Raw genomic sequence first — 71,930 nt, 5'->3', positions numbered from 1 at the left:
GGTCCTGTCTATGGTTTCGGTCATCATCACCATAACAACCATCATCATAATGATGATGGCAAGCACATTGAGCATTTACTGTGTATCAGGCACTGTTCTGTGTACTTTATGTTGACTGATTAATTCCTCACAACAATCCTATGAAGGATGTATTATATTATGGTCCCCATTTTGCCAGTGAAACTGAATCACAGAAGGGTTGTCCAAAGCTACACAGCTAGTAAGCGGCAGATTCAAACATGGCAACTGGCTTCAAAGTCACACTCAAGCAATTGGGCTCTGTTGCTTCTCTTGTCATTAATTGTGTTAATTGAGCATTCTTGGGACTGTGGAGGACCCACAGAAATGAAAGACGTGGTTCTGACCTTCAAGAAGAAAATGCCACAATTAATTTTAAAATGGATAAAGCAAGGTGGGTGGAAATCTTCAGCATCCATCTTGCATTTTCGTTAGTGGAACAACATGACAGGAATAATTTTATCTTTATTTGAGCCAATGCAGCCAATTTTATCTTTACTTGAGTAAATGCAGTTTTACATGTGTGTATGTGTTGTCTGTGTTTGAAAACAAGATGGAAGCCTATTAGCTCACCTAACAGTCCAGAGACAGTCCAGAGCATGTCCACATTTTCCATATCTGGGTTCAGCTTTACTAACCAGATCCTGCTGTCCTATCACCAGTCAGTGGTTAGGAGCAGATAGTGGAAGGGGAAGCACAAGCCCATTAATTTAATTTTATTTTTTTCACATTACCAAAGTACATTTTATTCTCCTTGATCTGTGAATGATCTCATATAGCAGTGTTTATCAGAGCGTGGTCCATGGACCACCTACATTAGAATGACCTGAGGCACCATCAGACATGCTAACTCCTGGATCCTAGCCCAGACCAATGATTTTGACCTTCTTAGTAAGAGACACAGAAATCTGTATAAGCCCAGTTTTAAAGACTTTTTTTTTTCCCTCCACATCCAGCATTCCCAGGTCTGCATGAACAGTCAGTTACGAAACAAGGTGGACTAGAAAGCATAAGCTTGGAGGCTGGGCTGTGGGCCAAGCCAGACCACCCCAGATATTGGAATCCTGCCTTCTTCTTTACCAGCAGCTCTTTGCTGAAGCATTTCTCTCTGATTCCCATGTGTCACCCAGAGAAACAGCATCTGCCCTCATGATCAGGGAGTGCCACTGCTCATGGATGTGACATTCAAGCAGAGAATACCTGTGGGCTAGACGCTGGGTAAGCTCGCTCTATGTGAAAACTATGAATGGAGCATTCAGCAAAGTTTTAGAAAGGGTGGCTTTCCGTGGCAGTCAGTACGTTAGCCCATATACACCAAAACACAAACAACAACAACAAAACAAGTGAGCCTGAGAAAATTAGGCAGCAATAAACTTGGAAGACACAGGCCCTCCTAAAATCACACTGAGTGCGTGGCCCAAACAGTTGCAAATGGCCTTGCCAGCTTGCTCCCAGAGCTGAAAGTACACCTGTATCTGCTTTTCAACCATTTGGTTATGCCAGATGATCATGTGCTTCTAATCTTTCACAGGCCATACCTCAAATCCTCTGGTCGCCTTGCTGGCCGTGAGATAAAGCCACTGAGCTTCTATGTTGGAACCAGTAAATTTAATTTGTGGATGAAATTCCCCAAATCAATTTCGATTGCTGTCACTCTGGGAGACTGGGGGGACTCAGAACTGATGATGATGTGTGAAAAACATTCCTGTAAATTGCTGGGCAGAGAATTCACACTCAAGGTCTCCTTGCCCTTCAGGTCCCACTGGATTTTCATGAATATCCTGCCAGTGGTTCAGGTGAAATTGAAGTGGGGGGAGTGCATTTCTCTTTATCTTGATGACCTTCTCAAGTGCCTCTTTCTCGAGCAGTTGGTCTGAAAGCCCCAAAGTTCCACCACATGCTTTATAAGGGCAATGCCTTTTCAGGCCGTGGTTTATTCCCTCCGAGGCCTTTTTGGTCAGGCTTGCTCTTGCCTCTGTAGACAAAGTGGCTTCCTGTATTTGCAAAGTGCTTCCCACCAGCCATGTTCTCACACCAGGTGACAAATGACTTTCTGCCTTGCTGATGGTGACCCAGGACAAACTCCCTGTCTGATTTGGTGACTCAGGACAGGCTCCCTGTCTGACCCTGCTCAAGGCCAGTAAGAAAACCAGACACACACTCAGATGTTTTTGTTTTTTAATTAAGGAGACATTTAAAATTTTTCTTATCTGTTACCCACCAGTTGGTCCTTCTCTTTCTGGTTACTCTAAGGGGAGAAAGGCTCCGTTCCTGTTGGTCAGTGAGTGGATATAACCTTTTAATAACACAACACCAAAAGAAAGTGCCTGGCTTATCTTGCTTCTCCAATTAAAGCTCTGATAGACAGTGTCACAGCTGTGAAGCATAATAAGGAGGTTGTATGATGTGGTAAAAATGCTTTATTTTACCAAGAGCAGTGTCCCGGATCTCTGAGTAGCTATGTAAAGCCATGGTGATGTGAGCTTTGCTCCAAAGGGAAGACAAATTTAGGCCTTTCAGTTGCTCATTGAATCCTCCAAGGCCTCCCTCCCAAAGTGTGGCTGCCTGATGGGGTCAGAACTCCTCATACATCCTGTTGGAGAGAAAGGCATTGCTAGGTCTCTGCCCTCTCCTCTGACAAGCAATGAAACCCAGAGCCCCACCAAAGCAAAGAAGGAAATTAAGAAACTCAAATTCCTTCTTGGATAAAACTTAAAGGCATCCTGTGACCCTTGCCATAATATATGAGGAAGGGCTGCCAAATGGAGTAGTATGGGAACATCTTGAGGGAGGAAGTTTCCATCTGTGCGTCTCAGGCAGTCCTGGGAGAGCAGAATTCTCTCACAAATACTAATGGGCTCAAATCAGTCCCCATCCCTTATTTGAATCAGTGGCACTAGGATATATTGGGAGATGATGGGAGCTTCTCTGGCCCTGGTTTGGTAACCAGCAAGTGGCAGAGATGTGAGGCTATATGAGAAGCACACAGAAGTCATCTTTGAAGAAGGCAGTTTGTTGGAGAGGATGGAGAAGAGAGACTCCAATTTGTATACAGTCTTATAACTGGTGATTTCCATAAGGGACAGATAATTTGCTCCCATATGCCACTCTCTTTCTGTGGGTCTGAAACCCAGGCTAGCCTGCCATGAGAATGTCCTACAAAAGTTGGGTCCAGAAAAACTAGCCTCATTGAAAGATATGTAATAATTTTAAAAGAATCAGTTTGGGATCTACACAAACAAGTTACAAGAAAAACATCGGGAGAAGAATGAAAAGATCATAGGAATAGGCACCAGAAAAATGCAGCTATCACATAGATGAAAATTATGACCATTTCACCATGAATGCAAAAAATGTTACAAGTTGATCTAAGAACACAAAGCAGAGACAAGAGGTCAGGGAATAAACAGTTCTTATCATTTTCATCATCATCACCCCTTTTGCTAATTCATAAGCAGACTTTAAAATGTGACCATAATAGTTCACATTGCCTCTTTTGTATTAACTCATCAATTCTTACAAGAGCCCTGTAAGAAAAATGCTCTCATTTTACTCAATTTAAAGGCAAAATGCCAAAAGTCAAGTAACTTAATCAGATTTATGTTCTGGTAAGTGATATCAAACTCTGACTTCAGAATTCTCCTTTTAACCACTTGTACCATATGGCCCAGTGGCTGGGAGAGTCCATGAAGGAGACAAAGAGAAATGAAACCCACACTGGAATAAATACAAAAAGGACTAAGCACTCTGGAAGTGCAAGGAGGACATGCGGGGGAGGACTGGGAAGCAAGCAAAATGTATCGAAAATGAAGGAGACTGTGACAAGGCTAACATGAAAATAATAGATAGGCATGTCAGTCAGCTGAGATCCATAAGTAACATCCCTATAGTATAGAGCCAGGCAAGTAGAGAAAAATAAATACTCGAAGATACCATTCAACAATATTGCCAGAAATTAAAAAGACTTGAATTTCTACTGTGGAAGAGCATGCCATGTCCCCCCCAAAATTGATACACTAGGCATCAAATCATAGTAAAGTAACTACACATCAAAGATAAGGAAAGAATTTTGTGAACATTCTAACAAAAGGAAAAGTTGCCTATACAGGAAAAACATCAGGCTGATGTTAAGCTTCTCCAGAAAAATGGTTGATATTTTTTCCATACTATGGAAAGAAAATGTGAGGAATCCAAGAATTTTATACCCAGCCAGCATGTCAGTCAAGTACAAAAGCAAAAGACAAACATTTCCAAATAGGTAAGACAAGCAGCTCTGTTGACCACTTTTTGAAGAAATTACAAGATAGCAAATTTTTCCAGCCAAGATATCAGTGAAAAAATCTTGGCTAGAGGGATGGTGGTAGGGAATCCTTGTAACAATAGAGGTAAGAATTAAAACATCTGTGGAACGTACAGCTGAGATACAGAATGTAAGTGTCAAATGGAATTTCAATCTAGAAAAAAATATGTTTCACTGTTCTCAAAGGGAAAAAGAAAGCAAATGAGAAATGATTTCCAAAAATTTTAGAGCTGGAGGGCAGTTGATACTTTTTATAGGTAAGTGACAACAGGATAAATATATTTAATTGTAGATGACTAGGCAGAACTCTTGAGTAATTTCCAAGATACATTGTTAAGTAGAGAGAGAGCAAGTCAGAACAATGTTACAGTGTAGTACTATGTAAAGAGCAGGGCATATATAAGATTCTTATATATGGCATATTTAAGATGTAGATATATATTCTTGCATAGGGATGTATAGATTACCTCTTGGAGAATATGTGCAAACTTGTTAATAATGCTTACTTTCAGGGTGGAGACCTGCTTGCTTAGGATAGGTGGGTAGGAGGAAGACTTAATTTTCACTCTCCAGAATTTCATACTGTTTGTTTACACTAACTGATCAAAAAGTTATTTTTAACCTAGGCTTTGTTACATTTTTGTAAGCCTCAAGTTCACACCTGTTTGTTTTTGAACTATTTGGGTGGGAGGGGTCCTTACATTTTGGTATATTTGGCTTGACTCGGAGTTCCCTTTGCTGTTCTCCAGGTTATCATGCTAAGCCTGCCTGAAAAGATACTCACTATTTTCTTTTCATCCTGGAACTTTTAAGACTCTGGGGAGAATCAGCTTTTGGTAAAAAGATACCCTCTCTGGTCCTCATCCCCACCCCATTGCCTTACCTCTCGCCTCTCACCAGGTGCTCTTTCCTTTAATATGAAAACCTCTGCCCCCTGACCTCTGAGATGAGTGTGCACCACTGGAGGGGGTAAGGTCTGTTTTCAGACAAGGTTAGGGGAAAGCCAAAGCCCCCAAAAGAGGGTTAATAAAAGGGATCGTTTTCTTCCTTTGCAGAGAACCTGCAACCCCCTGAGGCAGGAACAGTCTGCACTAAGGACTCAGGATATAGACAGTTGCCTCTTTCTTTATTATTGATTCTAAGGGCTCAGTAGAAGCCTTAGACTGGGACAGCGGAAGAGTTGGCTGGTGAATCATGCCAGATCATCGCGTTTCTCTGTGCCTTGGAGAATTCTGGACTTTGTGAATGGGCTGGATAGGACAGCTACTGCCAGTTGAGATCAAATGAGCTGGATAGGACAGTTACTCCCCGTTGATCGCTGTTGGGTGTTTATTCCCTTCTTGTATTTGTAAATCCATGCATCAGGATGTACTCTTCTCCTCCCAGGCTGATCAGTTCTTCCTGAGTTCTTCCTGGTACGGTGTTTGCCTTCCTTCTCAAGGCAGCCTGGGGTGATGTTTTCCCCCACGGAAAGTTTCCAGCCAGGACAGAAACTGCTTTAGTTCAGAGCCACACTAAGATACCTACAATAGCTCTTCTCTGGCTTCTTCCACACTGGGGTCTTCTAGGCCCGCCCTTGTGTATATTTGGCCTCTTCTCAATCACAACTTGGCTGTCTGACCCTTACAACCGTGGGAGACAACATAGGCCTAGATTTGAATTGGGGAATGGGAATATTTGGGGATGAATGCAAGAAATGAAAAGTAAAGTAGATAATCTAAGCAGGACCGCCTTCTTTCTCCCATCCATATGGCATGTTTTGGACCATTTTACAGCAATGAAATAGGTCTTTACAGATTCTCATGGCCATTTGGGATGTTGACAATCTTTAAAGGACTGGCCTTACTTACTCGTGTAGCTCTGTTTCTTGCTTTCTCCCTTCCAGCCCTGCTTCGGAAGTCCTTACCCCTGCAGCTGGAGCCTCTACCGCTTCTTCAGGCCTCTCCTAAGCTGCAGAACTAGACATGACCAAGGCAAAGAGGTGTTTAATATCTCAAGGTCCCCTGCTTGAGGCTCAGCGTGATCAGTTGGTGGTTGTTTGGACCCTAGTCTTGGGTTTTAAAGTTGTTAGTAAGCTTGTATCCTCACAGTGAGCCCGGGTCTGGCAGCACTTTCTGTCTTCATCGAGTTACCTATTCTGGACATTCCATATAAATGGAATAAAATGAGGTCTTTTGTGTCTAGCTCCTTTCACTTAGTATATGTTTTTAAGGTTTATCCATGTTGTATGTATCAGAACTTCCTTTCCTTTTAATAATGCCCCATGTTATGAATATAACACATTTTGTTTACCTCTTCTTCCCTTGATGGACCCTTGGGTTGTTGCCACCTTAGACTATTATAAGTAATGCTGCTGTGAACATTCAGGTACAAGTTTTATGTGATCATATGCTTTTAATTCTCTTGGGTAGAGAGTAGAATTGCTGGGTCATATGGTAACTCTGTGTTTCACATTTTGAGGTGCTGCCAGACTGTTTCCAAAGTGGCTGTACCATTTTACATTCCCCTTCATAATGTTTGGGGATTCTAGCCATTTTTAAAAAAGATTTTATTTATTTATTTGACAGAGAGAGAGAGAGAGAGAGACAACAAGCGAGGGAACACAAGCAGTGGTGGGGGGTGGGGTAGGGAGGGAGAAGCAGTCTCCCTGCTGAGCAGGGAGCCCAATGTGGGACTCGATCCCCAGGATCCTGCGATCATGACCCGAGCCGAAGGCAGACCCCTAACCGACTGAGCCACCCAGACGTCCCTTGCCATGGGTTTTAAAAAGACATTTGATAGTCCTTGTCCTCATCCATAAAATGGAGCAAATAATTTCTACCCACTTAGTACTTGGAAGCTTGTGGAACGTAATGTGTAAAGAGGACATATCTCTCAAGCTCTGACGTAGAAAAGAGGTGCTTAGTAAATTGAGGCTATTTCATTATCAAATGAATGGAGCCATTTGATTTACAGCTCATAGTGCAACAGCTGTGATAAGCTATTTGGTGTGTAAGGCATTCTCAGCCTCTTGTTGTTTCTTTGGTTAAAGATGGTTTCATGAAAGCTCCTGCCATATCAACAGGCTACCTCCGTTACCTCAGAAGAGAGGTGTTTACTGTGGGGGGCGCACCCAGACTGGCCCCAGACGGGTCAGGACTTGAGGTAGCTCAAAAAACAGCTTTTTTCCCTCTCTAACATGGCATCTGGGGAAGTCTTTCTGTGTCCCCAAGACTCTTGGCATGGGATCCCGTTTGTGAGGTCTGAGTAGGTTCCTGGGTAATAGTGAGCTTCCTGTCAGTTTTGTTCACCGGCAATGGCTTAGGAACCAATTCTAGAATTCTCCAAGGATCTGGAAATGCTGCACATCACCGTGCTCACTTCAGCCACCACCCGGCCCAGAGAACCATGTCCACCAGGTCTGTGGTGTGGAACAGTAGTCTGGCCTGGGCTGCATCCCCAGTGTGGCATCGAGGCCTCTTAGCCACTTGGAGAATCCCACAGGAGCCAGATCTGGGAGTTGGAATTCCCACTCACAGACCCAAGATTTAACGATGAGGCCATAGAAATGACTCATGGCACAGAATCTGACTCTTGTTGCAATTTGTCAAGAGACACACTCCACTTCTGGCAGCTGGGTTCAACTGGACAACCTAGCACCCATTTGGAACCTTGCCCACTCTGAGCACCCTCTGATTTGAACTCCTGTCTTTATCCCTTTTGATATTTCAATGGCAGCGCCTCCCTTTTCCCTCAAATTCTTGCTTTTAGTCGGCCCTTTGGTCCTCCCTTGGCCCTGGCACATGCAGAGTCATGACTTTGAAGAAGCCAGAGGTGTGTTTCTTCAGTCATTCATATGGTGCTGTTATCCTGTCTGACTAAGAGGCCAGAACTGCCCTTCTAGTGGGCTGGAGATCGTCTTTGCACAGAGGCTTTCTGAGGGGCTGACAGCTGGGATGATCTGAGGCCTCAGGAGACTGGGACCGTGTCCAGTGTTCTTCATCAGTCAGCTGGAGGCTGCGAGAGCTACGCTAATGAAATCAGCACATAATGAAAGGATCCTGAAGCCTCCTGGGCCCATAGAAACATCTCTTTCATGGTGGCACAACTTGACGAAGTCACAAGGTGGGACTAGTCTGCGAGGAAATTCAGGAAAATGGGTACCCTATGGACAAATGGGCCCTGTGATTCCCTGTCCCGAGGACAGAGAGCCTCAGAAATGAGGGTATCAGCATCTTGGATGGGGTGTTGCGAGTGCTCCAGATGTTGGAAAGTGACCACTTCTTCTTCTGCCCTCTTCCCTTGGTATCACCATATCGGCAGCCTGGCTTGGTCATGGGCCACATGTGACTAGGTTTCAGTCACCATCACTGAGAGAGATCCCTGAGGATACAGAAAGCTGGGAGGACAAGGTCCAGCCCAAGGCTGCCAGCAACCCCCCTAACAACACTTAACACCTGGCCTCCGACTCTCTCTCCAGCTCCCACCCGCAGCCTCTGGAGAACAGCCAATGAAGTGGTGAACAGCTAGGCCCTCTGGCGTTTAGTGGGGTGATCAAGGAAGGCTGCCTGGGACATGGGGGGTGTTTGCTTTTTCAGCGGGAAGCCCTGACTGCATATCTTCTATGTGCCTGCGCGGCTGCATCCTGCATCTTACTTACTGGTCACAGCCGCTCTCTGATTTTCACATTGTCGTCCTTACTTTATGGATGCGGGGATTGAGATTCATGAAGTCACTTCTCCACGGTCACACAGATGATCAGAGTAAGAGAGTCTCTTTGACTCTGATTGGAGGCCACAGTCAAAGGCCTGGATGTATCTGATCTCCAGCCTCGGCTCCTCCCTTCTGCGTCCTACCCTGGGATCGTGCGGCTAAGACCTTGCAAGGACGGAGGGGGATTTCCACCCATGTCCAAGCCACTAACTTGGCCAATTCCCTCTTTGTTGGGACAAAAGTGGCTCTAGGCATTGTTCTCACAGGACCCAGAATGGATAGGGCCTTGGTGAGGAGAAATATGCAGCAGCTGTTCTCAGTGTCAAGGCAAGGAATTCATTTGTGAAGGCATTGGCTTCCCTGGGAAGGAAATGCATGCTCTAAAGGCTCCCTGCCAATGAGTTCTCATCAGCGTGAGGGGGAAGAAAGGCCGTTTCCACTGAGATCTCCATGTGGGAAGGGAGGAAAGGCAAACATCCTGGCCGGGGAGTGAGCCGGGGGCGAGTCTCCTGGTGAGTTGTGTTTGGCTGTTGTCACGGGGTTTGTGGGCTGCCTTTGGGTTGGTTCTGAGGCCCAGAATTTTCTTTCTGGAGACCCCAGCCTGGGCTCTCATGTTCTTCATGAGAAAGCCCAGTAACATGGTTTCTGGACAAGGTCCCTGATATGAGAGATCCCCCTGTGTGTAGGACATGACACCTGTCCCTTTTTCTGCCACAGGACCCCCCTCCCCCTGCCCCAGAAGGCAGCTTGGGGCTTCTTTAAATAAATGTCCTTGGTTTATCGACTGAGTTGGATTTGATAAGGTGTAAATCTGTGCCATACCCTGCTTCTTCCTTCTATGGCTCTGAATCATCGCATTTCCCACCCAAACTGTTTCACCATCAAAAATAGTTTAATTATCCACAAATATTAAAAATCTAGTACATCCAAGTTAACGCTCTAGTTACTCATAGATTTCAAACCTTTACACCTGCCCCCACCACCACTTCTTTGCCTGAATTTGTCTTAGAAGCCTTCCAGTGGGGAAAGTCTCTTCCTTGTTCTACCTCCTCTTTTACTCATCTTACTCATCCCGTTGTTCCTTTGGCCCTTTCAGGATCTAGCCCAGGGGAAAGGGGGCATCCAAGAAAAGTGCAGAAGCTGGATGATGAGGTTATAATATGGCATCTGGGCACTCTGTGATTATCCCAGGTATGTTATGCTTTTATGATTCTTTGGAGATTCACTCTATCCCTAAGGATCTTCCACTTGTAGTGACTCACCGCGGGCAATGCCTTCTCTAGTGTTCTTCCTTCCACTTCCACTGCCTTCCACACTAGTTTCCAGAAGCCTATCCCTCTCTTGGAGTCCCCTCCTCCCTTCCTGCCTTCTCATGCTGGCACTGTTCCTAGGGCTCCTCTGGAGCAGGCCTGCATCACCTAGCCTGAGCTTTGCCTCCTGGCTCAGCCACTTGCCGTATTTGAGTTGGCGCTCAGTGTCTTCATCCTCCCGAATTCCCAGAGACACAAATCAAGCTCTCCTCTAGAGACTTCCTTGAGGACTTCCTCACTCACTGTCCCAACCAATATATAGCCTCTGATAGAATCTTCCGACTCTCTAAAGAAATGCTTCCTGCCAGCCTTTTCAACTTCCTCAGCTCCAAAGCAGGGCTTTGGCCTTCACCAGTCATCACCTCTAGGTCAGCAGAATTGAAAAGGCTATTTGTGGGGCACCTGGGTGGCTCAGTGGGTTAAAAAGACTCTGCCTTTGGCTCAGGTCATGATCTCAGGGTCCTGGGATTGAGCCACGCATGGGGCTCTCTGCTCAGCGGGGAGCCTGCTTCTCCCTCTCTCTCTGCCTGCCTCTCTGCCTGCTTGTGATCTCTGTCAAATAAATAAATAAATAAAATCTTTAAAAAATAAAAAAAAGAAAGAAAAAGAAAAGGGTATTTACTAGACAGACTCTAGAGGGTAGGGTTTGAGTATCTATTGTTCTCAGTGTGGAGCCTCAGGCAGCACTCAGAGACTGGAAGCTTCTTGTTTGACAACTGGTTAGACAAGCTAATGCCCAGAAAGACTCTGTACCACCTATAATGGCAGGCTTCATGTCCTGTCTGAAGGGCTGGCAGGCAGGCTACGCCTTCTCACTGCTGGAATTCCTGGGCATTGTCCTCTGCTTGTCTTTGCTTTCTGGATAGACGTCAGCCCTCCGAAGAGAACTCACTGTGGGAGAAGAGGCCACCTGGGGCTGAACTGTTTCCAGACCGTTTTAAGCCCAAGCTTCCTTGGCCAGAGAACCAGTGAAGGGCCCTTCAGTTTGGGGAATATGAAATTGGGAGGATGGAAGGTAGGGCTCTGTGTTTTGTGTTCAGGGATGGAGTTTTGGACTTGGCTTTGGATGAACCACTAACCAGGAGAAGGATCTTGGCAAAGTCACTGAGCCCCTCTGGCCTTCGGGGTTTCCCCTGTGAGAAGAGCTTGGCTTCATGGCTAAGGGCTCTTGCAGCAACAAGGTGAAGATGAAATAGACTGTTGTGGGAAGAGACTGCTGGTTTCTGGACAGCTTGTGTGTGTCCTGCAGGCGCTCTGTTGAGGCTTCTGCTGAGACTGTATCATGACCCGGGCCCTCTATAGGTGTTGATTCCAAGAGCACTCCCTGATAAACATCTTGCACACTGGGGCTCCTGGGTGGCTCAGTCAATTAAGCGTCTGCCTTTGTCTCAGGTCGTGATCTCAGGGACCTGGGATAGAGCCCCGCATCTGGCTTCCTGCTCAGAACGGAGTCTGCTTCTCCCTCTCCCCCTGCTTGTGCTCTCTCTCTCAAATAAATTATAAATAAATTAATCTTAAAACAAACAAAAAAATCTTTCCCATTTATCTGTGTCAGTCCCTGGGGATCCTACATTGAGAGAGCACCCTTCTCTTGCTTCCCCCCGGTGTCTCTCCATAGCTCTCATATACTTTTGTCAAGTGGGTCAGTACGCTGAGAGCAGTAGCCCCTAAAAAGCCATGTAGATTCTTTTTTTTTTTTTTAAGATTTTATTTATTTATTTGACAGAGAGAGATCACAAGTAGACAGAGAGGCAGGCAGAGAGAGAGAGAGAGAGAGAGGGAAGCAGCCCCCCTGCTGAGCAGAGAGACCGATGCGGGGCTCGATCCCAGGACCCCAAGATCATGATCTGAGCAGAAGGCAGTGGCTTAACCCACTGAGCCACCCAGGCGCCCAGCCATGTAGATTCTGATTGGACTCTGGGGAACTATGGCAAGTTTAGGAGGAATAACTGCATTGGTTTTGAGTGTATGTTTCAGAAGTTATAAGGCTTTGATCACGCTGATGTTTCCTTGCTGCCCCTGTTGGGGGCTGTTAGAAAACTTTCCTGGAGATCCCTGTATCTTGTGAGTGCCCAAGAATAGAGCAGGAGAGTATGGTGACAGTGCCTTAAATCCCAAAACACAGGACATTGCAAAATAGACAGAGACAAATGTCCTTTTCGGTGTGGGACATAGAAGATGCCACACAGATAAGACTCGGAGCCATTAGGGATAACACACAGGTCATCTGATCCAGGCTCTATGGCTGCAGCCACTGTCCTAAACTATCCCTCCTGTGCCTGTGTCTTGGAGGGGCTCAGACCCTTCTCCAAATAAGGAAAAAAGAGTGTGGGCAGAATTACTTCTCCTTCTTAAAAGACATCGACTCTCTGGGTAGAGAGCTGGAGAGAAACAAACTGACAGAGGATTCATGACAAAGGCAAGTAGGGGGCTAGGCTTTGGCACAGAAGTCCTCTGTGAGTTTTCTCTGCCTTGCCCCAAGTTTTAAGTGTATGCCTGACATCTGGCAAGGACACCCAGAAAACTGGATCAAACTCTGAGCCTCCATGCCCTCCCACAGGGCCTCCATCCCTCCTTTCTAGAGGCCTCCTCTGAAGGGTCTGCCTTCACTAAATTGCATTTATTCAAATCATCTGTCTCAGAAGGATGCCAGGCCTAACAGAAACTCTCCTGGGAATTGAACCTGCAGTTCCCTGGAGCAGAAGTATTTCAAACCTGAGGCTTAGGTCACAGAACCAGGCCCTGAGGGGACTAAATGCAAATTTCGTACTTTAATTTAAATCTGGGCAGGAGAAAAGGTGCCACAGACTGTACCCCGCCACCTGGGAACGCTGGAAACTCCCAACTCTACCTGGCCTTTTGCCTGTGGCAGCAGCACCACCTCCACCCCCGCACCCACTCCCAGCAACCAGGGGGCCGCAGCAGCCCACCATGCCTGGGGCTTCTCACATGCTCCTGCACAGTGCTGGCTGACTTTCCTCTTTGACAGAGTGTCCTTGCATTTAGCGATACCTACTGTGTACAGAGCGTGTGAGTGACCTCATCCGATACTTGCTGCAGCAGTGAAGACGTCTTAGTTGGTAGATGGCTCTAGGAAATTGTGCATTCTTTAGTAGACAGTTCAGGCTTTATTGAGGTCACATAGCTAGGCTCACACCATTGCATTTCAATTATTCTAGTTTTAGTTCTGGTAAATCAGAATGTCACGGGTTGTCAAAACAAAAGCATCCCTGTGTTCTTTGGCGCCCCTTTTGGGGCAAAGACACATGGACTCAAACCTGGGCGAGACTCTCAGAGGCCACCGCCCACTGGTTTACTGCAGCTTGTAAAACACCAAAAAGTGGGCTTATGATGGAGACCTAGATACGGGCATTCGTGGGCTCAGGCTAATGGGCAACTCTGTAATCAACCCCACCAAGGACTGCCAAGATCTAGGTGTTGTTCTCTTGCTATTTGGGATAAATCTTGTCATTTCTGTCTCTCTGAGTGTTTGTATCCGGACCTGTGTGCACAGGGCCCTAGTCAGGTGCTGGTGGCTTCACCTGTCCCAGGCTCTCAGGAAATTCCTCCTGGCCCATCCCCAGCCACAGAAGGGGCATGCGATAAGTGAGCCTCCTTTCGGCAAGTGCCCTCTTGCTGGAGGGAGTCATCTGAGTTACATCCTATGTCTGACTTTTCAGGGCAGATGCTTTCCCTCAGGAGCACTATTTGAGAAGGCGTATGTTGGCGGGTTGAAATGCGCACACCAATGAGGGGTTGGACATAGACGGGGCTGGACATAGACGGGGCTGTGTTTGTCTTTCCTAGAGAGTCAGTTGGGCTCCAACTGAGGGGAGCTACAGGATGCCAGAGGGCAGGTGGTCTCCCCACATCCCCATCTGTAAGGAGTAGAGGCCCCGGAGGTCCCTACTGCCTGGACAATGGTCCTCTTAAGGGAGGGCCTGAGGAAGGTGGGCACAGGCTCTTTGGCTGGTCTTGGGCCAGTCTGGTGTGACATCCACGTTCCCTCCCTTGAGAAGCAGTGAGAGGGATGACATTTCTGTCTCTAGACAAGGTGAAGAGTATTATGGGTTGACTTGAGTCACCCCACCCCCACCAAAACTCATATATGGAAGCCCTAATCCCAGGACCCCGGCATGAGGCCTTTATTTGGAAATAGGACAGTTGCAGATGTCATGAGTCAAGAGGAGGCATCAGGGTGGGCCCTTATCCAGTAGGACAAGTGTTTTTATTTTGTATTTATCTTTATTTTTTCTCAGTTTTATTCAGATATAATTGACACGTATCATTGTGTAAGTTTAAGTTATAGATCATAATGGTTTGACTTACATAAATTGTGAAATGATTGCTGTAATAAGTTTAGTTAGCATCTATCATCTCACACAGATCCAATAAAAAGAAAAAAAACAACAAATTTTTCCCTTGTTATAAGAACTCTTAGGATTTACCAGACAGGTGTTTCTATGAGGAGGAAATTTGGACCCCCTATGTAGATGGGGGAGCAACATGTGAAGACAGAGGCAGAGACGGAGGTGCTGTGATTACAAGCCAAGGAACAGCAGGACTGCCAGGAAGCCACCAGAAGCTTGGGCAGAGGCCAAAGACAGAAGAGACTCTCCCTCAGAGTCCCCACGGGGCCCTAACCCTGTTGACACACTGATTTTGGACTTCTAGCCTCCAGAACTGTGAGAAGGCGAATTTTTGTTTTCGCACCAGCAGAGTGATCCGGGTGTCACACCGCGCGGCCTTTGGGGGCCCTTTCGCAAGCACTCCTCTCCGGGAGGGCCAGCTCCTGCTGGGGTGAAGGCTCCCTGCTCCTGCCCAGGGTAACTTAGATTTCTATCTCAGGACAATAACAGGGATGATGGTTCCTTCCTTTACTTGGTAGAACATCCACGCTTTACCTGGCACTGTTGAGGCCCTGAGGCTTCCGCAGAGGACAACACAGCCCTCATGGAACTTCCTTTCCAAAGGGGGAAATGAGGTCGCGAAAAGCATGTGTAAGTAGTGATAGAATGCCAGACAATGGCAGGTGCAGCGGAGGGAAACAAAACTCCAAAGAGGGCTAAGGATTGCTGGAGGAGCATGGGGAGCACTGTTTTAGAAGGAGCTGTCTGAGGTGTTGTTTAAGCAAGCCTGAATGAGGGAAGGGAGTATGGTGAGGACACCCGAGGAAAGGGCACTCTTGGGAGAGGGAATAAGAGCCAAGGCCCTGAGGCTGGGATGAGCCTGGGAGTGAGCAAGGGAGAGGGTAGGGGGAAAGGAATGAAAACATGCTTTTCTTCTCTGCAGGTGCAAGCCCGCCGGCTCCCTGCTGCTCCCCGCATACAGAGGCGAAATCTGGGCTGAGAAAAAGGCTCTGTTCGGAAGTCCTCAGGAAATAGGCGGCTCACCTCTGATAGACCGGACCTACGACTAGAGTGTCTGGAGAGACCCAGGCCTGGCGATGGGTTCTCTGCTGCCCTGGAAAAGCAAGAAGGTCAGTGTTAGTCTGGTCCCACTAGGCGAAAGCTGCTTAGTCCTCTGGCTCTGACAGGAAGCCATTTTGTGTAGAGGCACATTTTTACTTTGTAGGAAGAAGTCCTTGAGCCCATGGGGTCCCCTCCTCCAGCTTGCCCAAGGTAATGGCTGGAACCTGGCCCCCTCACAGCCCCTGGGAGAGACAGCAGGCCAGGCTTGATCTGTTCTGACAAATCAGTTTCCGCCTGTTGCACTTGGGTAATGGTGGTGTTCTACTGTCTGAGCTTCCCACTGGTAATGGTGAAGAAGGAATTCATATAATTTAACTTCCCTTCTAATTGTTCCAAGTCAGTAATACGAGTCATTCACTGACTATCTCTTCTAGGCCAAGAGATTTAGAGAGAAGAAAGGTCACATGGAAGGGACCTAAAAATATGTTTTTCTTCTTCTTCTTTTTTTTTAAGATTTTATTTATTTATTTGACAGAGAGAGATCCCAAGTAGGCAGAGAGGCAGGCAGAGAGAGAGAGAGAGGGGGAAGCAGGCTCCCTGCTGAGCAGAAAGCCCAACGCAGGGTTCAATCCCAGGACCCTGAGAACATGACATGAGCTGAAGGCAGAGGCTATAACCCACTGAACCACCCAGGCGCCCCAAGAATATGTTCTTCTTTGCTTTGTTGTTCCACATCTGAGGACAAGGAGCCAATACTTGGTCAGTGCCTCCGCATCTGTTAGTGGAGGTGACTGGACGCTATTATTATCTTAGGAAGTTCAGAGAAAAGGAGTCCTTTCAGAGAAAATCAAACCTACTAATCAAATATTTAAGCTGCCTGGGTTGTGTCATACAATGCACCATGGAGGAAGGAAAGAAGGAAATGGTGAACTTTCTGCCCCCAGGAGGCTTATAGTCCTGTTGGGGGAGCCGGGACTCTGTGTGCACGTGGCTTTTGGGGAAAAGGAAGATGAAGGAACTAGTTGTAAAGAAACCACTGGAGAAAAGAAGCTATTTTAAGTCAGTTGGCCCCTGGAGGGAGTGATTTAGGTTAGAGTAGGAAGGAGGAGAGGATGAGGTTATGTGGGTAACCCCCAACCTGGATACTCAGACTCCTCAGAGATCCTGTCACCCCAGTTTTAAATGCCACAAATGGGGCTCTGAAAGGGCTGGGCTGGATCCGTGGTTTGAGTTGCTGAGTCAGGGGCACTTCCCAAACCTCACATTTGGACTTCTTTCCCAAATAGTCTTTGTCTACTGCAAGTCTACTTTGTCTTTTAAATGTCTGCAGAGCCCTCAGACTGTCTGAGCCACAGCTATGTTTAAAATGGACACACACACAGAGACACAGACACAGACACACACACACACAAAGCATGCACATGCACGCGCGCGCACACACACACACACACACACACACACACAGAGGCAACTTTAAATTTTCAATGTTTCTTGCCTCAAGCGAGAGAAAAGAAGTCAGCTCTCCTGAATCCAAGCCATGAACTGTCTTTAGAATGGGTGGATACAGCCTTCCTTTGTGGAGTTTGCTGAAGGCTTGGAATACCACGTGTGGTCACTCTCATTCTGTCCCCTTTTGGTTAACAATGAGCCCTCCCTCAAGCCTAGGAATCTGGCTCATTTCCTGTATCTCCTCTTTCACTCGACATGTGGTGCGTGATTCCTGTAAGCAGCATGATGCAAGCCCAGTGGTTAAGGGAGGCGGCCATTCAGGGAGGCTTAGGTGACTTCCGCTAAATGACAGGGCACATCCCACCCCTTGGCCCCTTGGCCCCTTGGCCCATGTCCAGGAGCAGCCTGGGAGGTGGGAATTTGCCGGCTTATTTGTGACTATCTTGCAGGATCAGCCCCAGGATGGGAATGGGTTAATCATGGTGAGATTAATAGATAAGGAAAAGTTTCTTCATCAGTGTGATGCTCCAAGTCCTTGGGGTCCCATTACATCTGGAAAATTAGAAAATTAAATACAGAAGAAAGTCAAGCTACACTTCTGTGTTAGAAGAATTTTTGTAGGCCTACTTGGGACCTTGATAAGCAGGTTCTGGTGAATACTTATTCTTAATTTGACTTTCCCAATGTGGGAAGACCTCCCAGGTTAAAAAAAAAAAACACCCAAACAAACAAAAAACAAAAAAACCCCAAAACATCATACTCAGCCAGGCCTCCAGTGAAGGTGATTTCTGGCACAGTTGGGGTGATTTTGGTCTTAGGATGAATGCCTTTAATCAATAAAGTAAGAACAGGGAGACGCCTGGCTGGCTCAGCTGGTAGAGCATGAGATTCTTGATCTCAGGGTCATCAGTTCAAACCCAACGTTGGGCATGGAGCCTACTTTAAAAAGAAAAAAAGATCCTTTTAGTGTCCTCTGGCTGGCTCAGTCAGTAGAGCATGCAACTCTTGAGCTGGAGGCCCACGTTGTACATAGACATCACTTAAAAAAAAAAAAAGAGAGAGAGAACAGAGTTAGCTCAGTTTCTAACAAATGTTCTGTCTCTCAGAGGCATTGTGGGATGGTTTCTGTGAGGTCCAGTTGCCTAAAACTTCAGTCTAAACGCATGAAGTAAGATGCTCTCAATTTTCTTATTTTCTATACAAACCTAGAATCCATCCTCCAGGAATTTAATTCCGTAAATGTGTGTTAATCACCTTATATTAGTGAAAATATGAATGCAGCTATTCCAAGGCTGACCTAAAATAACAAAGCACCTTAAATACAGTGGAAAAGTCTCTCTTGTCATCACCTGTGCATAAACAGCTCATTTGGCTAGGAACGTGGCTCGATGTCACGTGGGATAAGCTCTTTTCATCTTTCCTCTTTCCTGATACGCTGGTGCTGGCGCAGGTCTACTTGGACCAACATGGCTGCCAAGCGCAGGTGCATTCCAGCCAGAGGAAAGGAGGGCACGGCAAGGAGAAGGGGCACTTCTTCCTTTTAAGGGTAAACCCCAGAAACTGCATGTGCCCTTTGGTGCATTTCTCTTTGGCCAAGTGCTTCGGCACAGGGTCACCGCTAATGCGAGGGAGGCTGGGAAATGTGATCTTCGCTCTACGAGGCCGTCTGAGCAGCTGAAAATCAGCCTTTCTCTGCAGAAGCAGGGACGGAACAGCACGGGACAGGTAGCAATCTCCGTCTCACGCGTTGCCGGTAGGTGCCGAGTCAGGAGAAAGAAGATGGGGGCAGCTTGCAATAGATGCATTTAACTTAAGGAGCCTACAGTCTAGCAAACTTTGTAAGAGAAGGGCAAAGCTGACTTTGAGAAGGAAACCAGAAGAAAGAGGATGGAGGGAAGGAAATCCCTATTGACAGGAGAGCTGGGATTCAGGAGGCTGAGAGGCAGTTCCTGTGGGACAAGACTGAGAGCCTTAGGCGCGAGGACCTTCGAGAGGTTTCTGCACGCCCTCAGTCATCAAGGCCAGTGTCGCCTCCTTACCTAGGCTGCCCTGCCTACGCTGTGTCTGTGTGGGAGTTAGGACCGGGCAGGGGAAGAAGCGCTGCGGTGGGTGCATCCGGGAATGAAGCTTTGTGATTCATCTAATGAAAATCAGAACTTGATGTCCAAGAGTATGTACTCCTCAGTCTTCCCTCCAAAGGTCTTCCCATCTGTAGAAATATCATGTACCTCCTTAGTAATCAACGTCTCTGGAGTCCAGGGCTTGCTTCTGTTTCTCCCTGCTGCCTCCTTAAATTCTAAGTCTTGTGATCTTGCAATGTTTCCTTTATCATCTCTTTGCCAACATCCTTCTCCCTTTTACCCTCACCACTCCTCCAGCATAGGTGTGCATGTACACACACACACACACACACACACACACACTCACACTGACTCCCATCCAAACACCACTCCGCTTCAGAATAGTCTCCCTCCAGGGAAGCTCTAACAAAGTCCCTGGAGGACTTTGAGCTCACCCTCTACCCATCCATACCCACCTACACTCCTGCCACATGATTCTACTTTTCCCAGACACCCCAATCCTCCCGCTTTAGGGACTCAGTCTCATCCCGATGCCCGGGACTGCTTCTCGCCTCCTGAATCCAAGCTCTTATGCCAATAAGGATTTCATTTTCTCTTTTTCTCTGTTCTTCAAGAACGCTTTTTAAAGTCTGTCTTGTACATTTCTTGTAATATATGGTAGATTACAAATTGATTTATGGCAAGATTGGAATGATGTTTGATTTTGGAATAGATTTTTTTTTTTTAAACTAATAGAAAGACCTCAAGGTTAGATTATTTGGTAAAGGGCGTAGCTGTTTTTTCCCAGGACTTGTGATCTGGGTGAACTAAAAATCTCTCCTCGGACATGACGAAAGCCAGGAAGGTTGGAAACACCCAGCAGTATGCTGGAACCAGGTCCCATGGGCTCATGAGAATCAGTGGCAATCACCTCTTCCTAATTCCTCATTTGACAAGGTTTCATTGGTAATTTGAAATCGGCCATGGTGAGAGTGTCTATACCACAGAAATTGGTGTAAATTTGGTTTTTATTTTTCCTCCTGAGTGGCCCTTAGTTGAACACTTACCAGCACAGTACTAGGGCCACTGATCCAGACTGGCCACTTTGTTTTGGGGTGTCCCTAAGTGATCTTGGTGTACTCCTTTCCATGCCCACCATGTCTTTGGGAATTATCTTCTACTACCAAGCACCATCTCAGTTGCTCACTCTCTTTCCTTTCACTCCTTCCCATTTGTTTCATCAGCTCAGGTTTAACAAATAGACCAATTGTAATGCCATCCCTTGACCTTACAAAAATCATTCATTGGATTGTTCTGTATCACTCATCATTTTCTTTTTTTACAATAGTAATAAATTCTCTCTATAATTTTCTTGATTTGGTTCAAGATAGTTAATCTTTCATCAAGCAACTTTACTCTTGGACTTTGTGAGAAGACTAAAGGTTTGTTGGTCTTGTTCTTTGGTTTATAAGTTATGATAGTTACTCTTGCATTTTGAACCACAGTGGCTGATTCTTGGGCATGGATCTTAAGACTAACTCAGGAGACTGACTGTTGTAAGGGCAGAGTGTTACAGGCAGGGTATTAAAGAAAGGGTTTCATTAAGGTTAGCTTGGAAATGGTAAGCCAGGGGAGTGAGCTGATATTAAGTCATTAATAGAAGGAAATAAGAGGAGATTGTTTAAATGGGCTTACTTTGATTTTGGATACATCCAGTTTGAAAGAAGGCAGTATGGGATAGAGAGAAAAGTACAATATGGAGTTAGAATACCTGGAATGGATTGTCAGTTGTAAAAGGCACCTTTGAGGAGTACCTGCCTGGTCCCTGCCCCTTTCTCTCTGAAGCACCTCTCCTACACCCCTGTTTGGTACGCTTCTAATCTATTTCCTCCCTCCCTGGCTATAGCTGATGTGGTTGGGATTTGTTTTCTGATATAAGCTGGGCTAACTGGTCTCTTCCATAAGAATCTGGAATGAGTAGACATGACTATGATAAGTCTTCGTGGGTCATGGACTTGTGAGATGCTGTAGTTTGGGGGAGTGGGGACCAAGGGTGTCATTTTGGACCCTCCATGATGGTACTGAGGACAATGCTAAGCAAGAAGAGAGACTCAGGGTGCAGATGCAGGAAGAGGCAGAAGTGTGGGGCACACAGAGAGGGATGGTGATGAGAGGCCAACTGATGAGAGACAGAGAGAGCAGCAGCCTTGGCCCAGCTGTCCTCCAGCCCCTAGACCCAGCTCCAGCTCCTGGTACACCTGGCTGTAGCTCTTACACTCAGGTTTTAGGAGTCATCTGGCTGCCTTATAAGAAATTTTCGTGTCTTTAAGCTATCTGGTGGAGTTTCTCTTCATGGTGCTAAACCATCAGTGAGCCTCTGGCTCTGCCCCTCCTGAGTTGTGTGCCTTACCCAAGTCATTGAGCTCATTTTACAGAGGGCTTTGAGTATCGTCATCTGTAACATCAAGGTAATATTTATTTTGTGTGGTTCTTTGAGGATTAAATAATGTATTATTTGAAAAGGACTTAGAAAAATGCTTTTTAGTTAATAATCACTGTGTAATGTGATGTAATACTGCTTTGTGAAAATACCTAGCATAGGGCCTGGTATTTGATGGGAAACCAATCATTGTTAGTTGACTGATGGCTTACCTTGCATGTATTCTTGCCTGTGTCCTCTCACTGCTTAGGATGTCCTTTGCCATTATTTCCACTGGGCCAACCCATATTTGGCCTTCGCCTGGAGGTCTTTTTAGGTGGCCCTCCCCTTTGGTGACAATCATTACCCTGCATTATTTCATTTTACTTCTGTCTCCTCCTCTAAACTTTGATATCTTTAAAAGAAGTCATATTCTTCTTGGTTCCCTAATTTGTAGCAATAAATAAATTACATTAAATTTGTAAATGGTTAGTTAATGAATTAATGGATAAATGGAGATGTCTGGTCTGGTCCTTGGGGCCAAAGACATCACATGCGGATCACTTGCCAAAAGAGGACACTTGAAGACTTAGGTGTGTACAAGATCACCAGGGGAATGTAGCCTGAAAAGGGAAAGGATGAAGATGGCATGTGACAAAAATTGTTGGGTAGGAATGAGTGGGCTCAGAGAAGGCAACAGAAAAAGAAAGACTGCATTAAGAGAGGATCCAGGAAAGAAGTAAGAGAGTGCCAAGAGGTAGACGTCAAGAAAAGAGAACATAAAGGAATTTAAGGGGTTGTCAGAGTATCAAAACTCCACCCTGTCAGGGAAGATGATGGTTTAGATGACGATATTGGATATTGCAGTTTGAAAGTCATTAATGAGATCTTGAAGGAATTTAGAAGACTGGCTGAGAGGAAAGCCAGATTTATTTGTATAGATGGAAGGTGTGTGTACATTATCCCTCCAGCAATTCAGTGAAAAATGAGGGTGGGGGGGTGGTAGAAATATTAGAATAGGGATGGTTAGAGCAGGTACTAGATGACTTAATGTACAAGCCACCCTAGTGAGTGGGTTCTCTAAGCTTTCTTCTTTGCTATGTAAAGTCCTGTCAGACTTTCTCGTCTCCACTTGTTATTGTCATGAAGTTTCTTCTGCCATGACATGACAATAAACAAGGTTTCTTTTTTTTTTCATTATTGTCTATCCTCTATGATTTTATGCATTGGTTATTTTACTTATGTCAATTTTTACGGAAGTCCATCCATCCATCCATCTGTCCCTCCATCCATCTGTGCAGCAATACATGCATCCTTCCATACAATTAATATGTATTGAGCCACCATTAAGACCCAGGCATTACTGTAGGAGTTGTAGGGAACCAGGACAGCCCTTTAAGAGTCTTTAGTCAAGTTGAGAAGATTGGAATGCACTGGTTGCCTTCTCTGGAATTTTCTAGTTTCTTTCTTATGGGGGCCACCTCTTGGTATTGCAGATTGCCTGGTGGTAAGCCTGGCCCCAAGAATCATGTACTCTGAATAGAGACCCATGACTGGGGGTCCTTAGTGACTGGCCAGTGTAGAGCTCACCCCACCCCTGGCTGAAACCCGGCTTAGCAGAAGTTGGTAAACTGACAGCAGGCCAGAGCCCAAAGGCAACAGGCTGAGGGCTTGGGAGCCTCTCTGGGAGACCCATGTGCATAATTCATGGCTTGTCATTTGCAGTCGGAGAGACAGGCTGCCCTCTGACATCTCTGAAAAAGTTCATGATTTATTGGAGGCATCAGAAGAAATATAAAACTAAATAGTAATACAATCCCCTGGGGGAAGGCTAGCTTCAGTATTTTACATAATATTAGGACCTCAGCAAATAGTTTCCCTGAGATAAAAACTTTGGCAAACATTCAGCTGAAATGTTTGAGAAGTGAAACCATTCATGTTTTGATGTCAGGAGACTTGAGTCTCATCTAGCCTTCTAAATATGAAATTTTAAAAAATCCCCCACTACAGAGGAGCAGGAAGTCTGTAACTCCAGCACCACAGGGGGCAGCCGCTCTGACCCCTCTCCTAGAGACTGGTGGGTGATTTTGAACTCTTCCACTTTGCTCCTTTCCCCATCTCCCCAAAAGAAGTGCTAACTATCTCATTAGTGATTCTTTATGGTCTGAAGAAAAGAAATATGTCAAATTGGCAGTGGCTCTTTGGGCTTCTACTTGTCTAAGTTAGACATCAGTTTTGTTCTGAACAAAACTGAAGAGCCTTCACCTGCTGAGTTGGGCTCTATTTCCCCTCATCAGACAAGTGGTCGGAGGTGGGCAGCCCAGGGCTGGTATAGTGGCTCCGGGATCCCGCCAGGTCCTCTGTGTGGTTCAGCCCCATTATTCTTAGAACGCAGCTCTGGGCTTCCTGTTTACAAGACTGCTTCCAGGCAGGAAGAAGAGGGCATGCCAAAAGCTGTCTTTTCGAGAGGCTTTTTATTTTTTGTTTGGAAAGGGAAATGCTTCCATGGGGCTTCCATGTACATCTCTTTGGTCAGAACAGGGCCATGTCTGGCTGGAAGGGTGCTAGGAGGACAGATTGTTGAGCTTTCTCAGTCTCCATGTTAGAGAAAGGTAAAGAAAATGGCAGTTGGGGTTAGGTATCGCATAAGCCATTCTACAGTATCTGCTGCAACACTTTGGAAACCATTTTGGAATTTTTGAAGTCCAAGAACTCATACATGCACACTGTTTTATTTATATATTTGTTTGTTTATATTAACATATAATGTATTCTTTGACCCAGGGATACAGGTCTATGAATCATCAGGCTTACACACTTCACAGCACTCACCATAGCACTCACCATAGCACATACCCTCTCCAGTGTCCATAACCCAACCACCCTCTCCCTACCCTCCCACTCCCTGGCAACCCTCTGTTTGTTTTGTGAGATTAAGAGTCTGCTATGGCTTGTCTCCCTCCCGATCCCATCTTGTTGCATTTTTTCCTTCCCTACCCCCCACAACTCCCCACCCTGCCTCTCAAATTCCTCATATCAGAGAGATCATATGATAATTGTCTTTCTCTGAATGGCTTATTTCTCTTAGCATAATACCCTCTGGTTCCATCCATGTCATTGCAAATGGCAAGATTTCATTTCTTTAGATGGCTGCATAGTATTCCATTGTGTATATATACCACATCTTCTTTATCCATTCATCTGTTGATGGACATCTAAGTTCTTTCCTTAGTTTGCCTATTGTGGACATTTCTGCTATAAACATTCGGGTGCACGTGCCCCTTCGGATCACTACATTTGTATCTTTAGGGTAAATACCTGGTGGTGTGATTGCTGGGTCGTAGGGTAGCTCTATTTTCAACTTTTTGAGGAACCTCCATGCTGTTTTCCAGAGTGGCTGCACCAGCTTGCATTCCCACCAACAAAGTAAGAGGGTTCCCTTTTCTTCGCATCTTCACCAACATCTGTCGTTTCCTGACTTGTTAATTTTAGCCATTCTGACTGGTGTGAGGTGATATCTCATTGTGGTTTTGATTTGTATTTCCCTGATGTCCAGTGATGTGGAGCATTTTTTCATGTGTCTGTTGGCCATCTGGATGTCTTCTTTGCAGAAATGTCTGTTCATGTCCTCTACCCATTTCCTTTTTTTTTTTTTAAGATTTTTTTTTTTATTTATTTGACAGAGATCACAAGTAGGCAGAGAGGCGGGCAGAGAGGAAGGAAGGGAAGCAGGCTCCCTGCTCAGCATGCGGTGCTCTATCCCAGGACCCTGGAACCATGACCTTAGCCTAAGGCAGAGGCTTTAACCCACTGAACCACCCAGGCTCCCCTACTCTGCCCATTTCTTGATTGGATTGTTTGTTCTTTAGGTATTGAATTTGATAAGTTCTTTATAGATTTTGAATACTAGCTCTTTATCTGATATGTCATTTGCGAATATCTTCTCCCATTCGGTTAGTTGTCTTTTGGTTTTGTTGACTGTTTCCTTTGCTTGCACACTGTTTTAAATAAATCAGTGAATAAGTCCAAAGATTAACACCTGAGTCAAGAGCTGTTATGCTCTGCATACGGTAGTAACTCAATAGGAATTTTCATAATGTTTGATTAAGAGGCATATTTCATAATGTTTCAGTTTGACTCGGAGCTGGAGATAGAAGATGGTGGAAAAAGGGAAAAAGCAGAATGTCTTCTTTTTCCGGACAAAATGGAGCAGCCTCTGACTTGAGCTCCTCCAGGTCTTAATCCCTGGGCTGAGAGAAGAACAGATGAGCCACTTCAGGGTGGTTTGGCCAAAGCCCCTGAAAGCAAATCTTAAAGAACCTGTCATAAAAATGTGTTCCAATGCAAGTCCCCTGTAGGATTCTACATGCACTCATGGAAATAGAATGACCAGCTAGAGTGCAATGCATTTGTAGTTTTGCTCTGAAGGTTTCAGCAACAGGTGGCGCACTCTTGCCTGCCTGCCAGTCCGCATCATGTGCGGGGCTTACCTTCCTTGCTGAGCCTCCATTTTGGATTAGGTGGTTAATTCATCACACCTTGGGAACCAGGGGCTGAAATATGAGTTTCCTCTGCCCCATGTGACCAGGTCTGCTCTCTTCCTGCCTTCCCTCCCCCACGACTTGCAAGGGGGATCAGGACAGAGCCAGGAGGAGCACATTCCTGTGCCCCCAAAGCCTATACTCTCAGTTGTCTTTTTTGAAAACTTCATTGGGTTGGCTTAATTAAAATCATGGAATTTTAGGAGATGGTGTTGGAGAGGCCAAAGATGCTTGCAGCCAGAGAGAGAGGAAAGAGGATGTTCAGGCAGTAGAAGTTCCATGATAAGGCCAAGGGAAGCAGAAAGTCAGGACTCACGGCACTGGAACCAGGTTAGAGGGGGGAGTTAAATCGCTGTAAAATAACTGCTTTTCCTGTTTGCTTACCCACTTCACGGGATCCTAAAAACAGTGGCTCCTAAACCAGAGCTTGTTTCAATAAAGTAGCATCTTAGCTTTCATTGCAATTGTGTTGGGCAGATTTTCTGGGAGGAAACAGGTGGGGGATAAGGAAAGAGAAGGGAATAAAGGCTATGTGCAAACCGTACGATTTAATCTTCACAATAATCCTGTGAGGTTAGAAAACTCTCCAGGGAAGCTGAGACGCAGAGAAGTTATATGGCGCTGAGCATCGCACAGCTGATGAGGAGTAGTTTAGCACTCGGGCCCTGATCTGTCTGCTGATAAACCCTACCCGCTCTTCACAGACAGACTGCCTTTCAGGGGCCCATCAAGCCAACTTGTGAGGAAACCTCAAAACTGAGAAGTCCCCTCTCCCAACCAGGTGAGATATCTCCAAGAAACATGTGGGGGAGGGATGGCATGGAAGCACCCTTTGCCCGTCAGAGCCAAACCACCAGGCTGACAACCCCTTCAGGAGCAAACATGTTATACTGACTAAAATGGCTGCCGAGTTCAGCTCAAGTCACTTTCCTAGTTCCATCTGGAAGCTCTTCAGAGGCATAATTTCATTCCAGCCAAATGTAATTAAGAATTTGATTTGATTAAAAAACAAATCGAAGGAGAGAAATGAGGTTTCTCCTCATTCCCTCCCTTTCTTCACAAATAGGGCACTCATTAACAAGGCATGTGCACATGACCGGCACCCACTTCAAGGGAGGGACGCCCCCTTGCCCCCCGGCCATGCTTCCAAAGGAACTATGGCTCCTGGAGAAGGGGTCGGGGGTGGCAGGGGTGAGGGGTGCATTTCCCACCAGAGACCAGGGAGCTCAGCAAATGAAAGCTAAGGATTTTTAAAATTCTAATTTGGCTTCAAGATACGAGCAAAACACAGCAGCTGCACACCCTCTGCGGGAACGAGATGTCCGCTTAATTAAAGCATGACCAGGCGGCGGGCGTCTCCCGGGGAGAGAGACGCAGTGATACTGGGTACCGATCTAGACCTGCTGCCAAGAGAAACGGTGGTCAGCGGGGATCAGCAGCTCTCCTCTCCAGCAAGATGGGGCTCCAAAGCCAATTTGGGTAAGAAAGAAGAGGCAAAAAGTAGGGTGAGAGGAAGGGATCTGTGATATTGTACCGTGACCCAAATAATCTGTCTCTGACCTACTCCAGCTTATCTTGGAGGCCCTAATGAGAATTGTGTGGTGAGTTTTTATAAAGGGCAATTCAAAATGAGAACAGGGAGGTCAAATACTATGTGGGCTGCTCCTGGCAGATTTCTGCCCAGCACACCCTCCCGCTTGCTCCCCTGCTTATAAGAGTGTTCTTTTTTTCGTTTTTTGAGTCTGCCCCCTTTCTCCTCTTTGAAGAAGCCCCGATTGAGAGTACGTACAAACTGAGCTAAGCAGAAGCTGGAAATTATTTTCCAATGTTTCTATGTAGTCACATGAAGGCAGAAGTTACTGAAAAGAAATGGAACATATGAGAAAATTTCCGGAACTCAAATCTGTCATGGGCTGGGACTCCAGTGTGGCCCCTAGGGCTAAGGTGGTTGCTAGAGTCAGATTAGCTGCTCCCCATGCTGTCGTGGGCTCAGGCTTTTTCTCTCTTTCCACTACCTCATCCCTAGAGTATTGTCTTCTGTCCTCATGTTTGTTGATTTATGGTATCAAGAGGGCTGCTGTAGGTCCAAATGTCACATTTATACTCAAGGGAGGAAGGAGGGTGGAAAAGGTGGTCCTGGTTCCACCTGTTTCATCTTATCAGAAGAGCCACCCCCCACCTTATAATCCCAGCAGACTCCTTACATTTCATTGACAAAAACTGTTTACATGGTCACTCCTGGCTGCAAAGAAGACTGGGAAACAGGGTGTTTATCAAGGAACCTTGTAGAGCTCATCAAAATTGGAGTTCCATTGACAAGAAAGACAGGAGGAACAGAATGGTCTTTGTCTACACATCTTCTGTAGGTGCGTAGACTACTGAATAGCAGCAGGGTCTAGTAAGGAAAACAGAAACCAGTCAAGGTATGTCATATAGAAAGAAGTCAGTGCAGAGATTTGGTTTTTCTACCAGAAGTGTCAGAAAGGCCAAGGGAGGAAAAAAAAAAGAAGAAAATGAGGTTAGGGGATTTATAGACACTAGGAGTTATGTGGAGGCATTACCACCTGTAGGCTGTAGCTGCAAAAAAAAAAAAAAAAAAAAAAAAAAAAAAACCAGGTCTTACTCCCCATTTGGGATAGCTGTCCTCCTGGACTGCTGGTATACCTGCTGCTGCTGCTGCTGCATTGCAGAAAGCCAGAAGCTTGTGCTCTCGTTGACACTCTAGAAGCCTGGAAACTTGAATACCTCCACCCTGACAGTGCTGCTGCAGGGCCAGAGCCCTTGAGCACTACTCTGCCAAAGCTGCTGTCACTTCTGCCCGGGAACCCAGGGAGTGACCCCTTGCCTGCTACCACGCTCATGACACCAGAAGCAAAAAGAAAAAAAAGCTGATGTTTCTCTTCTTCCCTCTTTCCAGTCTCCTGCCAGTGCCTGCTATTGAAAGAACCTAACTAGAAGCCAGTTGGCCTGGGAAATTGACCTAGGAAATGTTTTCAGGTTCCAGCCCCATGTGATTTAGAGAAGAGCACAGATGGCCAGAATGGCACGAGACAAATGGTGACGCCAGCATTGGTCCCTGCAAGGAGTGTAGAGGTGGGGCTTGATGCCATCAGGTGTAGGAGGCAATGTGGGTATGCACCATCCTTTGCTTCACTGACGGGTCAAGGAACTAGAGGGACAGTGACAAGAGTAACCCAACTTCAAATACTTATGTAGGGGGAAATCCAGAAATAATTCTATTAATTATCTGTCCAGAGAAGTAACTTCTAAATCAAAAGATCCCTTCATTTAGTTATACCCAGGATGACCAGGACATAACAACACTTGAGTGGGTTTCTAAAAGTGCCTGCCTTAAACATTAGCTCGTGTCTGATGTCATTTGAGAGGATAGAGACAGATAAGGACCACTCTTAAAAGATGTTTCAGGCCGAAGGATTTGCATCAGTGAACAAACCCTGTTGAGAAGAGTCCCACAGTTCTCTAGCAGTGGGTTTGAAATGACCATCGGAGGGGAAAAAAATCACAATAAGGTGATTCTGGTCATATTTCCACTCAAATGTCAATTGTGACTCTCTGACTGTAGGATATGGTTCACCATCATAGTGAATACTTGTCCACAGCAGGGATATGCACAGATTCTGGCTGGAAAGACATTAACCTCAGAGACTATTTAGAACATCTAGCTCTCAGGGCACAGATGGACACACGAGCTTGTATCTCCATGTCCAGCGGTATGTAGGTACTGGGAAACTCGAGGTTTGAAATGTCAGCTGTGAGCAGGATGTAGTGTTGAGAGTGGAGTCCGGAACCTCAGGTAAGCAACCCCAGGGGTTCCTCTCTGTGATCTTGGCCTCTCTTAAAAACTCACCTGGAAATTCTGAGAGCCATGTACAGAGCCAAGGCAGAAAATTGCTGTGGGCTGGAACAAGGGCCCAAGAGCTCCTCTTTGAGAGAGGACAGGAAGGGCAATGCTAGAACTCATACTATTAACAATAAGTCTTTACATTTGTGAAGTACTTTATGATTTACAGGAGCTTTTCTGTAATATTGACAGTTAATCCCGCATGGTAATCACTTGCTGTGCAAGTTAGATGTTCTGAAATCTATTGCTGCATAACACACTTACCCAAATGTAATGTCTGTATATCTAGAAGGGCACATTCACAGGGCTGACATTTGATGCTGATTGTTGGCAGGAAGCCCAGTGGGAGTTGTTGCCTAGAACGTGTACAGGTGGGCTCTCCATGTGACTTGGGCTTCTCGGAATATGGTGGCTGGGTCCCGAGAGAAAGCATCCCCAAGACAAGTAGTTCCAAGAGACCTCAGTGGAAGACCAAGGTTTCAAATGCTTTAACCTTGACCTATAGGGACTCACTTCCTTTGCATTCTCTTGGTCAAGGCAATCATTCAAAGCTTGAATTTGAGGAGAGGCAAAGCAGAGGGCAACTCTCAGTGGGAGAAGTAGCAGAGAATTTGGGGTTCTCTTTAATTTACTGCAGTAGGTATTATGAGCCACATATGGCAGTTTTTACACAAAACTAACTCGGTTGAAGTGTTCTAGTGAGTAAGTGACAGAACTGAATTGTGACAGGCTTGCTGACTCTAAATCTAGTATTATTATAAAAATTGTGTGTGTGTATGTGTGTGTGTGTGCAAGGCCATGGTCTGTGTACTGTATCTCATGACTTCATAGTCATTTGGAGACCATAGAACACTTTGGGTGAGCTGGTTCCTCTCTTGGCTGTCTTTTTTGGTGAGAATTTCCTATGCTTGTGCTCTGGAGGGTTCCCTCCATAGAAACTTGAGGGCTTGTCATTCTGGGTCCCAGCTGCAAATTGGGGACAGCCCTTCCTGAATTCCCCAAAGTCAGAGTTGAACCCTCCCAGGACTTGGGACTTGGCTTGGCTCCTGGAGCCTGCTGCCCTATATCTCAGACCTAGAGGGGATCTTAGAGGACCCCACATTTTACTGATTAGGCCATAGGGACTCAGAGATGGGGAGAGACTTGCATCAGGTTCCACAGCTAAGTTAGAGATGAGACCAGGTCTGGGGTCTGAATCCAGCTGCATACAACCCACCCAACTGCCCTTTTAAGGAGCATGGTATGGGGGCCTCTGAACCCCAGCTTACTCTTTCCATTGCTTTACCTTCTTGGATGCTCTCTTGCCAGCCACAGTCATCCTTGTGGGAAGCAGCAGAAAGAAGACCAAGGGCAGGAAGGACAGCAAGCGTTTCCGATCAGGGTAGATGGCAGCTTTATATTTCTGAAAAGTTTTGCCCTGTATTATTGCCCTCATTCTGCAGATAACATGCTTCTGTCTTCAGGGGCACCCTGTTTTGTGATTTTCAAAGATCAACCCTTTGGATGCTTAGACTTTCCACCTCTCACACCTTACCTGTTTTATTTGTGTCTGTATATCTGAATCACTCCCAGTGAATATGATGTTATGTGCCTTTGGAGGTGGGTTTTTGTTTTTGTTTTTTTGCATTCAGTAGTTTTATGAGTATATTGTCTGTGCTTCTGCAATAAATTAGTTTACTAAATTGTTTCTGGAAAACAAAGCCACAAGTTTGGTTTGTTTCACAGTTCATTTAAACAAAAAGGGGGGGTGGTGAATATTTGGTCTCTTTTTTAGGTTGGCGGCTCAGCAAATTACAGAAGAATGGTTTGCTGTGGTTTTGGGTTTACTCTTCAAGTCCCCAGTGGAGGCACAGATGTTGGAACAGGGTGGGAGGGGTCCCTGAATACGGATGGGTGGGAGGAGGTTTCTGAATGAGAAGAGCCAGGTGGCTTGGCTTGGGGGAGGACAGAGGAAGAGGAGTCAGAGAAACAGACAGGGGAAACAAAATTCTGTGGCTGCACCTATTAACATAAGGGCTTCAAAGTCAAAGGGTTGGGGGAGCATTTTTAAAAAAGAGACCCATGCTTGAAATGATTTTAAGTAGTGGTTTGAAAGTTGAAATGGTCTAGGGCTATATTATTATTTATTTATTGCCCTACACTTTTCAAGGGAGAATTTGAGAACATGGGTAGCTACTCATCACCCAATGAGGAACTTTGAAGAACTAGTGTGTGGCTCTATCCTGTGGTCCTGATGCCACTGGGCTGGGGTGTGGCCTGGACATCAGGATTTTTAAAAGCCCCCAGGTGATTCTTTGATGGTTTAGTTTAAAGGCCACTGACTTAAGTGATGTAAAAAAAATAGAGACAGTGCAAAAAGGCAAAAGAAATGAGCAAGGAATGGATGAGGACATTAGGATAGTGGGAACTTGTGGGTAGGACAGAGGTGATAGCATTAAGATTTCATGTTCAAGTGACAAATATGAACATGTTTCTCTAGAGGAGTCCCACAGTCCTCAGTCTGGAGATGATAAAGAAATGTCTTTGGCGATTCACCTTAAACAGTGACTTATGTGCACTTTAGCAAAGACCTTCAAGGATAAAAGCCTACATACCCTCTTTAGTTCTGAAAGTACAGACTCTTCCTAGGTGCTTAGTTGACTGAGTTCTTTTGTTTTTGTTTTGTTTTGTTTTTCTTTTGTAAGTAGGCTTCACGCCCAGTAGGGCTTGAACTTGACGATCATGAGATCAAGACCTGAGCTGAGATACGGAGTTGGACACTTAACCGACCGAGCCACCCAGGTACCCCAGGTGACTGAGTTTTTATATCGGTTGCACACCTAGGACCTATTCAGGATGCACACTGGGATAGGCTGAGCCCAGAGCCGTTTACCATGTTGTGTCAAACTGGAGAAAGTAGGGCTCCTGGTGTCCGGTGACTACAGTCTTATCACATTCCCAGCTTGGATAATCACATCTCAAGCTTCAAAGATGGAGTGTAGTGTGATGGTAAAAAGTTAAACTTCCTCATTTGGGATTCTAGATCCACTGCTTACAAACTCTGTGGCCCTGGCCAAAGTACTTGACATCACTGAGTCTCGGTTCTCCCGCCTCTAAAACGGGTTATCACCATGGCAATTGTGGTTCTGATGCTATTATGACATTTAAGGGAGATAATCCATGTAAAAAATCTAGAGTTATGCCAGCCATGTAACCAATGCGAAAAAACATTCCCTGTTATAAATTTTGTCATCTCCCCTCCCCGATGAGCAAACCTCAAGTTTTCCCACACAGCATTTTCTCAAAACAGAGATGGATTATAATGAAATTTAGATTTCACACCAGCCTAGTGACCTCTCCTGATTTATCCAGTTGGCCCAGGTGGCTTGGGTGTTGCTTTCCTGGGCACCTCTGCAGGTGGCTCTCACGTGCAACCCGAGCTGAGAAGGGCTCTGGGCACCTGACACGGTTGTACCTGCCCTCCCAGTGGTCTCATCTTCAGCCTTACTGATCCATTTCAAAATGGCTCTGATTGAAAATGATTGGCCTTTGGTTTTCATACTTACTGGTGTTTTATGCAGTGTAAACATAGTTTATTACTTCTATTTAATTGTTTTTGGTTTTCTAATCACCATTTTTCTTGATTTTAAGAACCCTTGTTCATTGTGGTGAACCGAGATAAATCATGCAAATATTCTATTACATTTTCACCCAGGCTTTTGTCAGTACATTTATGTGTGTATACATGTTTTAAAATTGGAAAATTATTTTTGAAATCTGCTTCTTTTGCTTAACTTTCTGTCCTAAGCACAGTCTCAAGTGCTAGGGATTTTTGATAGTCTAGTCTAGGGGTTTTTCCCCATTCATCACTGTCAGGCACCTTGCAATATTCTAATGTTCTCTCCTACATCAGCTGTGTTGGTTTCGTAAGGCTACTGGAACAAAGTGCCACAGGCTGGGTAGCTGAGGATGACAAAGATCTGTTCCCACGCTACTGGGGGCTAGAAGTTTGAAATTAGGATGTTGGCTTGGTTGGTTCCTTCTGGGGCTCAGAGGGTAAATCTGTTCCTTGTTGCTCTCTGAGCTTCTGGAAGTTGTCCCCAGTCTTTGGTGTTCTTTGCCTTGGGCACCCATCTCTCTAGCACATGTCTCCACCTTCACACGGTGTTCTCTCTGTGTCCCTGTGTATCTACAAACTATTCTTCTAAGGATACCGGTCATTGGATTAGCGCCAACCCTCATCCTGTAGGACCTCATGTTAATCTGACTGTACCTGCAAAGGACCCTATTTCTAACCAAGGTCACATTCACAGGTATTGAAGGTTAGACTCGAAGCTATCATTTTAAGGGACGTAATTCAAGCGAGTCCTTCAGCTGTTTGTTACTTCCACCCATCTTTTCAAGGGACTTTTTAAAAAAGATATTAAACCCCTTGCTACTTCTGTCTCAGCTTCTTGCCATCTCCCATTCTGCACTGAGAACGGGCAAGTACAAGAAAGCCTAGTCAAGGATACAAGTGGGGCAGGGGGTCCATTTCTGTCATCTGCAGACATCCATGTTCCCCAAGCAAGCAGTGTGCCCGACCTAGGAAAGTCCAGGCAGGGCCAGCTGAGGTAGGGAGGGAGGCCACAGGTGGTGGCAGGAGTAGGGCCCAGGGCTCCCTGCAGCTGCTTGGCCACCTGGCTGGGCAGCTGTTCTCCCTATCAGGGAGCTATGTGAGGCAGAGCCTGCCTGGCTTATCGCAGCCTCTCTGAGAGTTACAAAGGTGCCAAAATGCCTGGGCCAATCTGTCAATTCTGTTGAGCAACTGTTTTGTGGGGTGGAGGAGTGGGGTCAGGGGTGTGGAATCACTAAACTGGTTGTTTATAGTGACTGCTCAGTTTAGGCCAGTACTGACCCAAATGTGCCCACAGTTACTGATTCAGCTGGGTTGGTCTGGTCCGGGGATCGGCTTACTACAGGCGGCAGGCCAAATCTGGCCCACTGCCGGGCTTTGTACAGGAAAACACAGAACGCTCTTTACAAATGAACATTTGCAATTGATTTGATGATGGGGAACGCTGACTTTGAACCTCAAGCAAGCAAAATGTTATCCCCCGAGAAGTGAATTTTACTCTTCTCATTGTTAAACCTGTATTCTAAAGATGTCATATTCAGCAGTTATCATGGCTTGAATTTTATCAAATAAAATTTTCTGGAAGTTTGTTTTTTATCTTGTTCTAGAAGTACCTAAGTGACTTTCCCTCTAGAACTGTGGGGTCTGAAATCTTTACTCTCTAGCCCTTAACAGGAAAAGTTTGCCAATCCTTGGTCTAGTAAGTTTGTTTCAAACACCAGCAAACATCAGAAAAAACTTTAGGGCTTTTAAAAACACAGACTACTGGGCCTGAACTTCTGAGGTTTCTGATTCAGTAAGACTAGGGGAGGGCCCGATAATTTGCATTTCTAACAAGTTCACAGCAGCAGCAGCTGCTGCTGCTGCTGCTGCTGGTGGTGGTGGTCTGGGAGCCACCCTTTGAGAACCACAGGTCTGTCTAATCAACAATGAATTAAAAATATTTATCTAGGAGGCAGCATCCCAGAGTGCCCAGAGGAAGAGGTGGTAGAATCAGAATGGGGTTGTTGCCTGATTCTGCCACTAACCCTCTAATCTTGGGGATGTTATTTATGTGTCCCAAGCCCTCATTTCCTCATCTGTAAAATGTGGATAAAGGAAGTGCCTACCTCACAAGGGGGAGGAGGGTTTAAATGAAATCAAGTTTGTAAAGCTCTCGGCACCCATTAGCTATTTTTAAAACTCCTGCTCTCAGATAATGTACAGTTTGGGGCCATAGAAGTTAGACTGACTTTAGCGAACAATGTTGAGTGGTAAAGGTAGCGAACAGGAAGAGGAGAGGAGTCATCTGGTGAGGACTTCCTGAAAGAAGGACTTCCTTCCTGAAAGAAGGGAAGTATGAGCTAGTCTAGTCTCAGGAGAGGGCTGGGACGGCAAATGGGACCACTTAGGAGGGCTTGGAGATGAGGAGGAGATTGGTATGCTTTCTGGCCAAGGAGGAATTCTGACTGCCCTGTGGGTGGAAAGAGCAGCGAGGTGGCACAGGACACATGGCTCTTGTGCCAACTCTGGGGATCTGGGGGTATCTCACAGGGCAGACGCAGTGTGTGCGGGCAGGGACCTCGGGGTCCCAGAGACTACTCTTGGAATTCAGTTAAAACTTGGGAACTTGGGGAAACTGAACTGTTCTGCCTGTTTCTCAAACCCCAACTCTGCATCTTGGGGCAGCCCAGAAGGCGGGCCTCTTCCCCGTGTCTCTGTTCTGTTTACTCCATGAGCATTCCTGTCATTTGGTAAGAAGTGCTGTGTAGCGGAGATGCCTTGGGAAGCTCTGCTCTGTCTTCTAAGAAACAGGAAGTCATTATTTGCCCAAAGCAAACAAATTCACAAACTGCAGGGTTCACTTTCAGTCCAAAGCTGCAGTCCCAGGAGGTGTGCGTGTGGGCTGAGGACGTGGGGACCCGAGCAAAGAATCCTTTCCCCTCCCCCCTCCCTTGGTCAAATAAACAACTGCCATAATTTCACAGCCATGACTTGCAGGAAGCCTGAGGTAAATAACCCCCACACAACGTATAGATGCTGAGCTGAGTTTTCTTCCCCAGACAGAAGCCATTCCCAAGTGGGGCTCTTCTTCCCATGACATCAGCAAAACCATTGCCATTATTCCTGGAATTGGAGGATAGTTAAGCTTCTGGTTTCTTTCCTTTACCAAGAGAGGAGAAGGGAACGAGCACTTATTAGAAGCTCAGTGTGTACTTGGTACCAGCCTTGCCTTGGTTCTTTCATTTAAACTTTGCAACAATCCTGTCAAATGGGCACACTTGTCTGCATTTGACAGATGTGGAAAAACCAATGCTCTGAAAGGAACGTCCTTTACACACGTGTCTGGGTAGAACTGCCCTGTGAGTTCACGTCCACCTGATTATACCTGTGCTCAAAGCCATAGGCTTGCTTCTCTGTTACACAAACCCTTGAGCAACGTGGGTTTGACCCGCACAGATCTGCTTACCTGCATATTTTTTCAATATATACATCACTACACTATAAATTTATTTTTTCTTCCTTATGATTTTCTTAACATTTTCTTTTCTCTAGCTTGCTTTATTGTAAGAATGCAGTATATAATCCAGATAACAAACAAAATACATGTTAATTGACTGTTTATGTTAACTGTGAGGCCTCTGGTTAACAGTAGGCGATTAGTAGTGCAAGTTTTTGGGAATCAAAAAGTTATACATGGATTTTGTCTGTGTGGTGAGGGCAAATGTCTTTACCTTATTCGGGTTACGAATGCTGCAGTGTGTAAGGAGGACAGAGGAAGCTGGAGGCAGAGGGGGACCATGGAAAGGCGTCTCTAATCTCTTGGTTAGGTGGAGAAGAGCTGTATCTAACCCGGGCTTGTATAACTGGGTTTGTTTTGTATAACTGGGGCCAGAATGCTTGAGTTCAGATCTCGGCTTTGCCATTTACTAGCTGTGTGCCCTTTGGGTTCCTCAGTTTCTTCATTTGTAAAATGGGGATAATAAAAATTGTATTTCACAGGCAGCAAAGTGCTTACAAAAGTGTCTGGAACATCAGGCCCTGGGCTCAGGAGCCACTGGAATGCAGGAAGAGGGTAGCCTTTCCAGCCAGCTTGGGAGTGTGTGGGTTTTGCCCAGACCCATGCAGCTTCTCTGGCTCTGGGCCCCAAACCCATCTCGAGACCCAAACAAATTAAGTGGGCATGACTGACTCTTTCTTCCTGACAGATGTTTGGACTCTTGTAGGGAAATCTCTTGGGCCAAACCCTTGCAGCATTTAAGTAGGTGTATTCCAACCAATGAACTAATGAGTCATAGGCCTCAATATTATATCAATTTCTTCATGCAGGCTTCAAGAAAAAAAAAAGCAGGAACTGCAACCAACATTTAAAAAAAAAAAAAAAAGACAAAAAGGTCTGTTTTGTACATGTCTCCTCAGCCTTTGTTACCAGGCCCTTCTGTGGCCGGCCTCCCCATCTTCTCTGTGTTTGCCTAGGGGACCCAATGGCAAGGGGCCCTGGAAGGGATCATCAGCACTCAGGGCTGGCCGAGGCCTTCAAATAACCTCCACTGTGGGAGAGACCAACACTGGGGGGAGTCCCCCCACCTGCCGCTATGTCTCAGAGGCTGGGGTGGCTTCCTTTCCAGAAATCACTTCTTTACCTAGACCTAAAGCATTCTTAGGTTACAAATATAATATTTGTAATTATGTGACACAGTGGATCTTTGTAATGCCCATTACTGGTCAGTAGCACTAATAATAATATTGCTGATGAAGGGAATTTTTGAGGGCTTACTCTGTCCCAAGCATCACGCTAAACATCTTAAAGTATGAGGTCTCCCTTTAGCAAATAACAGAACTCAGCTAGAGCATATGCTGCTGGCACCTGCCTACGTCCTCTTGGCCCATCATTTTCATAAATACCAATCCCACTTCCAGCTGTGACTCTGCTCCTGTGACTCTGAGGGCCCCTTCTAGAAGCAGAGGTCCACTCTGCCCATGCTCAGGCCAGGCCAGCTGTGCTAGGGAAGTAATGCCCGCTCCCCCACCCCCCCATTTCCCAGACCTTCTCCACAGAATGATGCTCTGGCTGCGTGCAGTGAAAATTCCTAGATAAGGGGTTCCCTTATCTAGGGCTTTCTTCCCTTCCCTGGCTTACCCTGCTACCCCACTCCTCTTCCTGGCCTTCTTTCCTATGATCATCTTTCACACGAATGACTTGGAGGTCATTCTTTGTCTTAGGGTTTGCTTCTGAGAAAATAAAGAGGACCCCCAAATCAAACTGCCTTAAAGTGAAAAAGGAATTTATTGGCTCATTAATTGAAAGGCTGGCTTTAGGATCAGCTTGATTCAGGGTTCAAATGATGTCCGCTTCCTTCCCCTAAATCTGCTCTTGGCTCTGTCCTCTCTGGTTTGGCTCTGTCCTCCAACTTTTCTAGCTGCCCTTAGACTCACATTATCACAGTACCCATGCCAGCGGGGGAAAGAGGCCAATCCCCTGACAATTTAAAATCCTGAAGAATTCCCAGTGGCCCAGGCTGGAGCCGTAGGCCATCCTTGAAGCAAATGCAGTGGCCAGGTGGGTGGTGCCTGAGGACTGCTCAAGTATCCTGCCCACAAAAGGTCATGTGGGGTGGGGGGGAGTGTTCCTCACAAAGAAATGGGAGAGCGGTTGCCTGGCAGAGGGGTGAGTGAATGCTGCATTGTACACGCAGTGAAAGTCACGTCTATGGATTGCCTCTTTCCTTACACAAGGTTTGCTCCCATTTACAGAGAGGATCCCGAGACTCAGAACGCTTATTCATCCGGGTCACCCAGCTGGAAAGGGGCAGAGTGAGCTGGGCACACTGATCCAGCTGTTTCCAATACGCTCCCTGCTACCGATGGTGCTTGGAATGTAGTCTTAACTTGAAACAGATGAAGGTACATTCATTCCCCACACCTTTGATTTAGAGCCCAAGCCTTGTTTTCAGGTGTGGCCTCTGCCCATTCCAGAGCCCCTTCCTCTGTGTGTCTGCAGTGTCTTGTCTCCAGTTCTGACTCCGGCGTCTTCCGATAAGGAACTTCAAAGTTTGGGTGAGCTATCCAAGTGCCGCGTTCTGTCCTGTCTGCTTGCGCCTCCCTTCCGTCTTTTAGAGTGGTCTCCTCCCCTGCTATCCAATGTGAAAGTCATCTTTTTTGGAAATGTGGCTTCATTGAGCTTTTCCAAAGCAATCAAGTTAATTTTCATGGAAATAGAAGTTCTCTTTTGTTGGGTATCTTATCCGTTTACAGGATAGTTAATTAAATTACTTGAGGGCAGGGACACGAGCAGCTGGCTTCAGGGGGCTTGGGAGCACACATAGCCAGGTTTCGGTTGGCACACAACTCAGCTGGCAGAGGTGGCACCTGTGGCGGCGTTCGAGAGGGGCGACTGCCCCTCAAGGTGGTCAGCCTGCTGTGGGCCCGCGATGGAAGGCTTTGCAAAAAAGGGAGCCCCAGCCCGTTGGACCAGCTGAGCTGGGGAACTGCGTGACAGCATTTGTCTGCAAGTGTCTACAACAGTGCCTGGGACGCAGAAGGTGTTCCTGCTGGCTGCTGGTGGGCAAGATGGGATTAGCTCTGGAACGTTCTCTCTGTGGCAACAGCTCCCGGCCTAGTGGTCTGACTTCATACAGGAAGTGACGGGACCATACACTGTCACTGCCCACGGAGAGGACTTGTCTCTCCTGTGATGGGAGAACATTATGGGACAAAGACTGAGGTTGGAGTTGTCGGGGCCATCCCCCACCCCCAAAAGCCAGCATTGCTTATGGCTTTGTGACCCTCTCAGGGGTCTCGGAGTGGGTATGCACTTGATGTTCTGTTCACGTACTGTGGGTGAAGGGCTTTTTTTTTTTTTTTTTTTAGGGTCACCACTGCCCATGTGTGCTTTTGTGCAGAGTAAGAAAAGGCACTCCCCTTGGGTGGATGGTGAGTAAAAGGTGCCCTCTCTGGACACACAAGTCCCTTTCTTCAGGCAAGCCCAACCCCTTGGCAGAGCACATGGCTTGGCCAGCAGAGCATGAACTCAATTGCCATGTCCCTCATTCCCCCATGTAAGTGCCTTCGGGTAGCACACACACTAGGCAGCCATACAATGCAGGCCTTTGGAGTGTTTAATTCCCTCCAGGCCGAGGGACAGAATGTAGCAGTGAGGCAGGGCTCTTCCAAGTGTGGACCGTGCACCGGCAGCAGCAGCATCCCAGGGAACTTGCTAGAAATGCAAATTAATGGACCCTGCCCCAGACCTGCTGAGTCAGAATCTCTGGGGATGGGGTCCAGACAGCTGTGTCTTAACAAGCCCTTCAGATGTTTCTGAGGCTTCCCCAAGACTGGGGAACCACTGCAGTCCCTGGCAACAGCCATGTCTGTCCTTCCCTCTCTGGCCTGCAGAACTGAGTTCCCCCACCAGGCTGGCAGCCCTGGTTGCTGGGAGTTCCTACTTGTGCGGGACAGGACTTGGGAATATCACCACCAGATCCGCCTCAACCAGCACAACCCCTGCATTTCTCATGACATTTTTACTTCGTGGGAATGAGGAAAAGTATTCACTTCCTGGAGCAGAGGAGCTCTGCCAAGTCCCAGGCAGAGCTGGGCCTTCTGGTCCAGTGGGTTGAAGGGTTGAATGCCCTGCAGAATTGGGTCCAGAGGAGATGAGAGCTGGAATGGGAGTGTTTGGGGATGTGGGGAAGCGAATTCCCACACCCCTGGCAAGTTCATCCTGCTGCTGTTAACTGTGAACCAAGGCAGACGGTTAGGGAGATGCTCAGCTCCTCTCCTGCTCCAAAGAAAACGCAGTTTCTTTATTTTCTGTGAGGATTCTGGTGTCCTTGTGAGCCCAAGATCATTTCTCCTCCCCTCTCCCACTCCCTTCTCCCACTCCTCTGGAGAAAGTGCATTTTGTCAGCCAGTGGTTTCTCTGCCTTGCATGTGTAGACTGTCTCTGTCTGGTAAACACTCTGACTCTTTCAAGTTTGAGTTCCAGTGATGGCCGGCCGCTGCGTCCTCCTGCTTGCGTCTTTCTAAGATGGCGTCCGAGTGTGCAGGAGATCGTGGTCCTCTGTCAGCCCCATGCTTTGAGGATAAGGATTAGGGCATTTTCGGGCAAAATCATGCCTCCCAGGGGCCGGGAAACCACTTCTTGAGTTCGGGACACTAGCAGCCTATGTTACAAACTTAGTGAGGTCTAGTACAAATTTTAGTATTTGAAACAATGAGAATTAGAGGCACAAAAGGTAAAGCAAACCAAAACAAAACTCTTTCTATGTGAAAAGGGGAAGAATTAGGCTAGCTTTCTCCTCCTTTTTCCCCTGGGAAAGAACTTCGAAGGGGTTGATAGCATTGCAGAAATGGAAAGAATCTTCTGCCCTCCCCAAGTGGGGGCCCTGGCCCACATATCCTGAGAGGCTGCTGGCCAGGGAGTGCTGGATCCCCTGCTGGAAAGAGGGGTCTGTCATCAGAGAACCTGGAATTCGGTGGGTACCACATTTACTTGCTGTGTCACCTGGCGTGGGTTTCTTAACTTCTCTGAGACTTTTAGTCACATAATTCAAAGTAGTGCCCAATAATATCAAATAGGCACGTGGTACAGAGGGGGTAAAAGAATGAAATAGGAAGATGTGCTGGAAATACTGGCATATAGCAGGCACTCAAGTGTCAGGTCCTTTCCTTTACTCATCTCTTGTCTAGAAAACCGTCCTTCTGGTCAAATGCGGACAGGTCCTTGGGAGTGCTGGCCGGGTGTTGGTGTGCATGGAGACCCAGGTCAGAATTCAGGCTCCACACGTTTCTAGCAGTGTCAGCTAGAGAGTTGCTCAGTTTGTCTCAACCCATTTCTTCCTTCATAAGAGTAGGGAGTTCCTTAGAAGATTCTCAGAAGAGAATGTGTGCAGAACTGTGCTTGGAACAGACAGGGCAGGTGGTGAGATAGGAGGGCTGGGAACGTCATCACCATATTGAAGCGTGTAGGGCTTCCACAGAGCTGTGCTGTGGAACGGGCCATGGGCACTAACACCCAGGAGCCACCGTTTGGAGCAGCAGGCTTCTTACAGTCTTTAGGGAGACAGCAGATGAGGCCCGTGTGTCTCATAGGAGGTGGGCGGCCATGGCCATAGGACTGGTCAGAGCCTACGGGAGGGGCCCAGACATGACGGGAGGTGGGAGGGCGCCTGAGAGGGGGCGACATGGGGAGGACAGTCCAGGCCAAGAAAGCTCAGAGGCCAAGGTGGGGAGGCTGCAAGGCGGGATGGTGGCGTGGAAGCTGTCCAGGGCAGGTGGGGCCGGGAGCCTGTTCCGTGCTATGGTGGAGGAGGTGCGGGGTGGCCCCCTTGGCTGTGAGCTCCATGCGGGCACACACCGTGGCTGCTCTCTGATGAGTCCCCACGGCAATGTCCGGCACAGAGGAAGCTGGACCTGATTGGTTGACTAAAGGAGAGTGAACTAAGAGGCTGAGAACGGAGGCACGAGGGGTGATACCCCATTAAGGCGTCTGGCGGAGATGAGGTACTGAGCAAGGGACAGAGGAAGTGCCCAGCTTCCCCTCTGCTGCGAGTGGGGAGCCGGCATGCCTGGGCCACCTCCGCGGGGCCCTTCCTCAGGGCTCAGCGGGAGTGAGGGGAGGGGGTCGGGGTGGCGGATGCAGGCTCCATGGAGAGGCCGAAGTTTTGACTTAGCAGTGGTGCTTGTGGGAGTAGAACCCTTAGGAAACTTGGAGCAAACTCTGCTGAGGGTTCAGAGTGAGGTGGCCTCTGAAGCCCGGGCGTTTTTCTCTCACAGGCAGACGGCATGGGTGCAAGGAAGGTGGCTAGGGCGGAGCTCATCAAAGCTTCCCACGCTACTGGGCTTGTGCAGGGGAGCAAACTGCTGGGCCAGGGAGCCTGACTTTGGAAGACAAAGGGAGAAGATGGAAAGGATCCGGCCAGTTCCACAAGGAAGGAGGTGAGGAGGCTAAGGCCAAAACAGGGATGCCCGAGGTTCCATGGGACCCCACAGGGGCAGCTTTCTTGTCTTTGCCTGGAATTCCTTGCCATCTCTGTGTATCCAATGTTCTCGTCCTTCAAGGCTTTGCTCAGTCGCTGCTTGAGCATCTCAGGGGGGAAATTTCTCCTCCTCTGGAACTGTCCCCTTTAGGGTTGTCATTATTTGCCCAGACTGCCTGTTTTTCTTATGAAAATGTCATCTCCTAGGGACTACCCTAGGCTTCACTGCTCAGTCTCTGCAGACTTGGCTGAAGTTACTTGTGTAGAGTAGGTGAATACATATTTTTAAAAAGAACTGATGAATCAATCTTATTGCTGGTCAATGTTCCCTTAGAATAAAAAAAAAAAAGTAATTCAATCTGTAGGTTCTCTTTGTGTAGAAAGGCAATGTTGTTTGCCTATTTTCTTGGAGTTCCTTGTTGTGAAATGCATTGACGTCCTAGGGATCAGAAATAATGTATAAACTAGACATCCTCTAGGATGATGTGATAGAACATTACAAAGACACCCCTTGCTCCCGGCTGACATAGCCTCCCCAAAGACAAAGGGTTTGGCAAGTTCATTTAGCCCCCACTTGCCCCTCAGCCAGATCCAGCTGTGCCCTAGGAAATTGTGGCTTTGCTGAAATGCCTGGTACCCAGTGGGCATTAAATAAAGGTGGCAATTATGTTTATGATTATTATTAATACAAAATTACTATTATTGTGCTTTGTGCTCACCTGGCATGGCACATAGACAGATTTTTTGGTTAATATTCTCTACAGTTGAAAATTTCCTATTTTAAAGATTCAAGTCATAGGTACACAGTAGCAGAGTCTGTCTTATAGAAGAAAAATGAAAGGGTGTTGTAAATGATGCTGTTAGAATTATACTTTCCTCATTACAGAAGTAATATGACCCTGCTTTAGGGCTCCAAGCTCTCATGGATGCTGAAATTTAAAAGACAGGGTCTAGAACAGAGCCCCAGAGTATAAGGAATGATTGTAGAAAGCCATATAAATGGATTTGATCTCTTGTTAGTGGTCTCTATTCTCTTGGTAGGGCTAGGGAAGCCAACTTATTTTCAATAAAAAAGAATAAACACTTTATAGGAAGCTATTTTCTCTGTCACCAAACGTTTTATATACCTGTCAATAATTGTAACTGTTAAATATGACATATTGATGAATATAGTGGGACAACAGGATGCTTTTTTCTGATTAGGGTGAAAAGACTTTATAGTCTTTATTTTATGGATGGAGGCAATCCAACTCACAAACTTTGGCTGTCTATAATTTTCTGTGGGAAGTCAAGAAAAGAAAAAGAAAATTCTGTAAGGAGCTCTTTTAGCCAGGAGCCCAACTGGGTGGACCCAAGCCTTCTTACCCCTCTTGTCGCATTGGCTGCCCAGCTGCTGCAGGGTCTCCAGATTATTCCAACCCTTGGTTCTTGGTCAGACCTGTGGATGGGATCTGCGTGGTTATTGGCTGAGGGGCCCCAGCTCCTGGGCATTTGTCAATCATTCTCTTGTATGCATGTATGCATGAACTTTGCTTCCTGGCTTGACCGGAAGTTGCCATCAGATGTGCCTGGATAGGAAGAGAGAACTGCTTGAAAGGCAAAGAGAAACACTTCTGGAGGTGAGTTCATGTGACTATCTGGTTCATAATAATTAGTCTGTTCCCAGTCTCTCCATCTCTCTTGTCTCCACATGCATTGTGAAGTTCTGCCCATTTTCCTCCATGGATATCTGGATCTCTCCATTTTTCGCCATCTCTGCCACCACCCCCGGCCAGGCTACCTCCACCTTCCATCCTAGAGTCCAGTCTTGCTTGTTTCATGGCTTTTTACATGTTAAAGAATGATAGGGGCACCTGGGTGGCTCAGTGGGTTAAGCCGCTGCCTTCGGCTCAGGTCATGATCTCAGGGTCCTGGGATCGAGTCCCGAATCGGGCTCTCTGCTCAGCAGGGAGCCTGCTTCCCGCTCTCTCTCTCTCTCTGCCTGCCTTTCCATCTACTTGTGATTTCTGTCAAATAAATAAATAAAATCTTTAAAAAAAAAAAAAAAGAATGATAGAATGGGATTCCTAGACCCATCCCAGATTTCAGGAACTTGAAAATTACAAGTAATTTGCATCTTCCTTTGTGTTTTCCCCCCTCCTATTCTTCTGCCTTACCCCTTCCCAAGCCCATGTCTGTATAGAACCAACTGGTTTGTGGTTGGCCCTGACAGTTTGCATTTCAAATGTCTGTTGTACACAGAGGTTGCTACTATCCTGAATTTTGTGTATCTTTCCTGTTGAAAAAAAATGGTTTTAATACACCCGTTTGCCTGTTTAAACAGTAATTGTTTAGTTGTGTTTGTTTTGAACATTTTATCCAGTATGACAGCTTTTACATAGTCTTCTGGGCCTTGTTTCTTTCCTTCACATTGTGAAATGCATTGACATCCTGGGGATCAGAAATAATATATAATCTTCTATGATGATGTGATAGAACATTACAAAGACACCCCTTGCTCCTGGCTGACATAGCCTGCCCAAGGACAAAGGGTTTGGCAAGTGCATTTTGTCCCCACTTGCCCCTCAGCCAGACCCTCTTTTCTTACATTTATGAGCTATGTATTTCTTCTATTCTAAAATACTTTATATATTTTGCCCAATTTTCTGTTGTGTGGTGTAGACAACATTCTTTCTATGGTCTAGGTACCAAAACATTGTAGGTTTTGTATATTGCAAATATCTTCTCTGGATTTTGACTTTTCAGTTTTTAAGGTATAATTTGATGAAAAAAGTTCTTAATTACAGTGTAATACAATTACCAACACTTCTTTTATGTTAGTATGTTTGGTGTTCTGTTTAAGCTATGCTTTCCTACCTCTAATATGAGAAGGATATTTTTCTGTATTTCGATACTCCCATCTTCATTTGGTACACAGACTCCTTCCCCCCCCACCTTGTAATTTTGAAAATTTCAAACCTACAGATGGGGAAGTGAGAGACACAAAGGACATTTTAGCTGCAAAAGAATAGTGGAACAAGCACCAATTTACCCTTCAGTGGACCCATCGACTGTTAGTATTTTGCCACATGTGTTCTATCTCTGTCTATGCCCACATGCATACATACATGTATACATTATTATTATTATTTGCTAAACCATTAGAAAGTAAGTTGCAGGTTTTAGTCCTCAAATACTTCAGCATATATCTCCTAAGAACAAGGATATTGTCTTATAAAACCACAATACAGTCATCAAATTTTTGAAATTTATCATTGGTCCAATACTACAATCTATCACACAGTCCTATTTATTTTATTTATTTATTTATTTTGGAGAGAACATGTGCATGAGAATGGGGGAGGAGGGACAGAGGGAGAGGAAGAGAGAGAATTTTTTTTTTTAAAGATTTTATTTATTTATTTGACAGACAGAGATCACAAGTAGGCAGAGAGGCAGGCAGAGAGAGAGGGGGAAGCAGGCTCCCTGCTAAGCAGAGAGCCCGATGTGGGGGCCGATCCCAGGACCCCGGGATCATGACCTGAGCCGAAGGCAGAGGCCCAGCCCACTGAGCCACCCAGACGCCCCCAAGAGAGAGAATCCTAAGTGAGCTCCACACCTAACATGAAATCCGATGTCGGGGCACGGCTCAATGCCAGGACCCTGAGATTATGACCTGAGCTGAACTCAAGAGACATGCTTAACCAGCTGAGCCACGCAGGCGCCCCCACACAGTCCTGTTTAGTGTCCTTCACTCTAGGACAGTTCCCAAATCATGACTTTGACATTTCTGAAGAGCAGAGCCTAGCTGTTCTGTAGAATTCCCTCAGTTTGGTATTTCCTCATGATTCAATCCTAGTTATGTCGTTTTTAGCAGGAATATCACATAAGTGGCATTCTGTCCTTCTGAGTGCATCATATTGGGAAGCAGGTGATGTCTGTTCATCCCATTATTAGTGATGTTAAGTTTGACCATGTGGTTACGGTGGTGTCTACTTTCATAGTTCATAAATAATATGCAGAGAGAGAGAAAGCAGGTTTTAAACTAAAAACACTTACACAGTTGGTTAGTGTTGACTAAACCTTTAGAAACTCAAGCTTATTGCTGCTGCTGATAAGAAGTGATAATCAATTCTTCTCCCTTTTTAAAACTAGAAAAGTGAAAGTCCCTTTTCTTTTCAAAATGGAGGAATGAAAACCTTTTGTCTTTTTAAAATTTTAGGGGAGAAAGAAAAGTGAGGGCAATGAGGTGAAAATGAATGGGTGAAAATGTGGTATCGGAATTTAAACACTCCTGACTTCTGGTGCTCACCCACGGTAGCTGAACAGTATGGATATACTTGCAATGGTAGACAGTTATGTATATGTATATATATTATATATGCAGTGTGTGTGTGTAATCTCTGCGATGAGTGCAGAGAGCAGCGATGCTCCGAGCTGGGTCATTTCAGTAACAACAGGAGACCGCAATCCCAGCTGAACGGCGTCTTGCGGGCTGAAGAGCTTCCGCAGTCTCTCCCCTTCCATACTGATTAGAAGTGCTTGAGATACATCATAACAGTGTCAGCGCAGTGTTTGTGGGGGAAATTGTTGCTGTCTCTCCCTTGTGGAAGGTGACATAATGGAATTTCCTTCCTTTGTCCTGGTGACAGGATGATGAGCGCCGTCTGGGCCCAGTTCTGCACGCTTTGCCATTCATGGATCCCGGCTCCACTGACAAGCCCAGAGATGAAGGAGAAGGGTGGCCTGTCGCTGGGAGGGTGGGGGGCGAGTGGGGTGGGCCCACACCTCCTGTATGGAAGAGCACTTGGAAATGACTGAACGAAAGTGGGGTGGCACCAAAAATGGGGACAGGCAGCGATCTCACTGTTCCTGTGAGGTTTCCGAGACTACGAACCCAGAAGGCTTTGGTATCAGTGCCTACGGTGTCTTTATTAGCGTAGGTGTCTAGGTGTAGATTCAAAATGTCTTTGAAAACTCTTGTCACCTCCTCCCCCACTCCTCTGATCCCAAGTCACTCACATGATTTATCTCTGTCCTCATATCATGCCTTGTTTAGAAAGATTTGATGAAGTCTGGGTGTGATACATTATTAAGAGTTAAGCTGCATATTTAAATTGAGACAAATTAAACAACATATGTTTACGTGGGGGCTGTGAGTGTGGGTGAGAGAGAAAGAGAGAGAGGAAAGAATCCTCATTTACCTTATCACTTTTTCCAAGTACTTGTCCACCGGTACTCCAGGGAAGGGGGGTGGCAGTAGCAGAAAAACAAACAAATAAATTAACTTAGTTACAACTGTAACTAGTTAAGTAATTTTTAAGGGTGGTTTAGCAATTGCCATCATCTACCTTGATCCTTGTGGAAGCCTTCTACCTGGTCTCTCTGCCGACACTTACCTGTCCAGCCCACTGGCGGCCAGAGTGAGATTTCAAGCGCACAGATCAGGACAGATCATTCCTCATATGAACATTTCATGACATCTCATTGCCTACTGCCTAAAGACCAAAATCCTTAATGGTGGTTTGTCATAATAAAGGCGACGGTGAGGATAATGGTGATAATAGCATATTGCCGGCTACGTGTGCTGTGCACCAGGTTCTCTTTTCAGTGCATGTAATCTGCTGTTCATCCCTCACAACAACCCCAGTGAAGCAGTTACTGTTGGGTATTCCCATTTACATATGAGCGAATGGAGGCTCAGAGGTTAAGTAACTTGTCTGAGGTTAACCGGCTAGTAGGCGGCTGAGCGGTGTCCTGATCCCGTCTGAGTGGAGAATCTCTACCAGTCTCACTGGGTCATGCTTTGCCACCGGGAGGTCCAGTGTCTCCTGGCATTTGCATAGAACAGTACTGATCATAGCTAGTATTTCCTGGGCATTGAGTATATAGGAGGCATGGCTTTAAGTGCATTACACCAATATATACAAAGCTTAGAGCAACCTTATGTATGAAATAGATGCTCTTGTTATCATCTGTCCATTTTACAGATGGGGAAATTGAGGCCCACAATTGGTGGTGGCAGACCAGGCTTCAAACCCCTACAGTTTGGATCCAGAGACTACTTCCCTGGTCGCCCTCTATGTTGCTTCTAGCAGCTGGCTTCAGGTTTCCAGCGCCAGGGGTCTACACATGTGGGTGTCTTATGTTAACAGAAATAAAGTGATACTCGAAAATCCCTAGGCTGGCAGTGTCCCCCAGCAGTCATTTATCCATGTCCCCGGGGTTGAGACAACTTTATCCCTGACTCCTTGAAAATAGATAACAGGCCCATGAATGTGAAGTGTACCCCCAGGATGAGGGCTGCACACCTCCTTCAGTCTCTGACCCCAGTGTTTCATCTCTTCAGGATGCTACCAGCCAGACATCTTCAAGGCTCTCAGCTGGAAAAATGACTATGAATAAAATAAATGAAGCTCTCAATGATGGCCCCTCCCGATGGTGCCTGCAGTAGGGTGTAGCCCAACATCTGTCTCTTGCCCTATTGAGATCCCCTTTTTATTGCCTAAAGACATTGCTCCTGCTTTGTCCCCGGCTGCTAACCACTGGCCACTCAGGTGTGGGAGTCCAGGGGTGCCTCATTATTCAGTGCAGTCGGTGTTACACTCCAGACTACACTACATTATCATTCAAATGAGCCAGCCACAGTGGAAGAAAAAATACGCACTCTGATTTCTCTCCACTGTCCTTCTCCCGGCACTCCCTAATTATAGCTGGGCGTTGATTGGGACAGTTGAACATGGAGGCTGACGGGGCGGCCGTGGTGTTCCCATCTAAGCAAAACACAAACAATGCATAAACTCGCCAACACTGTTTAGGTAAGCAGGATTTTATTCACAGCTCAGCGGTGTAACAGTGCTCTGAACTTATCAGTCAGTCATGGCTCTATTATAGCATCTCTCTTTTGGTTCCACATTTTTGGTTGTCTGTCCTTTTTTTTTTGGAGCTGATTTATTAGGGACCTTGATGTATCTTTACTCTTCATTTTCCTTATCTTTCATCAGAGGGCTTTCCCAACGGCTTTTTCCTATCTAGTGCTCAGTACTTTTCCTAGGATGAATGAACTCCCGTGCTGTATTCTGTGTGGTCACTCATTCATGCATCCATTCATTCAGACAGCAAATGTTTACCGAACGTCTGCAAAGTGCTAGGACACGGTGCAAGGCTTTGAGGATGGAAAACAGTCATTGTTCTTGCCCTTACCATCGCTTAAAGGCCTGGAGCGGTTAGATTTTCAACAAGTAAATGCTCAACTAACTGTGCTTTTGCAAACTATGACAAGTGCACTGAAGAGAAAAAAGAGGCTCCTCATATTCCTGAACATGGACTCTAAATGTTTAGAACACTAATCCTCAACACTGACCAATGACACGTAAGTTACCCAGTATCCTCCAAGTTATATTTTTCTTGAGGGTATTCATCAGACCTTGAAAAGAATGCATTAACTTTTGAAGTGCTCCATGTTTTTCTGATGAAGATCTTGATTATTGGTGGAGTTCTTTGACATGCTTGATGATCTCATACATTTCCTCTAACCCATTTCGTTGGCTTTCAGTTACTGATGCGAGATGTTCTGCGCCACTCCGGGTGGCACTGGTTGGAACCTGGGGTGGTAGAATGTATGGCTGGAGGAAGAGAGTGTTCTTTTCCTTAGGTGGCATTCATCTTTCTCTCCTCAGTACCTGTCACACAGACTTCCACTGATGAGCTCAGATAACATTCTACACGTTGTGGTCTCATACATTGTGCTGTTATTAATTCACTGAATGCTTATTAAGCATCTATTTCATGGTCATGCTTGGCCCTGGAGATCTTAGGGTAAAACAGACCAAGTCCCTCCTTTTCCAGAGCATAAGGTGTACTGAGGTTATGGAGAAAGAATCATGCATTTACAGTGTAGCAAGAAACATGCTATGGTGGGGGAGGCAAAGGGATATGATGGGAGCCCTTGGACATTGGAGCACTTGGGGGTCAAGGACAAGTTGTGTGTGGGGGTGACACCTTAGTTGAATAGAATGTGTGGCTGTGATTAGTAGTAGGGGTGCAGGGATGGAGGGAGCAGCAAATCTAGAGGTAAGAGAGATGATGTGATGCCTTGTAAAAGTTAAAGTTTTATGGTGAGAAATTAGGGAGTTGCAGCAGATAGGGCTGGACATACAAGCATGGCAAGGAGCTGGCCATGGTGAGGGCTGAAGGGATTTGGTGATGGGGGCGGTGCAGTGGTCAGACCTGCATGTAGGGACCACATGCCAAACCCTGGATTGTCAGGATACATGGGCAGATGTTGCAGCAGGGATGAAAGTACATGGATTTGGAGATATTAGTGAGATGGAATCCACCAGACTGAGGTCCTTCTGTTGGTTGTGAGGGTTGAGGGAGAGGGAAGAGGCCCCAAAGAGGCAGGAGGGACATAGAAGGAAGGACATCAGCCTTGGGCCACACCTTGCTTTTTCCATTTCCTATAGTAGCACAGAGCTGCTGTTTTACTCTTTTCCTTAGAATCTCCTTAGCTCTGTGCCTGCACCATGCTGCATGTGGCGAGACTTCTGTGCCCAGAGAAAACCATCCTTTTCCTCTTTCTTCAATGAGGAAGTGTGTGATGGACACTTGCTTCACTTCCACTGAGCGGCACGATGTACCAACAGTGTTGTTCATGATTTATGATGAAAAACATTTGTTGAGTGAGAAAGGGATTTTGTCCCCAGAGGTCCCTGAGAAGTAGCATTCCTAATTTGGAAGCATTCATCACCCTGTTATGGACATCCCCAGCACGACTCTGTGTGTCAGTAGAGGAAAGAAACGATGCCATCCGTGAGTGGGAAGTCATGGATTCTAGCCCTACCTCTGTCACTCATTATTCAGCACCATGAATGCCTTTTACACCTTTCTAGACCTGGTTTCCTCACTTTTAAAACTGGGAGATGGACTTTCTAAGATTTTTGACCCCTCTGAGTCCCCTCTGCGTCTCTTTAGGGTGATTAAGTCAATACTCATGTTTCAATGTCACTCTTATTGGAAAAGAATCAGTAGTCATAAATAACGTAAGAACTCAGGTGGCATTTAACCCAAAAGTAAAAAAATGCTCATTTCCATCTGAATTACATTTGGCTTCACCTTTTTGCCCTCTCCAGTATGCCAGGCAGAGGGTCTGAGAGATGATGCCTTTAAATGTGCATTTCCAGCTGCTCTGGAATGGGGAGTTTCACAGGGAACAAGTGCCCCAAAGCCCCAGCTGTTCAGGGGATATACCGTTCTGAGAGACTCACGGAACACTCTTTCCCATTTGGAGTTATCTGCAGGCATCTGTGGAGCCTGACTGACAAGGGAGCGAAGGCAAGGACCCTGGAGGGAAGGGGAAATGTTTAACTGACCTGGACATTTGTGTTCCAGAAGCTCTGGAATGGGCTTTTATAATGGGTTGCCTGGCTCTGGGCCCTCTCAGTTCTTTGGCAGCTCAAGGCTAAATTCAACACCTGTAGACTCAGCTGACTCCCGCCTGCCCTAGGGCTGCTCTTAGGTTTATTTGGAGGGAGGGGGGACTAGAAAGAGTCCTCATCAAATCAACGATAATGTGACTGTGGGTCCACTTCAGCCTCAGTGTCCCAGTTTTCCTGGCTTGGGTTCTTACATCACGTAAGGTGCTCTAAGTGGCAATTAACAGAAAATTCTACTGGGGTTGGCTCAGATGAATGACCTGTATTATCTTACATAACTTGAAGTTATGTAAGGTTGAGTAAATACCAGGCTTGGCTGTTTTTTAAATTAATGATGTCATCAAGGACCCATATTCTTTGTGCTTTTCCCCTCTGCCATCTTTGATATTAACACCATCTGGCTGGTGGCAAGATGGTTGCAGCTGTCCCAGACGTTGCATTTGGATGTGATGAAATCTAAGATAGAAGGAGATTGGAAGACAATGGATTGCCCACTTCTGTGACTTTCTCTTCAGAGGGGGAAAAATTAAAATCCGCCCCCCCTCGCCCATGTCTCAGTCGTGGTCTGAGGTGGGTCTGTTGGGATTATTTTACTGACATAATCATCTAGGGTGGAATAGATTGGAAGGAGGCAACCCAAGTCCCCCACGTTTTCTAGTGTTATCTATTTTATTGCTTGCAATCTATCTGCTTTCTAGCTTGTTCAGTCTTCTTATCTTTAGCCGTTTACCAGTTACTTCCCTGTTTACCAGTCAGGTACATTGCAAGCCCCCTTTGAATTTATTTTGGGTGGGCACTCCATCCTTAGGCACTGTCGAGGCTAGAGATGACAGGTCTCATATCTTTTCTATCAACTCTCTTGGGGTGATTCATCTACCTGCTGAACTCTGGTCCCCCTGTTTCTATTCTGTGGGAGTAGACATTTAACAGGTCTATGTCCCTGGGTGAGACATGGAGCAGTGAGGCAGGTCAGAGGAGAGGCAGAACCAGGCTTGGGGGCTGTACCTCAGGGTAGGGTGAAGGCTCACAGGCCATGATCCCCTTGTACCTTCCTTTGTTTTCTGACCATATAGATCACTTGTAACTAGAACCGAAAGGTAGCGTCATTTCAAGTCTCACCACCATGTACCCCTGGCTAACTCCCTGCACCTGTTAACTCCTTGTTCTGATAGGGACCTGGTGCGGGGTTTAGAAAGAAAGGTTTTGTGCTCATGACGCTTCGCTATATTGGGAATCCCACCATGGCTTGTGGTCATGGGGAACATGGCAAGTTAGCCTTTCTGCCAAGGGAAGAAGCCAGGAATTGGAAAAATAAGACCCCTCTGTGTTGGGAAGCCGCAACTCTCTATCTATAAGGTCAGGGCCATGGGCCGAGAGAACTGAATCCCGTTAGCACTCTCTCCTTCCCTTCTTCCCTTCCATCCTTCTTCCCTCCCTTATATTCTGGAGTTCTCCTGGTAGTGGGTGCTCCAGAGTTAAGGTAGTGGGTGCTCCACAGTTAAAGTAGTGGGTGCTCCACAGTTAAGTGCACAGCTGCAGCGCCCGTCTGCAGGCATCCGCTGCCATTTGGTTTATGGAATGTCCTCTGTGGGATAGGCTGGAAAGGTGTATCATCCCTGATTTATAGTTGAGGAAACTATGTTTGGAAAACCAGGCTGTTACCTGGCAGTACAGGAAGTTAGTGACATCATCTTTTCACCGCCCTCCACACACCAGCCTGGTGAGTGTGACTGCTCCAGGTCATGCTGGTCATGAGTGATGGGTTTGAACTCGTCAATACCCCACAGTTCCTACTGGCTGTACTGTCTAGTGCCAAAGAGTGGTCTCCCGCTGAGGTGTCCCAGTGGACTGGGACCCAAGTGTGTCCTGAGTGTCTAATCAGAGCGTCCTCTCTCCTGACGGTCCCTGCTGACAGTGGGGCCAGTGGAACTGATCTGTGCCCACAAGCAGGAATGTGCCACAAGCAGGACAGCACACAGTAGGGGCCATTCACCCCTCTTCTGGGAGCCTGTCAGTGGTTGGAGGAAATTGTATTCCTCTGGTTGTGTGCGTGTATGTGAGTATGTATGTACCACAAATGGGCATGAGCTGTGTGTCGGCACCCAGCTGGCCCTGTGCACACGCCTGGCTGTGTGTGTCCAGCCTTGCTGAGATGGTCTCCCAGATTCCCAGACAACACTTGTTACATTCTGCAAAGCTTCTGAGGCCAGCTTCTGTTGCTCTTTTAAGAAATAAAATTGCCTTCCAGATGCTTCTTTCACTTATTTTTTTCCTCCACTTGACAGAGCTGCCCAAGCTTCTCATTCAGGGGCCCTGAAGAAGAGTGTATCATTTCATGTTCCCCTGTTTAGCATCTCCAAATCCAAAGCCAAAGCTGGCACAGCTACTGATTAGCAGGAATCAAAAGCAAAGGCTGGGCTTTTGATGGGTAAACTGCTACATTAGAGAGGGCTGGTTGTTTTACAATTGCAGGGTAAGGTCCATAATATTACCCACCGCTGAATGGCCATTAGATTGCAAATTACCGGTCACTTTGCTGGACGGCTCAGCCATCCTGTAATCAGAATCATTATATCCCCCATAATGGTCAAGACCGGGCACCTACCAGGAGTCTGGCTGCTGAGGCGCCAAATTGCTGGGCCGCATACAGTAATGATTATCACAGCAGGAAGGAAGGCAAGCTGCCCCAAAGTCCTGGGTGTGTGGCATTCGGTCCCAGTTTCCCATTAGGAAGCATAAGGGACTATCGGAATTACTCCAGTGTTCCCTGTCCCCCAGCGTTCTACCTAGTGACGGTCTAACTCTGTGTGGCTCTCACGCTCCACTGGCATTTCCAGTACATGGTCTCTTGGGTTCCATGTGCCAACTGGGATGTGACGAGTGGAAAAGGGAGGTGATTGGCTGTCCCCCAGCCTCTTGCTATGCTGTACTGTTCTGTGTGTGTGTGCACATGTGCATGTCTGGAGATGTGGCCACACACGGAAACTTTCAAATGCCCTGATCCTCTTGTGTGTTCTCTAGTTGGGTGGTGGCTTCATAGCTTAAAGGTTCAGTTTTGTGTATTGTTTTGCGGTACAAATATGCGAAAAGAAAAGAGAAGGCAAAGCTGAACCGTGAGCCCTTGGGCCAAGCCTTGGCCTCTCGCAGGGTCCCAGCAGGGAAGACCTGGCCTGCTCTGGTGGGCTAGTTGAAGGGAGTTTGAGGCTCCTCAGCATGGCCTGGGCTGGGCTAAGGGAAAGCAACAGTGGCTCATAGCAGGAAAAGCCTCCCTCACTCCTACACCTGAAGGGATCCAAGGAGAGAGCTGAGGCTGTGGAAAGAGCTTTCTGAGAGAGAAGCTATGGCTTTAGGAAGCAGGGCCCAGGATGGGGGTGGGAACACGACCAGGGAACTAAACTCTGGGACTTCATTTGAGTTTGGCCGTTCCTTCTAATGGTACTGCCTCCTACTGGCCAAATGCAAACAGAAGTCAGAGGGCAGTAGAAGCCTGGAGGTCCTTCCTGCAAAGGGCACAGCTGCCCCAGGAAAGGTGGAGGGGTGTCTAGAGGGTAAAGCAGACATGGCCAGTACCTCCCCCGCCACATACATGTTCACGACTGTCTGTGCACTGATTGCATGACAGGGACTCTTAGGCCCTGTGTGGGTTGGAATTCCAAGGTCACCCTCTATTCCTACCTTGTGCTGCCTGGGAGTTAAATGGAGGGACTCCACAAATGTTTCCTTTTCTCTGTGGTGGTTTTCCCAGCCCCCCAGGGCTGGTGATTCCTCAGCTTCCACCCAGCTCAGTTACTGCCCAGCACTTTGGCTCCTATGGCTGTGGCTTTTGGGCCTGAGGAAGTGGTCTGAGCAGACTTAGTGGCATTGACCAGCTGAGTGGCCGTGAGTGCCCTGAGCCCAGACCTGGGCTTCGGTGGGGCTGGGGGCTGGGGTGCTCTAGGTAGGAGCTGTGAGGCAGCTGGATGAGTAAAGGAGCCTGCTGCAGGCTCAGGGTCAGCAGAAGTTAGAGCCACGACTTGTAGGGAGGCCCTGGCCGGGCCTCTCTCTGTGCTTCGCTTTTCTCTTTTATCTAGGAGAAATAACGTCCTGCCACATTTTGCAAGGAACTCCAGATCCCTTGCCAGGACTTCTTCCCAGTGCAGGAGAATGCTCATAGGGAAGGGAATAAGGTTGCCATTATTTTCAGTTCTCTCAGAAAAATACCATTCTTGGCCCTGCAACAGTCTGTTTGCCAAATTGCTTTTAGTGAGGCTGAACTAGCGATGGGAAAAGACTTAGATGGCATTCTGTAAAAGTGACAAGAGTCACGAAGAGAGCAGATGCTGCCCGTGTGCCTCCCCAGTGCTGTGTGTGTTCTCAAGCCTTCTAGATGCTTGCTCACGTGATCCTCACGGCAACCCCAAGAAGAGGGACTGGTGCTATTTCCCGTTTCCCAGTGAGGACACTGAGGCCCAGAGAGATGAAATAACCTGCCTGGTGTCACTTGGACGGTAGGGAGTAGGGCTGGACTTCACACCTGGGCACTGGGCTCCCGAGCTCTGCTGCCTCCTTTTCCTTCTTGGCTCACTTCTCCTTAGTAGGTGCCAGGGGACGGGACGCTCCTCAGTAGAAATGGAATGAAGTGCTGGGAAGAGCCTTGCGAGTCCATTTGGTCTAGGCTCTGTGTTCTTATGGTGGTGGTGGTGGGGGGCGGGGTGGTTTGCTGAGGGCCCAGGAGGTTGAGGGAGCAGGTCTTAGGAGCCCCGATCTAATGTGAGTCATTTACTCGGCTGTTCTGGAAACACCGGGGGTCTCAAAAGTGGCCGGCTGTGCCTGGTGATCTTCTGGCAGTTTTCCTAGCGTTGTTTAGCAAGTCAATTTCTTTGAAGCAAAGTTCCTTTTATCCAAGAAGCAATGTGACCTCAACTCTTGTTTTCATAAAACATCTCTGACGTTAGCAGCATGAGGCAAAGGCCCTGAAGGTGTCTGCGCTGCCCTTGTGCTCCCTGAATCCGGGGCTGTCTCTGCCATTGGCTTAGGAGCTGCTTCTGCTGTGAGTAACAGTCAAGCAGCAGGTCATGGGGGGCCCCGAGTCCAGGTGAGCTGGCCATGCCAGGGGCACAGATGAGAGGAGAGAACCTCTTTCATCACTTTCCAGGGGGCTCAGGGGGCACCTGAAGTATCTTTGTCTGCAGAGGTCCTCGGCCCACCCAGCCATGCTCCTGTCACAAAGAACAGAGTGTTCGGGGCCATGTGACCAGAGGGGAAGCTGCCCAGGCCTCCGAGGGGGCTGCCAGCTCCTGAGCTGTTGATTCCATGACTCTGGGACCCAGAGCTGCAGAGAAAGGGCAGCATTCTTCCTGTGGAGGCTCGATCCAAATGGCCCCATGGCTTTCTTTTCTCTGGGATCAGCAGGCTACTGTTGGGAGGGACAATTGAGGTTGTTGTCCTGGCCTGGCCCAGAAGCACCCCTGGCAGATGAGGGGCGGGCGTCCTGGACTAGCCCTGCCGCACCTGCACCCCTTGTTGTGGGCCTGTGGAGCTCGGCGCGTCCCTGCCTCCTGGCGGCTGAAGCCTGTGACCCCTTGTCTGCCCCTGTCCGACCCAGACGGCTCAGGGGCCGGGCAACAGGGCTCCCCCTTCCCGCACACAGCTGATGGATTTTACTTGTCCTCCCAGATACATTCCATGAAGATGGAAATACTCTAAGAAGGCAGTTTTGGTGCTTAACTAGAGGATATTCACTTGTCTTTCTTTTCCAGATAGTGCACTTAGAAAGGGGTTAACATGTCAGTATCTTTCTCTTCCATCCTTGCCATGTAAGTGATAAAGGAGGCAGACTCTGCTGTCTTGGGGAAGACCTCTTTACCTTTTTTTTTTTCTCATGGATGCTTTTTTCCTTCCCAGTCATGTCTGTTTTGAGAAGTCGACGCATGGCCTGGACAGCCTCTACACTTGGTTTTGGGGCAAAGGCATTCTCAGGTTTTAAGTGGAAGATCTCAGGCCTGGGTTTGTTTATGGGAGGGTGGTGGGAAGAATAGGTACTTTGATCACTTTGCTTCAAGGTACTTCAGTTTATTGTGTATTTGGACAAAGGATGGAGGATTCCTAAATCCCGGCCCAGACCAACAACCCTTCCCTCCAAATGATTTCTTGTATCATCTGTGTCAGTCACAGTCCAGGTAGGAAACAGATGACTTGCGTGGGAGCTCTGAACTAGACCCTTCTCTGTGGGATGGCATGTTCAAACTGAGTAATGTCAGGAGATTTCAAATAAAGGGGTGGCTTCTAACAGTGTGGGCAGGGTTTACTCAAACCAGTGAGGGGTGATTCAGTATCCTGGAGCTAGCAACTGCAGGAAGCCATTAGCCTGAAGGCCTGGAGGACAGAAGGTCAAAAGGAGGGCACAGTTGCTGCATGCCAAAGAGAGCTGCCATTCTAGGAAACAGCCTCCTGTCCACAGGCTCCCACCTGTGGAAGACAGAAGCAGTCAACGAACCAGAATCTGGCCAAGAGAGATGCAGGGTAATCAGCCTCATTCTTCTCCCGTGTACCCATTGGCCTCTTCCTTCCCCTGAGCAGACCCAGAGAAGAGAGAGAGTGTGTTGAAGTCTGTCATTACCACCCATTAGGATACACTTCCTGAGGAACAGAGCAGGGCAGAAGGGTGGAAGGTGGATTTGTTTGTAGGGGTAAATGGAAAGGACCCAGCATGACACCTTAATGTCACTGTGTTCCACCATCTCTCTATCTCCTGACAGACATGTATTCCCCCAAATGGCCTCCATGTTGTGCTTTGGGCTTCCTTCTCCCTCTCTATGGTTTTGACCTCTTACTCTTATTTTATTTGTCCGGCAGTGCTGTTTTAAAATATTACTTATATTTCATCATTTTTTTAAGCACAGAAAGAAGTAGTTGTATCTTTCAGAAATAATCAGCTTTCAGCTTCTGGTTGAATGGTTCTCACTTGGGAATGATTTGGCCCTTCCCCAGGAAACATTTGGGGACATTTTTGGTCGTCACAGCTCAGGGAGGGTGCTTCTGGCTTTTAGTAGACAGAGGCCAGGATTGCTGCTAAACATCCGTCAATGCACAGTACAGCCCCTCCCCCCATTAATAAAGAATTATACAAAGCAAAGCATCAGAAGTGCTGGGGTTGAGAAATCCTGCACTAAGTGGAGAAAGGAAGATTTGGGCTCTGTTAGTGGGAACCAGAGAGCAGGTGAAAAGGAGAGATGGAATTTTGTCCTCTTGTTTGTTTGGGTTTGCAGTGTTTTTGATTGGGTGGGAGGAGTTTATCACAAGTTTCCACTCTGTCTTTGGGAAGGATGGTCCCCTGTTGGGGTCCAGCTGGACTCTTGGGCTCACTCTCTGGTCACCCTGGAAATCAGCAGGATGGTAGGATCTGGCATCTGAGAAGCAGGATTGAGAGCTCCTGGAGGAGCATCTCAGACCACGTAGATGATCCTCCGTGTTTCCCTGCTCTGTGTGGCTGCTGGAAGCGGCACCGCAGAGTCTACCGAGCTATTTCAAGATGGTTCAGCCAGACCCAAAGGTCTGGTGGAGTTCTTGCCTTTCCCAGGCCTCGGCGTTCTCTTCTTTTCAACTCAAAGCTCTTAGAGTATTAGTAAGTAGGAACTTAACAAAGTCCTGAAATAGCTCTCTGGACACAAAGGAAATGTCCCAGCTCAGAAAGTAAACGAGTGTAGTCAGCAGTCCTTTGTCAACTTGCTGTTTAAACCTGGTATTCGCTTCTTTTTTTTCTCTTCCTTCCTACATCCCATTCGCAGGTCATTTCCCGGCCTGTTTGTGCATATGTTGGAGAGGAGGGGCAGGCAGAGAAAACTCTGTATCAGCTTCCTTGGCCAAGCTGTTAACAGACTCAATGAAAAGATGGGGAAGTAATGATGGTAGTGGCCTTTAAGAATCAGAATCAGGCCTACCCATTCACTGTGCAGTCCTTGCCTCCATCACCAAGTCTTGAATTGGCTGTAATCCAGCTTGAATTACTTTAATATTTATTGAATTTTATTTGTTTTTGAATGAACAGTCCAGTTACTCTTTTTTTTTTTTTTTTTTTTTAATGGCAAAGGATGTAGATAAACAGGGGACAGGCTCTGCCCTGCCCCCTTTCAGCCATCCCCAAAAGGCAATGTCCATCTGGAGGTACGGAGATACTCTATGGCTGTACAAACAAATAGGTTTATACATTTTTAAAAAATCTTTTCACCCCATACAAATAGTAGTATATTTACTTTTTTCTCAGCGGTGTTCCTTGGGAATCGTTTCATGTCAATAAAGAATTTTTTTTTTTTTAATGGTCCCATGGTATCATGGATAAACCTTAATATATTTGGCCAAAAGGGACTTGTTTTTAAAAAAGGCTTCTGACTCTATTTCAAACCAGAAAGAATGCTCAACTAAAAAACAAAAACAAAACAAAACAAAATAACACTTGTTTGAAAGTTGAAGCATGAAAGGCCACTTCTATCATTTCGAAAAGCTTTCATTCTCTCATGTTAGTGAGATTTTCAGATTTTTTTGGGGGGGGGTGTTCTACATTTGTCCCTTCCCTTAAAACCTCCATCAAATAAGCTGTTCAGAATCAAAAAGCGTTCCAGAGGTTTGGCTATTGCCTGTGATTTAAACCGTGTCTGTTTTATTGAATTACTGAATGTTTATTATCTTTTCTTACGGAAAGCTAGCCTTAGCCAGTGCTGTGCTATTAACACGAGAAAAGCCTGTCTTGGCTTGGGACAAGACAGTGCGCCTCTCTGTTCCCCGGTTTTCCCATTTAAAAAAAAAAAAAATCTGGGCAGTATCCTGGCGCCTTAGCAGCTTTGAATCTTTGTGCAGGGCAGGACTATCTCAGATGCACAAGTAAGAGCCTCTTTATCTCTACTCTATTTCTTTGGTAACAGCCAGGACCTGTGTATTTTAAGTCACGATGGAGTTTGTTGCATTTGGAAGCCAAAGAGAGGGCAGGCAGCAGAGCCGTTGGGGCGTAGAGCGTTCTGGGGCTCGGGGGCTTTGAAATCCTTTCCAGTGTTGTCACTTGAATGTCGAACACGTTATTCTCAGTGGACACTAAAGAGAAGTACAGGTACCGTGGGCTCCAGGGGGATTCATTATTCAAGGCACAAAATTTCCTACTCTGGCCTGCAACACATTATAATTCAAATGAGCCCAGCACAATAGAAGAAAAAATATGCAAGCAGATTTCTCTCTGCCTTGTTTTTTTTTCCCCTCCTCTCTGAAGCCCTGTAATTACAGCAGGCAGGTGGAGCATCTGGGGTGTGGGGGAGTCCACTGTATTTTTACCTTCCCAGGAACGCGACTTGCCTACCGCATCAATATATTTTATTTTTAATTAAGCGCTTATTGCAAAATCTAAGTCCCTGCGCGAAAGCCTGATTCACAACTTTTTTTTTTTCCCTCTGCCGTTCCCTGAGATGCTGTTGCTATTGCTGTCTCAAATTTCCTTTCTTAAAATGTGCAGTTTTAGTAAATTAGTTCTGTCCTTCCGTGAGCTCGGTAGCCCTGCGGAGGCCGGATTGAGGAGGCCTTCACCTCCTTTTCCCTCTCCGCGGTCCTGTGTCACTTTCTTTGCGTGCCCAGCAGCGCCACGTGCCAGGAGCGCGCGGTCCAGAGCCGCAGCCCCTTTCCCTTTCCCTCTGTATCCATTTCTTGCAGGGGTGGGTGCTGCGCTATGCTCCTGAGAGACCTCCGGTCCTGCGGGCGGAGGGGGGAAGGTCGGTGTTGGTGGGGGGGGCGGTTGGCAAAGGCCACAGTACTAAGCGACTTCAGCCCTGCAACGCCCCCGGCTTGGGGCGGAGGCTGTGGGGGGAGGGCTACAGGAGTGGGGAAGGAGACGGGATCCCACACCCCTACGTTGGTCAACTGGGGGTGGGTGCAAGAAAGCCCTCCTGGTGTCGGTGCGCCAGGCCCAGGAGGGAGAGCGGGAGAACCCGGCAGGCGTTGGGGCTGGCCGCGGGAGGCTCCTGGCCTCTCTCTCCTGGCGCTGGCCACCAAGGAGGCAGAGCCGGGGTAGCCCCAGGGCCTCGGCGGACCGTGGGCTTTCCCCATCCTGGAAGTCCGCGGCTCGAGGCGGGGCGGGAACTCGCGTCCCCAGACGACCTTGCCCAGAGACCCGCGACCGACGTCCTAGCGGGAAGGGAGTTCCCCGGGGTCAGAGAGTGAAAAATGAAGCGGCCTGCACCCCGCTGCCTCAAGGGGCGGGCAGGCCTCTGCGGGATCCCTGCGAACGGGCTTCCCGGGGCAGGGTGCGCCTCCCCGGTTTTGGCTTGATGAACCCAGATCCCCCTCTCCGGGATCCCGTAACTGGTGGCAAAGAGGTTTCCACCAATCCGCGGGGCCCTGCCTGGGTCCGCCAGGCCTCGCCGCTGGTGTGGCTCCTGGCCACCAAGCAGGCACCAGGCACGGTGGCGGTTAGCTGGCATTTTTGCCTCCTAGGGGCAATTTGAGGCGTGGTCAGGGTTGGCCCAGGACAGGGGAGGGAAACTGAGAGGCAGCAGCCAAAACGCTGGTGGGGCTGTGGGCATTTGCAGAAAGAGGTGCCCCGCTTCCATCACCGGTGAATCTTAATCAAGGGCAGGAGAATCTTGAAGGATGTTTTTAGGCAGGTCCAAGGGAGAGAAATCTCAGGAAAATACCCACATATGTTTGAAAAACGGGCCAAGCCTGGAATGAGCACCTGGTCCTTACTGCCCCATGGAGCTTCCTCAGGTGCAGACTGTTATCTGTCCCCACCTTGTTTCTTTGGTACCTTCTGCAGGGCACGGACCCCTGCCTGCGGCTCAGATCTCTCTATAGAAGGGTGCAGAGAGGTGGGGGTGGCTGCTGGTTTGGCCACAGGGAAGGACAGGCTTCCACTGGGCCAGCATGGTGCTGGGAGAGCAAGACTATTTCCTGAGCAGGTCCCAGTTCCTTCTCAGGAGTGTGGCTCACCTCTGTGACTCAGTCTACTCTTTGCCGTACTGGTCACCAGGGACTAGGACTGGGGCTCCTTGAGTCCCCTTTTACAACTCCTACTGTATTTTTCATACTTATCACAAAAGCAGTACGTGTTAATTGAACTAACAAAAAACTCAAACGTGCAAAAGGAAAAAAAAGAAACCCCAGACACTCTCATTACCTAGAGACAGACCTTTCTTGAATATCCTGAGTGCCAACACAGTTATTCTATGGGGCAAGTGATTTCCTTTTTTTCTGAACAAAATATTGTGAATATCTTTCCATGGGGGCATCCTCACAATGAATATGGTTCAGTATATAGACTTTGTCTTTAATGACCACCCAGTACTTCCACCGCAGGGTTGTGGTTTGAGATTTTCACTCATTCCTTTTCTGGGCTTTGAGAGTGTTGCCACGTGTCTTATTTCTGTCCGCACCACTCCTGGGTCATTCTCCTGCTGGGTCACGTTGCATGTCCTTAATTATTTCCTTAAGATCGATTCCTCAAAACAGCTGGGTTAACTGTTCTGTGTTTTAGAAAAGTTTTACTACATTTTGTCAAATTGACCTTTGGAAAGGTTATGTCAATTCATACTCCCACCTGCAGAGAATGTAAAATCTGTTGCCAGAATTCATCATCATCAATCATGAGTATTAGTGGTCTTTTTATTCTTTTATGTTTGCCCATTTTTTAATTGGAGTGTTCATCTTTTTCTTGCTGGTTTGTAGGTTTTTTTTTTTATTACACATATATTCTCTCTATTAAGTCTTTGTCATATGTTTTCTATTTTTCCCAATTTGTCAGTTGCTTTTCACATTTAAATTTACATTTAAAGTTTTTGTGCAGTTTAAGTTCTTAATATTTGAATTTATGGCTTCTGCCTCTGGTATCACTCTCTAAAGTCCTTCCTTACCTCAAGATTTTCTAAATCTCCCACCTACAAATATTTCTAGTACTTCCATGGTTTCATATAAATGTTTCATTCATATGAAATTCAGGCTGTATGGTATAAATACTCCTCTTCACTCGTTGGTTCCAAATCCTTTTGACTCTGGCACATACTCCAGCTAATTCCTAGACAAATGGAGCCAGAAGGGAAGATCTGGTGGCAGAGATCTTGCTCTGGGAAGAACAGAGGCTGGAAGTGAGGGATTGGGAAATGTCCAAAGGAGGAACCCATTCTGTAGACGTATCCTAGTGGAATCACGCGGATCTGGATAAAATCCGGTTTCTGTCACTCTTACTGTGTGGAACCCAGAGCAAGTTGTTTAACTTACTGAAACTTCAGCACTGTATCTGTAAAATGGGTATACAAATAGCAAGCACCTACTTGCGTAGACGGCTGTGCGGATCCCGTGGTGATGTGCTTAGCACACAGCAAGCCATCAGTGGTAGTAGGAGGAGGAGGTGAAGAGAAGATGAGGATGGTATACCCAACTGTTAGAAAGAAACACTGACTATCAATACTTACAGAAACAACGGTCCATGTGTATTGTTACAGTTGGAGTTCAAGAGTGTTTACCCAGATCAGTTAGGAGGCTTTCCCATGGGAGAAAAGGGTTTTATTCTTCCAGCCGGGGTCTACGGAAGTCTGGACTTAAACTGAACTCAGACATTTCAAAGGAATAGTAGCTTTTCCTTTTTTTCCAGTAGCCTTTCTATTCTCAAACCTGTTCCAAGGCTTTCTGATGAAACTGCCTGGGCTGAAGAGAATCAGCAGAATGAGCTGACATTTGGAGCTCGTAGGATAGAGGGCGCAGGGGCTCAGGGCTCTAAGTGGGCTGAGAGAGCCCTCCTGGCTCTCCCCCAGCTGAGGATTGCTGCAAAGAGAAATAGTCACTGGACGGGAGCCAGGGGCACCAGTCAGCTTAACCAAAGGAATCAATGAACACTGTGTTTTCCCTCTGCAAATGAGGGAAATGGCATGGTGAGAAGACATATGCCTTGTCCAGAATCACAAATCCCAGGGGCAGAGAAAGCTAAGAGAAATGCTGCCTCAGAAGGAACCATTTCCCATCCCGAGGATGCCAGAGCCCGGCCTTGAGTAACAAAGGGAATGGGAATGCTGCTTTTGAGCTCCCAGGCAGGGAGACCCAACATGTTTGTATGAGGCGTGGACAATGAGTAGCCATTCAAAAGGCCAAAGCTGCCTCTTCTTAGTAAAAGGCAAATATTTTAGGAATCCCTTGTTACTAGGCAAATGGCTGATTGCTTTTTTAGGGGAGTGAGACCCAGCTTCACGCTGTCTTTAGGGCTTTAAGCTTTGATTTTGAATTTCGCTTTGGTGGAATAGTGGTTCTCAATTCTGGCTGCACGTTGGTTAAGAGCTGGGGAGCTCTTAAAATTACAGATGCCCAGGCCCCCTTCCAGAAGGCTGAGTTAAATTGGCTACCGCAGGACTGAAATGTTAAAGACTCCCTTACTGATGCTAATCTGTAGTTTAGGATTGAGAGGACGCCCTTTTTGGGTTGTTGCACTCTCTCTCTTCCTAGCTGGTGGGAACCAGGTTATAAGACCAAACTACTCTAGCAACATGTTTCTCGAACTCTAAGGAATTATCTGGGCATCCTGTTAAAATACAGGTTGTGATTTGGGATGTCTGTGGTGGGACCTAAGATTCTGCATCCCTAACAGCTAATGCACCTGGTTTCAAGACCACGTTTGAGTAGTGATGGTCTAGAGATGGTCCTCCTATTTCAGAGAGTATAAAAATGACCTGCTAAGCCTCTTGAGAAAGCAGATTCCTGGGCTGATTCAGATTGTCAGGGAGGAGATCCAGGAATCTGCATTTTTAACAAGTCCTCGGGTGAATAGATGCACTTGAAAGTTCAAAGTCCACACTTGGAGACTGTAGCCAGCCTGCCGATGACTTCCTCGGGCATTTGTCTTTTTGGCTCATCCTGGAGTCCACACTTGGCTGGAAGATCTTGAGTCGGTTGGCTGGGAGTTGAAACTCAGCAGATAGCCCACGATGTGGTGCTCCTGGGCCAGAACCACAGCTCACTGCCTCTGGGATGCCATAACGGTAAGGCCAAATCCCATTATCACAGGAGAATGACAAGTGCTTGTGCTTTCTTGGAATAAAGGAGCCATCTGTTTAGCTTTAGGTTTTGATTGTAAAGTTATTTGACCTGTCCCCTCCTTGGAACTGTGACTAATGCCTCAAGATCAGAGCACAGATTCTGGGAGAATGAGAGGCAGAAGGCTTTAAAGATGCCTTCTACCCAAGGAAAAAACTCAAGCAGGGGAGCGAAAGATGGTATTTTAAAAAAAAAAAAAGCTCCATGTGATGTTGAAGACTTCAAATAAGAGGTCTCCACCAAATGAATGTGTTTTGTTTTATTATTATTATTATTATTTCCTTGTTCTTCACTGAGATGGCCTGTGAGGTAGGATAAACCCAGGACCTGGAATGAGGGTCTGAAAGAAAAGTAACACATCTTACCTCTTCTCCCGTTTGGCTACTGTTAGGCCCACCATTCTCCAAGTATGTGTTACTCAGCTTGCAGATGAGTCTGGACCTTTGTTTTTCTCCTGGTTTTTCTCTTTTATTTCTTTTTGTTTGGACCATTACCCTACTTATTAGCCACCCCACCAGGGTTGGAATGGAAACGAATCCCATATAAGTTAGGATAACATCTGTGACTCACAGGTCTGCTTAAAGGTTTGATGGGGAGAAAGAGAGAATTAATTATGGTCTTATGGAATTCACCTCGATGTGCTGTCTAGGTCCATCTTTACATGGCAACTTCAAGCCTTGTAACAAGAAGAGAATGTCCTCTCCAGAGTTTGACAACTACCAGCAATAATTTGCTAGAAAAGTTATTACTTAAATGCTTACTTCTTTTACTTATTCAAATATACTTATTACTTTATATGCTTCTTATTCTCTTGGTTGTCTGGTAACAGTGTTGTGAGATGGGGACATAAATTTACACCACATATGTGTGACTTTCGTGGTTAAGGAAGGTTTTTTTCATCTATTACTTCTAGCTAGTTACAATATATTATATAACAAAGCATACCTCCTATTCCCATTACTTGGTATAATAAATATCTTGGTGAAATTTCTTACAGAGTTTGATTACTCAGTCAAAACCTAAGTATCCTGTTGGGAGAGGAACAATCATTTTAGTGATACTGTTCTATGCTTTGGTTGAATTGAATAGTTACTAATCCAGCCAGAGAAGAAAGAGGCAGGTAATTGGAATTGAGCAAACACACTGAGCCCCTCAAAAAAAGACTCACGAGAAGTGTAAAATTTTTCATCAAACCTCTATCCGTCTATTTTCTCCTTACTTACAATAGTCATTGCAGCTGTAGGAAATAACTCTAGGGGCCTGGTCTGTATTAGGAGAAAACTGCTATTTCTCATTCAAGTGATCTGGAAATGAGTTTAAACAGACACAGTCTGCCAGTGGTCAATGTTAGGTCAGTAACTCTAATAGCCAATTTGAATTTTCTTTTTAGAAAATGCCATACCCCCATCTACCACTTTACCTCTCACTGTGCAGCACCCTAAGATTTGCTTGGATTGTCTCAGGGTAGAAAACAGGGAGATAGTTTGGCTAATTGTTATGGAAGATGCATAAATTCACAGCAACCTTTTTCTGTCATTCATCTCTGTAACCCAAACTGCCAGGCTTCAGTTCTCCAGCAGTGGTAAGAAGGGTTAAAGCAAGGGGATTGACTGTCTTGGTTGTGACGTGGTCAAGATCCCCATGAATGGATGCTTCATGAAAGTTCTCTGATGCTTGCTCAGTGCTTGATTCTAGGTGGGTATGGAGCTTGCCGGTGTGGATTTAAATGGTATCAGGCAACCACTGAGTTCGTAACTTACCGGTTTTTGGAGCTAAAAGGGACCATGGAGAGAACAGAAATTGCTACAGATTTTGATGACCTGCAATTTCTCCCATTTTCTGTCCACATAGAATCATGCTTTTGTTCACTTGTCTTCCCTCTTCCGCACCCTCAGGAGGGGCTGGAACAGCCCTTCTCAAGGGATCCCCTTTCCAGTAATTGGTTCAGAAATGGGTACATGTGGCTCACCAGTGGCCAGTGCTATGTTAAGGGAAGACTTCTGGAGGATTCTCTCTCCCTTTCCTCCAGATACTTTCTGTCTGACTGTGATGCTTAGAATTATGGCAGTCATCATACTATCAGCAAAAATATAAGCTGATACTCAGGATAGCAAGAATGCAGAGAAAGAGAGAAAGAACCTAGGTTGTTGATGGCTTCATCACACCACTGGATCAATCAACCCTTAAGGGTTAGCTTTATTTGTCAGCTTGACTGGGCTGAGGGATGCCCATATAGCTGGTAAAGCATGATTTCTGGGTGTGTCTCTGAAGATGTTTCCTGAAGAGATTAGCATTTGAATCTGTAGACTGAGTGAAGATCATTCTCACTAGTGTGAGTGGGCATCACACAATGTCTTGAGTGCTTGAGCAGAACAAAAAGGTGGGGGAAGGGTGGATCTGCTCTTTGGCTTGACCTGAGACATCCGTCTTCTCCCTCCCTCAGGCATCGGTGCTTCTGGTTTTCTGGCCTTCAGACTTGGACTGGGATCTACACCACTGGCTCCCCTGGTTCTTAGGCTTTGGGGTTTGGACTGGAATTATAGTACCAGCTTTTCTGAGCCTCCAGCTTGCAGATCTCAGATCCTGGCACTTCTTAGCCTCCATAACCGTGAGTCAATCCCTTATAATAAATCTCATTCTCTCTGTATATCCTGTTGGTTCTGTTTCTCTGGAGAATCTTGACTAATACAACCTCTAATCTGCCCTGCCACTCAACTTTCTGTTTTGCAGGATAATGCATTTCCTTCGTGTTTAAACTGGTTTGAATCAGGATTTCTGTTGCCTGTGGCCCAAAGCATCTTAAGTGATTAAGAGAATTTTAAGACCAAGTGCTGATTTCGTAGGGGGTGTAACAGTATTTGCTCCCTGTCATGTTTCAGGTGACAACAGAACTCAGGACTAGAGGTTGGGTCTTTTGCCTCCAAGTCATTTTTATTATATGCCCCTCTTGCACAAAAATTTGCTTAGTTACAAACTAAAGGTGGCTTGAAAAGGTATCTCTGAACACACTGTCCTTGTGTTTAACAAAGTTGCCCCACCCAGGTTAAAGTCTGGAATTCTCTTCCAAATTTCCCTTATTTGGACACGCTGAATCAGACGGGCCACTCACACATACAAAGAGTATGCTTGTTGACTTTGAAGAACTGAAAACACTTTGTTCCTCATTGCTGGGGAGCGCTGGCCTGGCAGACCTGATATGTTGGGTAGCTCTGGGCAAGAAAGACACATTAGGCATGTTTGGGTCCAAACTTGCCATCTGTAAGGAACGAGACAACACAGGATGTTGTCTAAGGCCTTGGCCAAGACTTCAGTTGGGAGAGTTAATGGAATCCACAGGCAGAGGAGGGGTGAGAGTAGCAAGAGGGGATCAAGGATGGGGAAGATGGGCTGCTGCTTTCTTTTCCTGGTGGCATTTCTTACACCAGGCCCTTCCCCATCTGTAAGGCCTTCTGTTTGCCTCACTGATTACCCCCACCCTGCCCATGCTGGAGGGCCCAGGTGAAGCTGCACCCCCTCCACCAAGTCTGCTCTGATCACTGCTGTATGCACCACTAATTCTTTCTCAGGACACCATTATTTCCTGGATTCCTTAGTCATTGATTAAGCTTATCATGTTATTTTAGAATATTTCTTTTGATATTTTGCCCCTAAATGTTATCTTTAGAGAGCAGATCAGCAAAGAAGAAAGGATGTAGACTTTAAGGAAAGGTTTGTTGACTTGGTTTGAATCCTGCCCTGGGGCTCCTGCTTTGCAGAACTCCAGGGCCCAGGGAGGCAATATGGCAGCCCTGCCTATCCCTGCCACTTTGAAGGAACCTTCTCTGGGCAGCTCAAGTTGTCTGTGGAGTGCAGCGGTGGATGTGAATAAGCACACGGTGTTAGCTTTCCATTGCCGCTGCAACAAATTACCACAAGCTTCATACCTTAAAACATCACCCCTTTCTTAACCTTACAGTTCTGGAAGTCACAAGCCTATTGGGTCAGCAAGGCTGGTATCTTTAAGAGGCTCCAGGGGGAATCCACCTCCTTGCCTTTTCTAGCTTCTAGAAGCTGCCTGTGGTCCTTGGCTCGTGGCCCCACATCACTCCAGCCTGTTTCCTTTGTCCTATCTCTGTTGCTCTGACTCTGACCTTCCTGTCTGCCTGTCCTAAAGGCCTTTGATATTACCTGGGACGTGCCCAGATAATCCAGGATAATCTCCCCATCTCAAGATTTTTTTTAACTAAATCACTTCTGCCAAGCCCCCACACTTTTTTTTCCTCCATTCGAACTAACATATTTACAGGGATTAGAGCATGGACAACTTTGGGGGACATTATTCTGTCTCCCACTTATATGCTCTTTGATTGCCAGTTTCCGTATCTGTAAAATGGAGCTGCTACTCTCTGTCTTCCATGGTTATTGAGGCCACTGAACAAGATAATTTGTGTGCGTAAATGCCTAGCCTGGCACAGTGGAGGTGGTCGATTCTGGTCAGTTTCTCCTCTTGTGAGTAGATTTTTTATGGTGGAGGCCAAGCACTGTGGCTTCTATCTCTTCCTAACCCTTTAGTTCTGGCCAGTCCTGGGTCTGGAGGAAGAAATCAGCAAGTATATTAATTACCTTGATGGATGACAGTGCCTTGTATCTAACTCATAAGGTCGTGAAAATGATTTGTTGATTGTTTTGTTAGCAGTGGTTGGGGGCCATCTGATTAAATGCTGTCATTTATCCTATCAGAATAGGAACTCGGATTCTTCTCCTGTACTTTTACCTAATTACCTTGAAAGCTAGTGGAAGAGAGGAACTAGTTGACAATACAATTTAAGGGGGAAAAAGTCTTGCTCTCATGGACTTTTCTCCTTGGTCTGGAAACTTCTTGGTTTCCTAG

The sequence above is a fragment of the Mustela erminea genome, chromosome 3 (genome assembly GCF_009829155.1).
Source record: "Mustela erminea isolate mMusErm1 chromosome 3, mMusErm1.Pri, whole genome shotgun sequence".
In the NCBI taxonomy this organism is placed as follows: Eukaryota; Metazoa; Chordata; class Mammalia; order Carnivora; family Mustelidae; genus Mustela; species Mustela erminea.
The sequence above is the reverse complement of the archived record's forward strand: the minus strand, read 5'-3'. Positions refer to the sequence as shown.